The following is a 72,089-nucleotide window of genomic DNA, read 5'->3' on the forward strand; positions in this document are numbered from 1 at the left end:
AGAAAATGAAGGTTGCAGGGCAAACTGTGACTCTAAAATCTGGATCTACAGGCAAATGCAGGAAAATGTGACTGAGTTCAGTTTACTTGAAGCAGAAGCTACTGGAGCTATAAAACTGTAGAAACAATTAAATAAAAATTTTAATGAATTGTTGGAGGCTATGTCTAGACGAGCTTAAGGGTAAGAAACCTCTTGGAACTGCTGTCTTACAGTGAACGGAGTGGGGGAAAGTGGCTTCAATTTCATGGATTTTGGCCACAGAAATCCCATCAACTTTTAAAATTCAATAGCTCAGAAAAATGACCTCCTGGTTTTGTCAAGAAAAATGGAAAAATATCTAGGACATTTTCCATCGCAGAGATCTACAGTCATGTGAAAAGACTAACAGAAACGTATTCTACTTAGGCAGAGGGCAATTACCAAAATCCAGTAGCCTTTTGTTTTCCTGTTTTGGTTTTTGAGCCATGGAATTGCTCTGTCACGCAGGCTGGAGTACAGTGATGTGATCATATAACTCACTGTGGCCTTGACCTCCTGATCTCAAGTGACCCTCCTGCCTCAGCCTCCTGAGTAGCTGGGACTACAGGTACATGACATCATGCCTAGTGGTGGTTTTATTTGTTTTGTTTTTGGTTTTTTGGTTTTACTCTCTTTTTTTCCTGAGAGACAGGGTCAGCTAGGAAGGCTAGTCTCAAAACTCCTCAGCTTCCCAAAGTGACAGAGATTACAGGCCTGAGCCACCATGCTCAGTCTTCCTTTAGCTGTTGTGTTTTATCTAAGGATGGAGAAAAAAAGAAAAGGAAGAAGCAGCACTTGTATACTCTAAGAAGGAGCTAAGGATGGAGAAAAAAAGAAAAGGAAGCAGCAGCTACTGGGGAAACACAAATATAAAAGGGCATAGAAAAACAGAATACTAGAGGAAGCTCCTGATATCTAGAGCTACAATAAACATTAAACATAGCTCAATCCTTACCCAGTTTAACATAAAACCTTACACATGGCCCAGGTTTGGGCCTCAGCACTTTTAGAGGCTGAGGCAGGCAGATTGCTTGAGGCCAGGAGTTTGAGACCAGCACGGCCAACATGGTGAAATCCTATCTCTACTAAAAATACAAACTTTAGTCAGGCGTGGTGGCATGTGCCTGTAGTCCCAGCTACTTGGGAGGCTAAGGCAGAATTGCTTGATCTCAACACCTTGATCTTGGATCAGAGTGTTGCAATGAGCTGAGATTTTGCCATTGCACTCTGCCTGGGCAACAGAGCAAGACTCTGCCTCAAAAGAAAGAAAAAAATTATTGTCTTTCAGTGCATTGACTGTGGATCTCCCAGGATACCTCTCCATTTTAAGATCCTTAATCTAATCACACATGCAAAATTCTTTTAACACTGTAAGGTTAAACTCTCCCAGCTACTTGGGAGACTGAGGGAGGAAAATTGCTTGAACCTGGGAGGTGGTGGTGGCAGTCAGCTGAGGTTGCATGACTGTACTCCAGCCTGGGCAACAGATCAAGACTCTGTTTCAAAAACAAAACCAAACAAAACCTTCCACTTAAAGGTCTAATTAATTCAAAACTTATTATCACATATATCATGTTTGGCTTTCAACCAAAAATTATAAAGCATTACAAGCAGCAAGAAAAAGCAGTCTGAGGAGAGCAAGTAAGCATTAAAACTAGACTTAGATAAAACTCAAGATTTTTGGAACTATAAGACCTGGAATTTAAAATAAGAATAATGAACATGTTACAAGCAGAACCTTCCCTTCATTAGGGGGGCTGGCCCAAGCACAACTATTACATGTTTTTTTCCATGATCCCTCTACCTGGGGGACCTGGGGACCATACCATTCATGCAAAATTAGGTAATTAAAGGGGAAGCACCAGTGTGTGACTACGGTGTTGTACAGATAACCATACACTAGTATGTGACTAGACTGTTGTACAGATAGCCATAACTATTCCTACTGACTAACTTCTCCAAATCCATGAGTGAAGGTCATACAGGTGTCATCCATGGGTGGCACCTGTAATGGTCACCAGGACCCAGAGGATGGGAGGAAAGGGGTGAAAGGGGATGCCCTTTTGGCCTTTTTCTCTCCACCCTGGGTCATTCCAAAAAGAAGGAGGAAACTAATGAATGCCTTCTCTTTTTCTTTTCTAAATGTGTAACAAATCCTCTTCAGCCTGCACTCCTCTCACATGCATCCTGAGACACTGGGGCTTCTTTGACCCTCAGACCCTGAAGAAAAAGTAACACATATTCTTTTGTATAAGGGCATGGCCTTCTTATCAGGGCCAGGGTGGAATAGCCTAGCCTCTTTAGGGAAGTGTTAACTTTAATACTATCCAACAATTAGACCTGCTGTAAATTATGCCTGAAAGTCCCACTCCTTTGCTAGGCAGGGATATTTTTGCTTGTACGGGAGCCACCATCCTAATGACTCCAGAACAAACTCTTTACCTTCCCTTAGTAGAAACCACTATTAACCCAGATGTATGGGCAACTCAGGGAAAGGCTGGCCAGGCTACAACAGTTATACCAGTCCAAATTCACCTTAAGGATCCTACTTCTTTTCCTAGCCAGAAGTAATGTACCCTAAAGCCAGAAGCTAGAAAATTGCTGGAAGCCATCACTGATCATCTAAAAGTGCAAGGCCTCCTTATGCCCTGCAACAGCCCTTGTAACACCCCAGTGTGAGGGGTATAGAAACCCAATAGGGAATGGAGGCTTGTTCAGGACCTCTGTCCCATTAACCAATTCATCCAGTGGTTCCTAATCCTTACATATTGCTAACTCAAATTCCTGAGGGAACAAAATTTTTCACAGTTCTAAACTTGAAAGATGCCTTTTTCTGGCCGGGCGCGGTGGCTCAAGCCTGTAATCCCAGCACTTTGGGAGGCCGAGACGGGCGGATCACGAGGTCAGGAGATCGAGACCATCCTGGCTAACACAGTGAAACCCCGTCTCTACTAAAAAAAATACAAAAAACTAGCCGGGCGAGGTGGCGGGCGCCTGTGGTCCCAGCTACTCGGGAGGCTGAGGCAGGAGAATGGCGGGAACCCGGGAGGCGGAGCTTGCAGTGAGCCGAGATCGCGCCACTGCACTCCAGCCTGGGCGACAGAGCGAGACTCCGCCTCAAAAAAAAAAAAAAAAAAAAAGAAAGATGCCTTTTTCTGTATACCATTGTACCCTGAATCCCATACTTGTTTGCCTTCGAGGACTATCCCCCAACAGACCACCCAGTTAACCTTGATGGTACTGCCTCAGAGATTCTGAGGCAGCCCTCGCTTGTTTGATTGTGCATTGTCATGAGACATCTCTGAGTTCTCTCCTCCTTAAGTTAAAATTTGCTGAGTTCTCTCATCCTTAAGTTAAAATTAAAACAAAATATGCTGATGACATTCTCCTTTGTGCTTCATCTGAGGGGTGCTTCTCAGGAAGGCACTTAACCTCTTCTTAATTTTCTAGCTGACAGAGGGTATAACGTTTCAAAATTGAAGGCCCAGTTTTGTCAAAGCTCAGTGAAGTACCTAGGCTTTCTCCAGTCAGAGGGAATAAGAATGCTGGGTGAAGAGAGGATTAAGCCCATTCCTTCTTTCCCCCTTCCCAAAACTCTCCAACAGCTAAGGAAATTTTTAGGTAATACAGGACTTTTCAGATTGTGGATTCCTGGGTATGGTGAAACAGATCACCATATAAAAAACTCAAGCAGTTAAACTCATTCTTTGACCTGGGAACCTGAAGCCCAAAAAGACTTTAACCAGCTAAAGCAAGCTTTACTTAAAGCACCTGTCCTATGTTTTCCCACAGGAAATGCATTCAAACTTTATGTCTCAGAAAGAAAAACAGTAGCCTTGGAAGTTTTAACTCAGGCCCGAGGTCCAGCCCAGCAGCCAGTTGGTTACCAAGGAAACAGCTTGACCTGGTGGCTAAAGGATGGGCAGCCTGCCTCTGAGCAGTTGCTGCAGTGGCTTTGTGCCAGAGGCCACCAAATTAACCATGGGGAATAACTTGACTGTTTACACTCCACATAATATAGCAGGACTGCTATCTTTTAAAGGGAGTCTCTGGCTAATAGACAAATTGCCTCCTCAAATATCAAGCTTTGCTGCTAGAAGGATCTGCCATCCAGTTAAACACCTGACCTTGCGTAAACCCTGCCACTTTCCTCCCAGAGGAAACTGAAGAACCTGAACAAGGTTGTACACAGATAGTAGTGCATGCCTATGCAGTCAGGGAGAACCTTGGAGAAAGTCCCCTAGAAAACTCAGACTGGACTCTCTTTACAGACTGAAGTTCCTTTGCAGAACCTGGCAGTATATGCAGTAGTCACCTAGGATGACATTGTTGAGAGCATGCCCCTCTCACCGAGCACAAGTTCTCAACTAGCTGAGCTAGTCACTCTCACAGAATACTTGAATTAAGCCCTTGAGGAAAGGCAGTTAACATTTATACTGATTCTAAGTATGCTTTCCTGGGTCTTCATGCCCATGGTGCTATCTAGAAGAAAAAACACTTCCTCATGGCTAATGGATCTCCCATTCAATACCACAAGGAAATAGGCAGACTGTTATCTTCAGTTTTCTTTCCATGGAGAGTGACAGTAACCCACGAAGAGGACACCAGAAGGGGATTGATGACATGGCCGCCCGACATAGACTAGCAGATCAAGCAGCCAAATCAGCAGCAAAAAGACCCAAGAGGTCTGACACACTTGACACCCCTCTAATCTGGGAGAGCTCTATAAGAAAAATAAGACCTCAGTATTCTCCTGCAAAGGTAGAATGGGCCACCTCTCAAGGATACACTCTTTAGCCCTTGGGACGGTTACAATTAGAGGATAGCAAACTAGATTTGCCAGCCTTCTGTCAGCCTAAAGTTGTTAAACTCAACCACCAAACATTTCACCTAGGTAGGGACAAAGCTTATCAGGGTGCCCCAAGATAGTTTTTTTGGGGAAAGTCTACTAAAGACCGAACAGGTTGCTAATGCTTGTGAAACTTGCCTTAAAAATAATATCCTCGGCCGGGCGCGGTGGCTCACGCCTGTAATCCCAGCACTTTGGGAGGCCGAGACGGGTGGATCACGAGGTCAGGAGATCGAGACCATCCTGGCTAACACGGTGAAACCCCGTCTCTACTAAAAACACAAAAAACCAGCCGGGCGCGGTGGCGGGCGCCTGTAGTCCCAGCTACTCGGGAGGCTGAGACAGGAGAATGGCGTGAACCCGGGGGGCGGAGCTTGCAGTGAGCTGAGATCCGGCCACTGCACTCCAGCCTGGGCGACAGAGCGAGACTCCGTCTCAAAAAAAAAAATAAATAAATAAACTCAGGCAGCTCCTCCCTCAAACCCTGAATTCAATGGATAGGGAGTTATTGCGGGAAAACCGGCAGATAGACTTCACTCGTATACCAAAGTAAAAGGCATTAAATATCTTTTAGTATGGGCAGATACCTTTACTAACAGGGTGGAGGCATTTCCATACCAAACAGAAAAGTCATCTGAGGTGATGAGCATGCTAATTAATGAGATAACTCGATTTGGACTCCCCAAGTAACTCTAAAGTGACAGTGGCCCCTCATTCAAGGAGGTTGTTACTCAGAGATTCTGAGTAACAAAACCACTGGGCATACAATATCATCTACATTGCGCCTGGAGACCATAGACTTCAGGAAAAGCAGAAAAAACAAATAATGTCCTTAAGAGGAACCTCAGAAAGCTGCCTCAAGAAACTCACCTCCCTTGGGTTACTCTCCTTCCCATGACCTTACTGTGGTGAGGAACATACCTTCTAATTGGGTTTAAGCTCTTTTTAAATAACATGTGGTTGGCCTTTCCTTACCAATAATTTTCTATTAAACCAGTAAACTTCTAAATTGGGTACACATATAACCTCTGTGGCCCACTTCCAGCAAGAATTAAAACAACTATCAGAAGCCCAACCCCAATAAATAGGACTATCTTTATTCAACTCAGAAGACTTGGTAGTGGTGAAGGCTCTCCCCTCTTTTTCCTCCCCTCTCTACTCCAGGGACCTTACATCATCTTCCTCTCTACCCCCTTGGTGGTGAAGGTTGTGGGACTCAACTCCTGGATTTATCACGTTCAAGTCAAGGCCTGGAATGCAAAAGGAGCAACCCGTGATGGTCCAGAAGAACATTCTCGATATCAGGGTAAAGGACCTGGGAACTTCAACCTGAGAATTACAAAAGATAAGTAAATGATTGAGGACTACCTGTCCTCAATCTCACCTTTACCACCTTTAACAGATTCTTTCAGCTATTTCCATTTTTCATTTTGAGAGCCGCTATCAGGCATTGCAGCTTCTTTTTGATGCATATTTGCAGAGAAACTTTAATTATCTGTGGGACCAAATTTGTGACTTCATAGATGCCCACAGGGAAATCCAATATTTTGAGAAGTAGAAATTCGGATGGAAATCATCTACTACTTCTTAATTGCAGGAATTATCTTGTTTACTTTGCTTTTTGTGCTGGGGTTATACACTGTGGTACTTCCTGAGTGGAATATCAAACAGAAACTCTCACTGCTATAATATTTTTTTTAGTTATTCTTCTTATTGCAGGGATAGTAGTAACAGGTAAGAGGCAAATGTGAAGACTTTATTGCTATCAGGCTGTTAGAAGCAGCAATGCTTCTCATCCCTTGGCCCCTACAATGTCAGCCATTGCCCATGTATACAACAAAACTAATTGTCTGGCTTGTCCTAAACAATTTGCTCATTTTAATAACACCAAAACTAGGGAGCTTCATGATGATCCTGAACTCACCATCCTGGGGTCCCCTTTGATAGCTTTTCCCCTAAACATCAGGAACTTGTCAGATATAACTGGAACCTGATATGGGAGCACCCCATACCAGTTAAAACTCCACCTGGGGGCCGGGCGCGGTGGCTCAAGCCTGTAATCCCAGCACTTTGGGAGGCCGAGACGGGCGGATCACAAGGTCAGGAGATCGACACCATCCTGGCTAACACGGTGAAACCCCGTCTCTACTAAAAAAAAAAATACAAAAAACTAGCCGGGCGTGGTGGTGGGTGCCTGTAGTCCCAGCTACTCAGGAGGCTGAAGCAGGACAATGGCGTAAACCCGGGAGGCGGAGCTTGCAGTGAGCTGAGATCAGGCCACTGCACTCCAGCCTGGGCGACAGACTAAGTCTCTTTCTCAAAAAACAAAAAACAAAAAACTCCACCTGGGAAGACATATCTAAGACTCACATCTTTGTGAATCTTAGACCAGACACACTTGATAGAATAGTAATAAACACCTCCCTCTGCTTTAAAGCAGAGGAAAATGACTGTACCTGGGGTATCTCAAATATTGCAACATTACATTTACAATCTCTGAAAATGAGGCCTGGAGGGTAAAAAAGGAGAAAGCAAACCTAACACACAAGGTAAACTTCTGGAAAACCTTTAAAATCCTATCCATACCTCCTAACTGAAATTCCAAATTTGAGTGGAAGCCCCTGAATAACTCCTCTTACCACTATTATGTCACAATAACAAATAACACATGGTCCTTCTCAAACATGCCACCTCAGGGAATCCTGGACCTCTATATGATATTTGATACTAATAATGACCTATACATTTGTGGGTGGAAAGGAAATGTCTGGACTGAGAGCCACTGCAGGAAGAATCAGCTGAGACACTGGCCAGGACATATTACGTCCATAATCTTCCAAAACTCCATTTGTCAGAAGATTCTTCCCACCTAGTGTGTATACTCCTAAATAGCACCATACATGACTATACTTTTTATGATTATCCTTCTAGCAAAGATGTTCCCATTAAAGGTATGGGAAACCTCTTTATGAGACCTGGGCAAAGACAAGCTGCATCTATTACACATTATAACCTAGGACCCTCACTTCAAGGAACACAGCTTTATTTTCTTCTTGGTTCCTGGTTACACCTAATCCTTCCTAGTTACAGGATGGGAATATGCACTATAGCGGCAGTGGTCCCTGGCCTATTATTTTTAAACTCCTCTAACATGGCAACATCACTGGTGGAATTTCTAATCTAGGCTCCATTCTAGAAAGTGACCTATCTTGGACACAGCAAACAAAGACGTCTATCATTTCTATGCCATTGTACAGAGATCTAACTGAGAGAGGACTGGGGAGGACACACACAATACAATCCTAAATTGAGAAGACCAGGGATGAGACATGCTAGAGCTAAAGGCCATTTTCGATTGACAACATTCCTCTCCTTGAGAAATCAGTGCTTCATAGCTCTATTATGATGCAGTGAGGGTGGAAGGCAACAGTAGGAGCCAGAGACGCACAACAGCAATCCATAAACTCTCTCGCCTCAGTGGTAATGGAAAATAGAAGAGTCTAGATGTCCTTACAGCTGAAGTAGGGGGCACTATTCACTCTTAAATAAAACATGTTGCTTTTGGATCAACACTTCTAGTCAAGTGGAAGAAAATTTATAGGTACTTAAGAATCAAATCAGAATCATTGCCATATTAAGAGAGAAGGAGTGTGCTCTAGTCTGAGTTGGCTATGATCCCTCCTTGGAGGATCTCAATCTTCTTTTTGAACATGATTATCTCCTTTACTGGGACTTTTTTTTTTTTTTTAATGTCTTGCATTAATGTTTGGAGCGTGTGTAGTCAATGCTATAACCCAAATTGTTTCTTCTTCCCTGAGGCTATTAAACTCCAAATGGTGGTGCAAATGGAACCCCACATGGACATGCATCGTTCCAAGGACCCTTGGACCAGCCCCAGGAAAATTCTAGCTTTTATTCCCCACACAATGCCCCTCTCCAGCAGGAAGTAGCTACAAAGACCATTGCCCAACTTCCCTAACAGCAGTGAGGGTCTCCACTTCTGAGGGGGAAAATGAAGGAGAAAAAAGGAAGAATCAATTGGGTAAACACTAACACTAGTCATTGGAGAATCTTCCTGCCTGAAAAATCACAGGTACATGCAAAAATAGAGCAGCCTGGGGTAAACTCAGGCTACACCTGCACAGAGATAAGCAGACAAGGCAGGCAAGGTTCAGCATGGAAACCTTTTTGTTCTTTGAGTGATTAGTGGGTTCTCAGGAAGAAGTTTCCTTTTCTTTTCAGGCATATACATGGAGAGGTCTATGGGAACTTGCACTGGGAGGAGAAGGACTTCCCTAAAACAAACCCACAATCATATAAACAAGAAAAGCTGTTCTTTGTGCTTACCTAAAGACATCTCACAACTGAATAAACAGGGAGTTGTGCAGATGGCTTTATAGATAAGAAAAGTTATTCAAACAGCTACAGAGGTGACAGGAGTTTCTTATAAAAGCTTTTGCACTCAACAGTAAAACTGCAACCCACTTGGAATCACCTCTGCACTGTGGAGAGCTTTCTACTTTTGCTTACTAAACTTTCACTCCAACCTCACCCTTTGCATCCATGCTCCTTAATTTTCTAAGTTGTGAAACAACAACCTAGGGTAACATGCTAAACAATGATACCAGTAACTGGTTTCAGTTAAATAAATAATGATAAAGGGGATAATTTTCTAAGAATTACTCAAGAACACTTAATATTACAGCTGTAATCCCAGCACTCTGGGAGACCAAGGTTGGCGAATCACTTGAGCCCAGAGGTTCAAGACTACCCTGGCCAATATGGTGAAACCCCATCTCTACTAAAAATACAGAAACTAGTTAGGCATGGTGGCAGGTGTGTGTAATCCAAGCTATTCAGGAGGCTGAGGTAGGAGAATCACTTGAACCTGGGAGGCAGAGGTTACAGTGAGCCAAGATTGCTCCACTGCACTTCAGCCTGGGCAACAGAGTGAGACTCTGTCTCAAAATAATAATAATAATAATAATAATAACAACAACAACAATAATAATAATAATAATTCCACACAATAGTGAAGAACAAAATTGGATAACTCACACTTTCTGGCTTCAAAGTATGCAAAAAGCTATAGGAATCATATTGTTTTGCTTAGCATACTAAAGAATAGCCACACAGATGAATGGAATAGAGGAGAGACAGCTCAGACCTACACAAGTATAGTCAATTCATCTTTGACGTAGAAGCAAAGATAAAAAGAAAAAGATTCTGTTTTTAACAAATGATAGTGAAACAATCATCCATTAGAAAAAAAAAACAAGACAGACTTTACATCTTTTACAGAATTAACTCAAAATGAATCATAGACCTAATTATAAACCCAATAACTACAAAACTTACTAAAAAAGACATAGGAGACTGGGAGCAGTAGCTCAGGCTTGTAATCACAGCATTTTGGGGAGGCTGAGGTGGGAGGATTGCTTGAGCACTGGAGTTCAAGACCAGCCTGGGCAACATGGTGAAACCCTATCTCTACAAAAAATACAAAAATTAGCCAGGTGTGTTGGTGCATGCTTGTAGCCCCAACCACCTGGAGGCTGAGGTGGGAGGATCATCTGAGCCCAGGAGATCAGGGCTGCAATGAACCATAGCTGTGCCTCTGCACTCAAGCCTGGGCAACAGAGTGAGGCCCTGTCTCAAAAAGAAAAAAAAAAAAAAACTGACAAAGGAGAAAATCTAGGAGATCTTAGGTCTGCAATTAACTTTTATACAACAGCAATACTGAGATATATTCAAATACAATTATATTTATTTGAAGTATACATACAATTCACCTATTTAAAGTTTTAAATTTAATAACTTTCAGTGTACTATATATAAATATTATAATATAGTATAAACAATATATATTATTAACATAGTATATCAAAATTTATTATATTACTAATTTAAACTGTAGTACACATATAAAACATAAATCTGCCATTGTAATACCTTTTTTTTTTTTTGAGACAGAGTCTTGCTCTGTCGCGCAGGCTGAAGTGCAGTGAGACCGTATCGACTCATGCAGCCTCCATCTCCTGGGTTCAAGCAATTCTCCTGCCTCAGCCTCCCGAGTAGCTGGGATTACAGGTGCCCATCACACGCCCGGCAATTTTTTTTTTTTTTTTTTTTGAGACGGAGTCTTGTTCTGTCTCGCAGAGTGGAGTGCAGTGGCGCGATCTCCGCTCACTGCAAGCTCCGCCTCCTGGGTTCACGCCGTTTTTCTGCCTCAGCCTCCAGAGTACCTGGGACTACATGCGCCCGCCTGTAATTTTTTTTTTTCTTTTTTAGTAGAGAGGGGGTTTCAACAGGAAGGTCTCGATCTCCTGATCTCATAATTCGCCCTCCTCGGTCTCCCAAAGTGCTGGGATTACAGGCGTGAGCCACCGCGCCCAGCTCACGCCCGACTAATTTTTTAGTGGAGATAGGGTTTCACAGTGGTCAGGCTGGTCTCGAATTCCTGACCTCAGGTGATCTGCCTGCCTCAGCCTCCCAAAGTGCAGGGATTACAGGAGTGAGCCACCGCACCCGGCCATTGTAATAACTTTTTTTTGTTTTGTTTTGTTTTTGAGACGGAGTCTCACTCTGTCGCCCAGGCTGGAGTGCAGTGGCCGGATCTCGGCTCACTGCAAGCTCCGCCTCCCGGGTTCACGCCATTCTCCGGCCTCAGCCTCCCGAGTAGCTGGGACTACAGGCGCCCGCCGCCACGCCCGGCTAAGTTTTTGTATTTTTAGTAGAGACGGGGTTTCACCGTATTAGCCAGGATGGTGTCGATCTCCTGACCTCGTGATCCGCCCGTCTCGGCCTCCCAAAGTGCTGGGATGACAGGCTTGAGTCACCGCGCCCGGCCTGTAATAACTTTTAAGTGTGCAATTCAGTGGCATTAATTACAGACATAATGTTGTATAACTGTCACCACTACCAATTTTCAAAACTTTTTCTATCACCCTAATCAGAAACTCTGTAACTAGTAAACAATAACTCTCTAATACCTTCTCCTCTCAGATCCTGGCAAATCTCTAATCTACTTTCTGTCTTTATTAATTTGCATATTCTAGATATTCTATGTAAGTGAGAATCAAATACTATTGCTCCTTTTGTCATGTGGCTCAGGCTGATCTCAAACTCACCAAGCACCTAAGCTTTCCACAGTGCTGAGATTACTGTTATGAGCCACTTTGCCCCACCAAAAATTACTTTTACTATGCCTTTTGTTATTACCTTTTTTCAGCATGATTTTGTTTACCTGACCACATTATTCATTTTCATCATTTCAGTTTATCCCAGTAATATCTATAACAATGATTACCATTATTTCAGCTTCTTACATATCTCAATATTACATGGATAGGAAGAGACTTGGAACCACAGAGTAGTGAAAAAAGACAAATACAACATAGTAAAATATAGAGTGGGAATGATTGCTTAATAAAAGTCATTTGAGGTGCTATGAAAGTTTGTTCACTTACCCACCTAAGTATGTAACTTTACTTTTTTTTAGCCTGTATGCATTCTAAGACAAAAGTTTATCTTTTTTCTTCCTAATTTGATACTCGTGTAATAATACACTAATTAACAGGCCAAACTAGTTGTTTGGATTTGAGTATTTCTAGAATAACTGAAAATAGGAAACTGATATATATATATATATGTATGTATGTATAATATATATAACTTTTTTTAGGTACTCCTATTGCAGGATGTGAATTTCAGAAGTACTCGAAAGTAACCTAGAGTCAGGTTAGTCATTATGTCCTACTTATTGCTAATTTTCATATACAAATGAGAGGTGTCAGAATTCACAGCTTCTGAATATCAGAAGCTCATGTTTACCCTGGTTTATACAAAAAGGAAATAAGTGAGGCCAAAAACGTACTTTAACAGTTCTCCATAATACGAATCTCATAAATGAGTTGGAATAGACCCTGAGGTCTTCAAGCCTAGTTTCTCAAGATCATATTTTGTAAACTGATGCTAGCAGTTTTGAATATCAGAATGATTAGCAAGGGCTGCTGACATTTTAGCAGGCAGGGCTCAGGGTGTTAGATGTCCTGTAATTCAGGGACAGTCACAGTAGAAAATACTTTTGTTAACATTTAAACCTACAAAATTGCTTTACACATAAACCCAAAAAAAAGTATTCTTAGGCCGGTTGCAGTGGCTTGTGTCTGTAATCCTAGCACTTTGGGAGGCCAAAGCAGGCAGATCCCTCGAGCCCAGGAGTTTGAGCCCAACTTGGGCAACATGACAAAACCCCTTCTCAATTATTTAAAAAAGAATTAGCCTGGCATGGTGGGCCTGCCATGGTGGGTGGTGTGCAACTGCGGTCACAGCTACTGGGAGGCTGAGGTGAATCACCTGAGTGTGGGAGGTGGTTGCTGCAGTGAGCCAAGATCCCACCACTGCACTCCAGCCTGGAAGAGGAAGTGAGATCCTGTCACAAAAACAAAAACAAACCAACCAACCAAAAGAATTTATGAATAGTTTAAATATACAGGGGTTGTTGTTTTTTCCCCCAAAAAGGCAAATACTGTATAAATTTATATTGTTACCCATTTTAGAAATATTACCGTTTGCAACCCTGTTCATAATACAGTGAGTTGTGAATACATTCTGTTTGTATTTGCAGTCAAATTAGGCAACCACTTGTCTTGTGTATTTGTCAGTGTAGCAGTGGCAGTCATTTACATGCTAAAACACATATATTATTATAAATATTCTTTTAATTCTATAACAGGCTTGTTAGGGGCCAGCGGGGTGTCATTGTGCATCACTTACTTCTTTGGGAGGCAAGGAGAGAGAAAAGGAAGGTCAAAAATGGACAAGGCCAATAAATTTATTTTATATCACGTATGAATTTACTTGAGAATGGTAAAGGTGTCGACACAAAACATGTTATGAACAAGGAAATCTAGTTGACAACTTTAACTTGCCAAAGCAGTAAAGCAACTTCACTCTGGGAACACTGAACAGAATATGTATGTTCCAATCCCTTTGAATGTTTTAAATTCGGAAAAGCAGAAATATTTGTGATAACGTTTTGACAATGCAGGTATTTGAATTTCAGCACTAGGAAACCCTTTGAAGGATGGTGTAAAACCTGTATATTTAATCTGGTTTCACTGAGAGTTCAGACGGAAGAAGTGTTTGTAAAACTACGCATATGGCTATATATTAGTTAAGGCCAGGGATCTCGTTCTACGCTTTTTTTTCCCCTATCTGTCTGCTGAATCTGGATTAGAGAGAGGACTGAGAATTTAGCCAAGAAAAGTAACTCCTAGGGCAAAAGACTATTTCCCACCCACTGCAGCCGCCTGTAAGTTGTTACGAAGGTAGGACAACTTCGGTATAGTAGTTCCTTCAGGAGGCCGATCCCCCTCAAACCCAATTCTTTTGGGCAACCAAAAGAGTCTTTCACAATCCCATGGCTAGGCTGGCTTTGGGGACTCAGTATAGCATTGGTTAACCTATATGGAGTTGCAGAGCGCCCGGAAAAACATGGGACCTATGCCAGTGCGCGTTAAGGGCCTAGGTCCCCCGGTAGGTGTGTTATCACCAGCGTCATTCAGTATATAATTGTTTCATTATTTCGTCAAAACAAGGGACCTATGCCAGTGTTCGTTAAGGGCCTAGGTCCCCCGGTAGGTGTGTTATCATCAGCGTCATTCAGTATATAATTGTTTCATTGTTTCCTCATCCTGTGATGCTAAAGCCGTATGCTCATAAAGCGCAGGCACACTGCTAGAAAAACTAGAGGGGTCTTGGGTTCCTAGCTGAACCCCAGCAGCCTAACCCAGTGAAGCCTGTCGAGCTTGTGGCTGGTCACACGTGCTGCGGAATCCACTGTACTTTCCGCAGGTGCAGTCAGGTCTATCCTGCAGAGGGACCGACTGCGGACCTGTTCTTTCACCTCCCTAACCTGAGGATTGTATTGAAACCATTGTGGATCGCTCACGTAAAATGGTCACTGCGCCTGACACTTGGGATCCCGTAACCCTGATCTGTCTTGGCTTCAGAGAGTTTTTTGACTAGTTCCAACTTCGCTGAAGTTTGTCAAAGGTAGGCGACGGCTAGCTAGAACGGAAAAATTTTACAAAACCTCCAATTCTCGAAAGTAAAAGGGAAGAGAGAGTGCTTAAGGAAGAAGGGAAGTTGAGGGTGGGTAACGAGGAGGGAGAGTGAGTTAGCGGTAGATTATCACTGTGTTTAAGATTTCCCCAAGGGGAAAAGGGCGAAAGACGCTTTCTTGTCAGATCCCTAGAATTCGAAGACACAGAGAGAGGGCGGGGATAGCAAAGATCTCGCGAATTTTGAGAGGTGTTGGGACTACTTAATCCCGCGATCTTATGACTAAACCAACGCGATTTAGGCAGAAGTAATGGTAGCGATAAAGGGATTGGGTGGTGGTGGTGGAGGGGTGGAGCCAACGAGGTCGCACGTGGTGCGTGCTGACGTATCGTGTGGGAGGGGCCATATTACCGCGTAGGCCAACCAGTGTACTTAACAGCTGAAGTTCTCTTGTGAGAGCTCAGCTACTCGATCTCGCACTTACAGTGGACTATACGATTTTTCGCTTCTCTTCAGGGATGAGTCATGTGGGGATGAAAAATGACCCTGAACTGGACCAGCAGGTGAGTCAAAGTAAGCCTCCCGAGGCTTTCTAAGGGGATCTTTTACTTGGCTTAACGGTTTGTGGCGCACTGCTAATTGATATTTCAGTTTCGCCTCTTGTGGGTTCGTGTGTTGTGTGACTGGGACTGTAGAGAAATGGGGAGAGAAACTGCATGAGACCATGATTAGACCAGGTCCGGAAGAGACCGGACGATGGCAGTAACGTTAATGGTTGTGGTTACGCTGGTATTCCGGTGTAGTACTGGGCCGCACGCAATGGCGGCTTTTGTGTTTGCCTGAGCGGTAGCGTGGAGACGCGCATGTGCGACCACGGACCTGTTACAGAGGGCGGGAGAGGGAGGCGGTTCGCAAAAGGGGACCATTTTTATGTCTAGAGGTTAGGCCCTCACCAGGCTCCCCTGACGTATTCGCAAAAGTGTCGTTGTTAAGAACAAAGTGTATTTCAGGCCACCCAGTGTGTGTAGAGAGGAACGAGAGTATGGTCTTTGCTCGGGCAAATGGCGAGAGTCTTTGTATACGATTGTATGACTGGGCAGCGCTGTGGTGCTTCAGCGGAGGGACCAGGCCTGTGGAATTCTTGAAAAGGAGTGCATGTAAAGCACAATGAAACAAGTATCTTATATCTTGTTTCTGGCGGGGTCCCGTAGCCACGGAAGAACCGTTGCCTGGGTGCTGAGCGTGCCGAAACCGGGCTTCCGGTGTGGAAAGTTTTGTGACGCAGAAGTACCGGAAAGGGATGGTGGGAAGGGGAGGGAAGGATGGCTGCCGCGTGCTTTTCTCCACCCGTGTAGAAATAATGGAAATTGGACGCCAGCGGAAAGACACTTGGAGGGTTAGGGATCCAGCATTGCACTACACTCCTTTCTTAATTCAGTTAATTCAGTCACTGGATAGCTGCCTAGCCGAGAGCTGTGTGGTTTTTGTATAGTATTGTACCTTTACGTTAGCCGATATATGCAGAAGTCGTCCGGTAGAAAATTAACCCCGAATATTGATTAGCGGGAGAGGTTATTTGTGGTTTACTTGTTACCGCTGATGGAATGTGGATACAAGTCTAACTCTGTCTCCATTAAGGACTGATCCTTTACTTTGGAAGTCTGGGCCATGAGGCAGAGAATATGTGGTCTGCGTGTTAGATCAGGTTCGTTTTCTGTGTGAGGAACCTACCGCGCTTTTGCATTTGGCACTCCAGTCGTTTGCAAGATTATCCCTGCATTTCTGCCCCCCAAATCTAGGGGAGAGAATGAATAAAAGAGAGATAGATAGATATATATATATGTATGTATATTAGCCAAAAAATACTGCCCGAACTTTTTAGTTGTGATTAAAGCTTAGTGATGCTAAATGATTTTAAATTTTGCTGTCAGGTGTCGTTTGAGGGATTTAGCGGTCTGCGTTTGAAAGTTGTTTTTCCACTGACGACATACTAACGCCTTCTATTTACTGACAATATGTTAAATAGACCACAGAAGTAGAAAATTAAGAGCCTGGGCAATACGAATTTATGTTTCTATGTAATTGGCATCCGTTTAACTCTTGATAAACCGTGCTCTCTAGTTCACTAGAATTAAGTAGTAACCAAATTCAGACGGCAAAATTTTTAAGACACTGTCTTAATTGATGTTTGATGTAATGTGATAGTATCTTGAGCTTTTAATATATATGTAAACATGTTACGGCATAGAAAGTTTGTGCAAAGAGGTGACATAGTTGCTCTTGGCATTGGTCTTAACGTGTTTTTTGAAAAAAATCTATTTTGACGTACGTGTTTTTTTTTTTCCCCACTGCTTCAGAGTAGTTCTAGGTAAGGTATTATGCTGAAGCCGTTCAAGTGAAATAATCTTTTTTCTACAGTTTTAAGATCAATCAGTATAAGGAGGCAGGAATTGGGATTGCATGTCATTTTAGGAACGTTAAATACGAGATGTGTCGCTTTTTAACTTTGTAACCAAAGACCTCCGAGTTTGATGTTTAAAATGGGAGAAATAAGTGCTACTATCTTCATCATAGAGTATCAAACATTAAATGACAGTTGTGTAAAGCCGCATAGTACTCAAAACATAGAGAAGTTGGTTTTTATTTTAACTTTCGATGTTTAGGAATTTATCTGCATTAAAAATAGTTTTATAGTCTTTAGGGCAAAGAGAAATTAAGGAATCTTCAAATGCTTCTAGTGTCCTTTTATTTTTAGGGTTCGAATATCAAGAAAACCACTGTCATTGGGAACATTTCACTATTATGACTGTAGCTAAATTGGGTGTTTAAGTTACTGAGAAATTGGTGGTAAATTTTTTTAGGAAAGCTTTTACTATGGAAAATTGTTAAAGAAAACGTGTTTTGAGTTAATGAATTTGAACTCATTACTGTGAAACTGCTAGTATTCAGGTGATGCCATTTGCGTTTGTCATGGTTGGTAGACTTAGGCATCTTTAAAACCTAATGCCAGACCGACATGGCAGCTAAGTGTGTGGTACAGGATAAGATTGGAATCTAGGTTTCATTTGTCTTTTGTGATGTTATCTGTTCTTGTGTGTCAGCGTGTGAGCTATTGATATCTCTTCTAGCTTGCTAATCTGGACCTGAACTCCTCTGAAAAACAGAGTGGAGGAGCAAGTACAGCGAGCAGTAAGTAAAAGTTTTTTTAAAAATGGAATATTTATCTGAGCTTAATGTTAATATCTTATTGGACTTGTTAATTTTGAATTTACTTTTTTTTGTCTTCAATTTGTGTAAAAATATGACATACTTTGGTATGTCTGGGTAATAGAATACACTTTTGTTACTTTTGAGTTAAAGCAATTTAAGAAAAATCTTGGTGGGATGAGGTGGCTCAGGCCTGTAATTGCAGCATTTTGGGAGGCCAAGGCTGGTGGATCGGTTGAGCCCAGTAGTTCGAGACCAGTTTGGGCAGCATGGCAAAACCTATCTCCACTGAAAATACAAAAAATTAGCCTGGCGTGGTGGTACCTTCGTGTAGTCCCAGCCACTCATATGGGAGAGTTTGCTTGACTCTGGGAGACTGGAGGCTTCAGTGAGCTGCAATCAGGTCACTGCACTCCAGCATGGCTGACAGAGACTTTGACTCAAAAAAAAAACAAAAAACAAAAAACCCAGAAACCAAGGACCTTAATGTAATACACATTATTTTTAGAAAAGCAGTGCCATTCATTTCTGGCCCAGCATGGGGTATAAGCCCATCCTTGTGAATTGACCTGCATTGTGTTAAACCTAATAAAGTAAACCTGTGTGTTTATGTGCTACATCTACTGCTGTTGCTCATGAAGAACCTAATATTCAATGATAAAACCAAGCTTTTCTGATTTTAAGGTGATGGGTTAGCTATATTTCTTTGAAAGGAAATTAGTTACAAATACTTTTTGAAACACTTGGTCTCATTTCTTTTTGGAAGTTTGTGTGTGGTTAGTATTTGGATAGGAGGGTAAGGTTGGTGATTATTTGGTAGTATTCCTGGTTTGAGTCCATGTTTCTTCCTGTTGTTCAACAAGGAAAGCAGTTGGTATGCTCTGAAAAAACAAAACAAAACACTTTTAAGTTTTATTAATTTATTTCAGACTTTGTCATTATATGAACATTATAGAGATTTAACTGGTAGAGACAGTTTTGGATATTTAGTTAAATCTAAAAGTAGGAGATTTAGTTCAAATTTGGATTTTTTGGATTTTTGAGTAGGAAAATCAGGTGGTCAGTTAAGTAGACTTCCATCTACTTGATAAGTTATTTTACTTCTTAATCATAGACTGGGCTGTTGATTTCACTTAAAACCCTTAATTTGTTTTCCAGATCATTTTCACTTTCCAACTTTTCATGTGTTTTTATGGTATCACTTTACCAGTACAGATTTTCTTTTTTCTTTTTGTTTTTGAGACATAATCTCGCTCTGTGCCCAGGCTGGAGTGCAGTGGTGTGATCTCCGCTGTCTGCAAGCTATGCCTTCCCAGTTCACGCCATTCTCCTGCCTCAGCCTCCTCAGTAGCTGGGAATACAGGCGCCCGCCACCATGCCTGGCTAAGTTTTTGTAATTTTTTTTAGTAGGGATGGGGTTTCATCGGGTTATCCAGGATGGTCCCGATTTCCTGACTTCTTGATCTGGCCACTTTGGCCCCCTGAAGTGCTGGGATTACAGGTGTGAGCCACTGTGCCCAGCCCAGTACAGATTTTTAAAAAGCCTTTTACAGGGTAATTTAGTATAGTCCATAGTCTTTTTTTTCCTAGTAGGCTGTTACATTGGAGTAATGATCATGTTTAATGATCAGTGTTGATTCATGTAACAGTTATTGGAAATAGACCCTTTTAAAACATGATTCTTAAATAACAACCATTAGCTACTGAAATATATGTGGTTTGCAGTGTATTTTAGAGTAAGCTTTTTTTCGCCTTATCTTGCAAAGTAGTTTATTGTAGGTTTTAAAAGTTTGTTTTCCAGGACCTATTTTTTAATAGACATTTTCTAAAAAAGCAGTATCTTGGTGATGTCATGGGCTTCTAATTTTACATTTTCTCTTTTAGAAGGGCGCTATATACCTCCTCACTTAAGGAACAGAGAAGCATCTAAAGGTACGTCTTTAAGGCAACTTTGTAGACCTAACCTTTAGCAGGTAATCAAAGCCTAGGGAAAAAAGTAACTTTAGTAAGTCTATAAACGTTTTTTGTTCCCTCCTGTGCCTCTTTTGGACTGTCTTTAAGAAGTAACATTTTCTGTTTTTGGAAAAGTTCATGTAATGTTGAATGATGGATAGTTGTTGCTTCTTTTGGCAAATTGAACCCAAAAAATCTGGGTTTTATATAGGTTAACTATAGTGCTTTATCTGTTTGTGAACATTTATGTTTTGAAATTTGAAACCAGTGTATTTGTGGGAATGCCTTATGTAATATAAACTGTATAGTGATAAGGTCCTGCTTGATGCCATCTTGAAAAGTTGGCACAGTGAAAATGGGAAAATGGTTTTTTTTTTTTCAAACTAGTTAACAGTTAGTTGTTAAGATTACCACTTTTGGCCACATCCAGTGAGTAAGCTGGTGAGATTGTCTGGTTTCAGCCTAAATAACTTCATTTGAAAGGTGTTGTGTGAAATGCATTAAAACACCTAGGATTGTTTACTATTAAATTTGTAATTTAGAAAAGTTTAATTGGGGTGATGTTTTGAATGCTGCGTATACATCAAAAAAATTCTAGGAGAAGAAAAGGTCAGGAAAAGTATTTAAAACCAAAAGGAAAGAAGATAATAAAGGGGTGTGGAGTGGGTTTGTACTTCTGTGTTTAGTCTGTATCCTCTGTATAAGTCTGTTTATCAGAAGACCACTTAGCTGTTGATTGTATTCTTTTTTCAGAGTAACTGCAGAATTTTCTTTTATCACAGGTATTCTTAGTATTGTACCTGGCTGGAATTGCATCCAAGGTTTATTAAGTGCCTTAAGGAGAGTTAGCAATATTTTAGTATTTGGGGGGATGGAAGAGACCTTAAACGTCTAAATTCCTAAATCTGGGACGTACAGTCGATTTAGTACAATAGATATAGATTTAGGAAGTACAATTCATTTGTCTAATACTGGAGATTTAAAAGCAGGGGAAAATAACTTTATTAACTTGCAACTTTAAGCATTTATTGAAATGTATGAGTTTAGGTAAGCCCTCAGCTTAAGCAAGTGTGTGGTTGTGGAGCAAGTTTACTTTTGTAATTTTTCTTTTTATCAGTTTGTAGACCTGGAAAAGTAGGCAACAAAGAGGGTTTTTTGTTTTTGTTTTTGTTTTTTAAATTAAGTATACTTTATTCTCACCGAGCATATTAAGACTACACAATTACTTTTGGACGCTTAGAATTTGAGGCTATCTTAGAGGTCTGGTGGAGCAAAGTAGACAGCATGCAAATTCCTTGTTTTGTATTGACTGTTTCCATTTAGTTGATCTGTTTCTTTTTGATGTTACTACACAAAGCTAGATTTTAAAGAAATGCATTCAGATGCTCAACTAACTAGTCCTGTTTATACTGATGTTGATAGGTAGCAAGTTGCCTTCTCCAGGTTCTTCATTGATGAGTCCTTGTTTACCATGATGCTTGCTACATACAGTTGCTACATACTACTACATATGAGTAGTTTTTGGTCATAAAGTGCATAGAGTTGGAGTTTTTTTTGAGATGGAGTCTTGTTATGTCATCCAGGCTGGAGTACAGTGGTGCGATCTCAGCTCACTGCAAGCTCCACCTCCCCGGGTTCATGCCATTCTCCTGCCTCAGCCTCCTGAGAAGCTGGGATTACAGGTGCCCGCCACCACGTCCGCCTAATTTTTTTGTATTTTTAGTAGAGACAGGGTTTCACCGTGTTAGCCATGATGGCCTCGATCTTCTGACCTCGTGATCCGCTTGCCTTATCCTCTGAAAGTGCTGGGATTACAGGTGTGAGCCATGTCTGTCTGAATACATCTGACATATTTCTTCTGATTATGTAGATCTCTTCTCTTAGTTCAAGCTTTTCTTTAGGTAACCCACAGTCTCTGAGGTAATCTTTTGTTTAGCTGGGCCTTCCCAAAATGTGTATTATATATAGCATATGTTAAGTGTTTAGGTTTAACACCTTTTGTATTATTCAGAGTAAAAATTCTGCTTATGGAACCTGTTGACCTTTGGTCCCATAAGATAAAGGAAGACTACATGTGAAGGACTTCATGTTTGGAAAGATGCAAATTATGTAAAAGTCTTGTCACCTTCTAATTTTTGCTTTTTTATTGAAGGCTTCCATGATAAAGACAGTTCAGGTTGGAGTTGCAGCAAAGATAAGGATGCATATAGCAGTTTTGGGTCTCGAGATTCTAGAGGAAAGTCTGGTTATTTCAGTGAACGTGGAAGTGGATCAAGGGGAAGGTAAATCTCAGCTTGTATGTGTGTACAGTAGCAATTTAAGAATCTTAATTTGGTAAGTTCTCATTCTTCATACTTTGAATGGTCAAGCATGTCTTTGACAGACTGCTAACGGATTTAAAGCAGAATGTTGGTTTACTCATTGTTTTGTTAGCAGTAAGAGGTCTTTGCTAAAATTAATTTATTAAATTAGATGAATATGGTATTTGACACAGTGAAATCTGTTTCAACTTAAATGATACAGGTAGTGACAGCTTTAAACACTTCATTTTTGATGTATAAGTCTATCTTAAAAACCTAATAGCTATATTTAATCCTGTCTTCTGTTTTTCACAAATAGGAATAAAACTCTAAAAATATTCTCTTCTCACATGTCTACTTCTATATAAAGGAAAAACTCAAGTGTTATTCCTGCTTTCCTACCAGTAAATATATTTAGATGATACTATTTTAAATGAAGATGTAAAGTATGTACTAGTTATAAGTATCTAAAAACCTAATTCTTAGCATGTGAGATTAAAGCTGTGAATTTTATAAAAATTTTTATAATTTTCTTAAAAACGAAGACATAAATTACACATCAATACTGGTTAGTTAGGGGCCTTACTTCACATGAGAAACAAATATTGAATTGCTGGTATCTTTGAAGGATGGTTTTGCTCAGTTACTGAGCAAATGTACTGATACCCGAGTACATTTCTAGAGAGATGATAATCTAACATTGGCTAAATCGTGTACTTTCGATTGCTTGTGCCATTTAGATTTGATGATCGTGGACGGAGTGACTATGATGGTATTGGCAGTCGTGACAGAACTGGCTTTGGCAGATTTGAACGGAGTGGACACAGTCGGTGGTGTGACAAGTCAGATGAAGATGATTGGTCAAAACCACTTCCACCAAGTGAACGCTTGGAGCAGTAAGTTTTTGAAATGTATGTTAATTGTTATGAAATTTATTGCTTAATATAACATATGTAATAATTGTTTGATTTCAGAGAACTGTTTTCTGGAGGAAACACAGGGATTAACTTTGAGAAATACGATGATATACCAGTAGAGGCAACTGGCAGTAACTGTCCTCCACATATTGAAAATGTAAGTGTTTTGTTTGACTTTTAAAGTTATTAATGCAGACCCATTGGATTATGAAAAAAATTAGTGTCATTATTAAGAATAATCCTGGAATTAAAAGCATCCAATTTTTTTTTTTTTTTGAGACAGTCTTGCTGTGTCTCTCAGGCTGGAGTGCAGTGGCATGATCTCAGCTTGCTGCATCCTCCACTTTCTGGGTTCAAGCCATTCTCCCACCTCAACCTGTTAAGTAGCTGGGACTACAGGCGCACACTAACACACCCAGCCCATTTTTGTACTTCTAGTAGAGACGGTTTCACCATGTTGGCCAGGCTGGCCTCAAATTCCTGATCTCAAGTGATCTTCATGCCTTTAGCCTCTCAAAAGTCCTGGGACTACAGGCATCCGCCACCGTGCCCGGCCTCCAAAAACTTCTTTCAGTGTAGAACAAACCCAGGCATTTTCTTTAAAAATGCCATGAATCTTTTACTGAAATCATAGCGTCTGTAAAACAAATCAGACAGTTGGTTACTTCCATTAATATGTTAGTATAAAACAGAAATTGCAACAGATACAGCTGCTTGAGACGGAGTTCAAGCTCTGTCGCCAGGCTGGGAGTGCAGTGGTCGGATCTCAGCTCACTGCAAGCTCCTCCGGGTTTACGCCGCCATTCTCTGCTCTCAGCCTCCCGAAAGTAGCTGGGACTACAGGCTGCACCTCACCCGCTAGTTTTATGATGGTAGAGACGGGTTTCACCGCGGTTCGCCAGGATGGTCTCGATCTCTCCTGGATTCCTAGGGATCCGCCCAGTTCTCGCCTCCCAAAAGTGCTGGGATTACAGGCTTGAGCCCGGCCCAGATACAGCGTTTTATGCCTGCTATGTTTACTTCTGTGTTTACTTGTATTTGATTAACCTGGTTGAATTTCTTTGCAGTTTAGCGATATTGACATGGGAGAAATTATCATGGGGAACATTGAACTTACTCGCTACACTCGTCCTACTCCAGTGCAAAAACATGCCATTCCTATTATTAAGGGAAAAAGAGACTTAATGGCTTGTGCCCAAACAGGTAAGCTTACTTGATACAAAGTAAAAGTTAAGAATACCTGATTGGACTTACTTTAAAAGTAGTATGTTCTGAAGGGATGTCTGAATCCTGTGTTTAGCATTTGAGATAGGTAAAGATTAGCTAAGGATGTGTCTTTTTGTCTCTACCTTTGGATCCTTGGGATGAAACTAGTGTTTTCATTTGGATATCTTGAGGAAGCTTATGGCGAATTCGTATTTAAGAAATAGAATTGCATAATTTGCAGTTAACTCCACAGGAGTTAGCAAACTGCATCCTTCAGGTCAAACCTAGCACTTACTTATTTTTCAATAGCTGTATTCAAATATAGCCATACCCATTTGTTACGTTGGTAGCTGTAGAGATTAGCCAGAGATGTGGCACAGAGACTGGCCTGCAAGAGCCGTTATAACTCTTTACAGAAAGTTTACTGGCCCCTGCTTTACATTGCAATAGTATATAGTGATTACAAAGAAATGTTGAACTGACACTTTACAATCTTAGGTTTGCCATATAAATTTACTGTAACTTCCTAGAAAATTGGAAATAAAGTAAGAAAAATTTTCTTACATTCCAAGGGCATTTAGAACACTTTGTTGTCTATTAATATTCAGAAATGATAAGTCATTGTTTTGTTTTCAGGATCTGGGAAAACTGCAGCATTTCTTTTACCTATACTGAGTCAGATATATACAGATGGTCCTGGAGAAGCTTTGAAGGCTGTAAAGGTAAAGGTCTTGTTATAAAATAAGACATTTTTGTTTTATAAAGCTTTGTAAAGCCCTGTTGACTTCTCTAACCAATGCCAGGTATACCTTATTTTCATTTTTTTTACCCCGTTCACCCATTGAAAATAAGTTTATAGATGTAATCTGTAAATTATAAAGAGAAAGTGAATTTTTACAAATAAAGTTTTGGGTTTTAAAATTTAAAATTGTATTTATTTTTTAGGAAAATGGAAGATATGGGCGCCGCAAACAATACCCAATATCCTTGGTTTTAGCCCCAACAAGAGAATTGGCTGTACAGATCTATGAGGAAGCTAGAAAAGTAAAATACTCATTTTACTGATTACTGCTTTTCTCATTTATCAAATGATGTTTTTATAGCCACTGACACGTTCTTTGCTTATAGTTTTCCTACCGATCTAGAGTTCGTCCTTGTGTAGTTTATGGTGGTGCTGATATTGGTCAGCAGATTCGGGACTTAGAACGTGGATGCCACTTGTTAGTAGCCACTCCAGGACGTCTAGTGGATATGATGGAAAGAGGAAAGATTGGATTAGACTTCTGCAAGTATGTCAGTTTTCATATTTCATTTTATACAAAATGTATATTATATATACATAATACATAATATGAAATATTTCATTTTATACAAAAATATTTCATTGTATTTAAAGTTGATTACTCTTGTATTTTACTAGTACTGCTTTAATAATTTAATTTTCTATATAGTTTTGAAAATTGCAGTTAATGTTTTTGTTAAAGAGTAAGTGAAATTTTAATTGAGGCTGAGCTTCATTTTAACAATCAGCCTGGGTAATTTGGTTGTCACCTTGAGCTTTTTATCTCATGATTTTGTGTGTGTGTGTGTGTGTGTGTATGTATATATGCATTTGTTGAGTGTGTCAAATTGTGACACTGTGATATTTACTATTTGAGTGACTACATGAGTGTAATTAATTATACAACTATATATAGTAATTAGTTTCTCAGATCTAATGATCCAGTATCAACTGAGGGATTTTCTAATAGGTACTTAGTGTTGGATGAAGCTGATAGGATGCTGGATATGGGATTTGAACCTCAGATACGTCGTATAGTTGAACAAGATACTATGCCACCAAAGGGCGTTCGTCACACCATGATGTTTAGTGCTACTTTTCCTAAGGAAATACAGGTACTATTTGATGTTTGAACTTTTATTCAGAACATTTGTGTTTATTCATTATATTCAGATAATTTATGTATTAAAATAGGTAATTGAGTATTTTTCTCACATTTCAGATGCTTGCTCGTGACTTTTTGGATGAATATATCTTTTTGGCTGTAGGCAGAGTAGGCTCTACCTCTGAGAACATCACACAGAAAGTAGTTTGGGTGGAAGACTTAGATAAACGGTCGTTTTTACTGGACCTATTAGGTGCAACAGGTAAAATTATGAATAAGAATAGTCAGTTACATGTGAAGAGAATCTCTTTACGTATTTTCTGGCTTTTCCTCCTGTCTTTCTCCTCTTTCTAAACATGGCTAAAACAATGCTTACATTAACTGGCTCTGTTTGCATGCTTCCAAGATTTATTCTAGCACGAGGACTAGAATTAAGCCAGTTAATAATTTAGATTAAGTAGTGATGCTAATTCTCTATGAGTAAACAAAGCCTTACAATTTTTCAGGGAGGGATTCGCTGACTTTAGTGTTTGTGGAGACCAAAAAGGGAGCAGATTCCCTGGAGGATTTCTTATACCATGAAGGATACGCTTGTACCAGTATTCATGGAGACCGGTCACAGAGAGATCGTGAGGAGGCCCTTCACCAGTTTCGCTCAGGGAAAAGCCCAATTCTAGTGGCTACAGCTGTATGTATATTTTCTAATTAATCATGTGTGTATAGTGCTTGTTTTTTTTTTTTTTTTTTAAATAAAAGTTATTTTTCAGGTGGCAGCACGAGGACTAGACATTTCAAATGTGAGACATGTTATCAATTTTGATTTGCCAAGTGATATTGAAGAATATGTTCATCGTATTGGCCGTACAGGACGTGTAGGAAACCTGGGTAAGGAGTTTGTTAAAGACAGTTTCTTTTTTTTTTTTTTTTGGGACGGAGTCTCGTTCTGTCACTCAGACTGGAGTGCAGTGGTGATCTCGGCTCACTGCAACCTCCACCTCCCAGGTTCATGCCTTTCTCCTGCCTCAGCCTCCAGAGTAGCTGGGACTACAGGCACCCGCCACCACGCCCAGCTAATTTTTTGTATCTTTAGTAGAGATGGGGTTTCACCGTGTTAGCCAGGATAGTCTCGATCTCCTGACCTCGTAATCTGCCTGCCTTGGCCTCCCAAAGTGCTGGGATTACAGGCGTGAGCCACCGCGCCCAGCCGACAGTTTCAGTTTTTTAATCATGATGCATATAGCCGAGATTTGACACAGAATCTTAAAAATAGAACCTTTATTTCTGAGGAAAAATTTTATATTAATCAGCCAAGTAAAAGTTTTTCTTCCTCTCTCTTTGATGTGGTTATATTATAAATTACAATATCATATTTTAGTTTCTTACTATATTTTATGTAGGTATATAAGAATACCCCACTATTTTATGGAAACTTCATGAGCTTTTTTTGAACGCTTTAGGCCTTGCCACCTCATTCTTTAATGAAAAAAATATGAATATTACAAAGGATTTGTTGGATCTTCTTGTAGAAGCTAAACAAGAAGTACCTTCTTGGTTGGAAAATATGGCTTATGAACACCACTATAAGGGTGGCAATCGTGGACGATCTAAAAGGTACACGCTGTTTTGAGCCTTCACTCTTTTTATTACTTACTAGGCGCAAGAAGCTTTCAGAGTTAAAAGTATTAAACAGTTACTTTTAACAATAATACATAAACATTTTGGGCAAGGGATGATTATTAGAAAGGGTGACAAGGAATTAAGTGTCAGTTCCTCACTGCTGAGTCCTTTAGAAACACTGTTAGAACACGTTGGGACGTTAATGGGATGGTTCCCATTGGAACATAATGAAATTGAACTGAAAAATCAAATTGGGAATTGCAAAGTTTAAGCAGGAATTTTCAATTTAATTGAACTTTATACTTACACTGCCATGCCATATTTTTGCTTACAATAATAGATTCAGTGGAGGATTTGGTGCCAGAGACTATCGACAGAGTAGTGGTTCCAGCAGTTCTGGCTTTAGTAGTAGTCGTGGAAGCAGCAGCCGCAGTGGTGGAGGTGGTTACGGCAACAGCAGAGGATTTGGTGGAGGTAATTAATGTTAATTTTTCTTTTAGGAAGGGCTTTTTGTTTTTCTCCTTTTTTTTTCTTTTTTTTTTGAGATGGAGTGCCACGCTGTCACTCAAGCTGGAGTGCAGTGACCTGATCTCAGCTCACTGAAAGTGACTGTCCTGCCTCAGCTTCCTAAGTAGCTGGGATTACAGTTACATGGCAACATGCCCAGCTAATTTTTTTCTATTTTTAGTAGAGATGGGGTTTCACCATGTTGGCCAGGCTGGTCTCTACCTCCTGACCTCATGATCCGCCCACCTTGGCCTCCCAATGTGCTGGGATTACAGGCTTGAGCCACTGTGCCTGGCCTGGGCTCTTTGTTTTTCTTACGAGTTCTCTTTTTCAAAGAGTAATTTATTGGGGAAATTTGGTTTCTGAGGGACACAAAAATCCAACACTAGATTTCTTTTACTGGTTTTATGTTGAAGTACTTGAGAAAAAAAGGTATTAATGGATGACTTAATTTCTTTCTAAACATTTTTCTTGATAGGTGGCTATGGAGGCTTCTACACTAGTGATGGATATGGAGGAAATTATAACTCCCAGGGGGTTGACTGGTGGGGCAACTGAATCTGCTTTGCAGCAAAGTCACCCTTACAAACAAGCTAATATGGAAACCACATGTAACTTAGCCAGACTATATCGTGTAGCTTCAAGAACTTGCAGTACATTACCAGCTATGATTCTCCTGATAATTCAAGGGAGCTCAAAGTCACAAGAAGAAAAATGAAAGGAATAAACAGCAGCCCTATTAAGAAATTGGTTTGAAGATGTGATTGCTATAGTTTGGATTTAACTCTTCCCCTCCTGCTTTATTCCCACCCCAAACTGCATTTATAATTTTGTGACTGAGGATCGTTCGTTTGTTAACGTACTGTGACTTTAACTTTAGACAACTTATTACTTTGATGTCCTGTTGGCTCAGTAATGCTCACGATACCAATTGTTTTGACAAAAATAAATTTACTAAACTTGGCCTAAAATCAAACCTTGGCACACAGGTATGATACAACTTTAACAGGAATCATCAATTCATCCATAAATATAAAAAGGAAAAAAAACTTCAGGCAGTAGCCTGCGTTAGGACTGTTGGATTTTTGCAGACTTGGGGGTTGGGAGAACATCTTAAAGCATTAAAGCATAGTTTTTTATATGGCCAACCTGTACTAAAGTTCTGACTTGCTCACTCTATCCTGGATAGGCACTTAGAAACTTACACTCTTTAAGCCATTCCAGTCATGACGAGGTGGAATGTATCGATATACCCATTAATATTTTTGAAAGAGCTTTTTTAGGTTAATTCAAGTAAATACAGCAATTTCTCATTTAATGTTTAGGGAGTTTATTCTAAGCTAGGCAACTGTGGGCATACTATCACAGGAAAGATTTAAAGCTTTGATACAATGGGGGAGATTTCATAGTTTTTTTAATGCCTGCTATAAAAATTTGAAATGTTAGAATGGCTGACCATGGCAGTGACCAGGCCTCACTATAGGCCTGGTTGGATTCTGGTCTTTTATGCATGCTAGTGTTGATGTTTTTTGGTCAAGAAGGGTTTAAACAGGAAGGATTATGCAGCAGGCTTTAATTTAATGTAGAGTCATATTGCGCTGTTAAAGCTGCATTGAAATGTTAAAATGGCTTACACTTGTAGACTTTGTAAAGCTAAGACTAACAAATTCTTGAAATCACACAGGTTGCAAATATGTACTAAACTGCACAAGGTGTGTGCGCTCTATGTGCAGTTTTAGTGTATTTTAGTTGCATAGGTTTCCATGGTATTTATAGTCTCTTGTGCTAAATTTGGCCAAAGATGATTGTCCACCACTAAAAATGCCTCTCCCACTTGGAATTCTGTACTGATTTTGTGGCCAGAATGCAATGATCTTTAAAAACAAATCTTTTCAGTGGCATAAGAAGTTGGCAAAAATTTCTTAAAGTGCAATAGATTTTCAAGTGTATTGTGCCTTGTTCTAAAACTTACAAGTAGGTGCACTTGACAGTATTGAGGTCATTTGTTAAGGTGCTATTTCAATTAGTATAGGTTTAGACTCTTGTACATTTCTCCCGTAACTTTTTACAAAGTACTTATTTTATTGCACATTCAGAGAATTTTATATATATATGTCTTGTGTGCGTGTCCTCGACCTTCCAATCTTATTTTGTTTCTTGGAGATTGTTGAATGCAGCCAGTGAAGCAGTAGATTCTAAAATTTTATTGGGGACCATGGAATGGTAGTTGAGAAGAAAACTATTTGCACACAACAGATTTTAGATACTTTTTGCTGCTAGTTGTGTAATATTTATTGAAAATTTTGACAAATATTTATTTTTGTAAGCCTAAAAATGATTCTTTGAAAGTTTAAAGAAACTTGACCAAAAGACAGTACAAAAACACACTGGCACTTGAATGTTGAATGTCACCGTATGTGAAATAATATATTTCGGGGTAGTGTGAGCTTTTAATGTTAAGTCCTATTAAACTTGAGTCAAATTAAGCAGACCCGGCATTGGCAATGTAGCTGTAATTTTCTGACAAAATTTAAGACAAAATTGTCAACTTGAAACTAAAACATGCCAAGGTTTTGATATACTTGTCTTAAGATATTAATGAAACACTTCTGAATGCTGATAGGAAGTGTCCACATCCACAACAGTTTTCTGAGTTTTGTTATGTGTTTTGTTTTGTTTTGTTTGCTCTTCGGTGATTGTCTGGCATATTTACAGTCCTCAAACATGTGGTTATTTTTTCAGTGACTTACATTCAGTTTTATCAGCCAGCAGTATTTTCAGTAAAGAATGGAATTGCTGAATGTAACCGTTGAACCTCGAGTCACTGTAAAATTTTAGTAATTGCTTATTGTATTAGTTTTAGATGCTGGCACTGCATGTGCTCTGTTTATTCTGATTTTACTAAAATAAAAAGTTCAAAAATCTTTTTTGCTGTCACTTGTAGCTTAATGTTGAGTTGAAGATGAATTTGTGCTCTTAACCTGAAGATTGGAAATCTGATTTCTTGACTACCAAAGCTGTTTGCAAAATACATCCTGAGGCTGGAAGTACTTTGCCTTACATGTTTGAATAAATGATGAAGGTGGTAGAAGGTTGGAGTACAGAGGCAGGATTTTATTCTGACTGATGGAAAACTAAAAGGTCTGTACACGCAGCATGTATTGCATTTTGGTCGAAGCAACTTCATATGAGTGTGATGGTGGTTTTAAGCATTTTTGATGTGAAAGATGGCTGAACTAAGAATGAATTGGGTAAAAAGTCAGTTGCCCAACAAATTACTATTTGATTGTAAGTAGTTGTCTACTGAAGGTTAAGAGTTAACGGAGTAGGTTAATGATAGCTAAGAATCACATACGCACCTTTTGTCCAACTTCTTTTTTCTGGTGACAGTCCCATTAACACATTGCAGCAGTTAGTGCCAGTTAACAAACATAGGCAAACTGATCAAATGTTGCACGTTTGAAATAGGTCTTTTTAGGGAAGTCAAGAACCTCAGTGTCCCTTTGTGTCCCCTTTTGGCAACCAGCCTCAAACTGCAAAGGGTAAGCACTGTTTTTTTTTTTTGGGGGGGATGGAGTCTCGCTCTGTCGCCCAGGCTGGAGTGCAGTGGCCAGATCTCAGCTCACTGCAAGCTCCGCCTCCCGGGTTCACGCCATTCTCCTGCCTCAGCCTCCCAAGTAGCTGGGACTACAGGCGCCCGCCACCTCGCCCAGCTAGTTTTTTGTAGTTTTTAGTAGAGATGGGGTTTCACCGTATTAACCAGGATGGTCTCGATCTCCTGACCTCGTGATCCGCCCGTCTCAGCCTCCCAAAGTGCTGGGATTACAGGCTTGAGCCACCGCGCCTGGCCTAGCACTGTTCTTTTAACAGCACACATAAGATTTAGTCTGATAAACTTGGTATAAATGAAATCTACAGCTTATTTTGTTGTTACTTCTTGCACTTAAGTGTTGTTTGTGAGATGAAATTACATTGTTACTTAGGACGAATTGTAACATTCTGATTGCTGTGTGGAATCCTGTTGTGTAAATAGCACCTGATTTCTGGTTTGTAGCAGCAGCAACAAACTTTTTTTTTTAAGATGGAGTCTTATTCTGTGCCCCAGGCTGGAGTGCATCGGCATGATCTCAGCTCACTGCAAGCTCCACCTCCCAGGTTCACACCTGTCTCCTGCCTCTGCCTCCCGAGTAGCTGGGACGACAGGCGCCCGCCACAGCGACCGGCTAACGGCTAACTCTTTGTATTTTTGGTAGAGATAGTGTTTCACCGTCCAGGGTGGTCTTGATCTTCCGACCTCGAGATCGCCTGCCTTGGCCTCCCAAAGTGCAGGGATTACAAGCGTGAGCCACCATGCCCAGCGGCAACAAACTTCTCATGATTTTGGTAAATGCCAGTGCTCCTGTCTGTCCTACATGTTTTCAGTAGATACTACTGGTTTTCAGAAGTTGTTAATGCCATTTTGCACTTTGTCTCAGTTCATTTCTGGTTGCTCTACATTCTCACCATTACTTGGTTTCTTGCACACCTTATATATTTAAGTAGGTATGTTATTATCTTAACTTTTAATTTGTATTTATCATCGTGATGACTAACGATTAACACTTGAGCTGTGTTGAGGTTCATGCAGTTAAAAAGAATTTGTCCTTATCAATTACAGGCATACTTGGTAAATGATCTGATTTTTGGGAACTGCAGTCTCTGGATAAAAGATACAATGTAGGTAAAATTGGATTTGCAATTACCAAGTTGTTCAGGTTGGTTGATGGTAGCACAGTTTAGTTAACAATTTACATTGATGTTTGAAGATTAGTAAATAATATTTGTAGAACGCATACTATGGAAATTCTGCAGTGAATCAACCAAATAGTGACCAAATTATGGTAACTTTTTCTACCAATGGAAATGGTTTCCCATTTCCTTCCCTCCTGCTCAGGCCATTTTTAGGTGTGATTTTGCACTAAATCGTTGTATATGTCTTTTCTGGAACCTAGGGCTGAGAAATTGAGTGTGCATGTGTTTGCACCCAAATATGTGTATTTGTCCTTTGAAAACCACAGTAGTCTAATGCCCATTTTTAGAAGTATGAGTTCTTTAGATTCAGAGAATAATTGATCAGTTAGGAACTGAGGTCCATGGCAGGAAGTATAGCTGGAATGATCTCATTTCTATTGGACAAATGAAATGGGTACATCTCTACAGCAGTCGGGAGAGAAGTTAAGTCTGTCCTGAAAGAAAATGTGAACTTGAAATAGTATTGATGTGTGCTATGTAGCAGTTCTCTATATGAAAAATGAGCTCTTTTAGAACTTCAAAGACAATCATTGAATATGTTTACAAAGATAAGCGTATTCACAATGATGCTTTTATTTAATAGTTGCAACCGGGGATGAATAGATTTCTATAATGAGATACTATATATTTGAAATAGGAAAAGTTCCTGTATCCCCCTCACAGGGTGTGTGACTGGGGAGTGGCTCAGTTCTTAAGTGTCCTGCAGCTCCAAATCTTAGGGGGAGCATGCAGACAGCAGATCTTGGGGAGTGTGGGCTGTGACCCATTGTTTACAGCTCTTGAAGCCCAGTGGGCGTGTGTTACAGTGTGTTCTCTAGGTTTTGCCATCTGCAGGCAGCTTGTGCTAATCAGCTGAGACCATTTACCTTATTGCAAGGACAGAGGACTTTCTGTGTCCTGGATTCTTGCCCTAGTGTACCGGAAAAATCCAATCACATGTGAGCTTGGAGAATGAATGCAAGGTTTTATTGAGTGGTGGAGGTAGCTCTCAGTTAAGTGGATAGGGAGCCAGAAAGGGGATGGAGTGGAAACGTGGTCTCTCCTGGAGTCAGGCTGCTCGGTGCCTGGGCTCTCCTTTGACCCCTATCTACCGAATTTACCTCAGTGTCCATGTCATTCCACTGTCAGTGGCTTGTTGCCATCTGTGTGTTCTGCCAGTGTATTCCTCTTGATGTCCAGCTGTTTGTGTGTGTGCCCAGTATGGTCTTGGGGGGTTTTATAGGCACAGGATAGGGGTGCCCGCAGTGGGAGGCCAGGATGGTCTTGGAAAAATGCAACATTTGGGTGTGAAAACAGGAGTGCCTGTCCTCACCTAGGGCTGTGGGCATGAGGGTGGAGCCCTCACCAGGGACCCTGCCCCTTTCTACCCAGCACTTCTCTGCCCTCTTCTGGTATCATTTCACCCGTCTGAAGAGGTACATCTAACTGCCATTAAAATATGGAGACAACCAGTCTTAGCTGCTTCCTGCTGATGGGGCATTATTTTTGGGAAAAGAGCAGTCATTTCTTCCCAGACTTGGGTCTAAGGCTTCACATTGTCTGAGGCTCTGGTTGCCTGCCTATTTGGACTTTGATGGCCTCTGTGTGTGAGAGAGAAAAATAATTTTGTAAGGTTAAGTATGCATGGGTTACATGTGTATTATACAAGGAAAAATTTAATGCCAAAGATTTCAGAGAAGGGCTGGATACAGTGGCTCAAGCCTGTAATCCCAGAACTTTGGGAGGCTGAGATGGGTGGATCACGAGGTCAGGAGATAGAGACCATCTGGCTAACATGGTGAAACCCCGTCTCTACTAAAAATTACAAAAAACTAGCCGGGAGAGGTGGCAGGTGCCTGTAGTCCCAGCTACTTGGGAGGCTGAGGCAGAAGAATGGCGTAAAACTGGGAGGCGGAGCTTGAAGTGAGCTGAGATCCAGCTACTGCACTCCAGCCTGGCCGACAGAGTGAGACTCCGTCTAAAAAAAAAAAAAAAAAGAAGGAAATGAAATATACTAACAACATTGTATCCTAAGCTGTTTTAACCCTGGTGAAAGAAATTAAATCTTGAATAGGGTCAGTTAAACTTTGTAAGAGAGGTAGCTTTGCAGCCATATCTTTAGCAATTAACAAGTGTACCCTGCCTGGAAATTCTGGTGTTTGTAGGCTTGTCTGGTGGTCATTAAAGCTTCTGCCTCTTTCTTGTGCCTCCGTTTCTCTATTGTAAAAGACTGAGGTGGTCACTTTCAGGAGGACCTCTAATGTACTACCTGGCTCCAGGGACTGTTTCTCCAACTTCCTCGTAATATCAGGGGCTGCCTAAGTTACAGATTTATCCTTTAGGATTAGCTGTCCCTTGATTGAATCAGGAGATAGGTGTGCTTTACCAAGGCCTCTCTCAGCCTTTCGAAGAAGGCAGTGGGATTTTCATCAAATCCCTGGTCAGTCATGGACAACTTAGCATAACTGAGAGGCTTGGTCTTCATCCTGTGTAAGACTTCCATTATGCACACTGGAAAGTGTCTCCTTTTCCAGTCTCCCATCTCATCACTGGGATCCTATTTAGGGTCATTCACTGATACTGCTTTTCTTACAGTTGAATATTTGCTCCCTTCCCTGACACTATATGTAATGCAAAGCTCATCCCCAAATCTCTCTGCTGCTTGCAGAGCGGCCTGCTTCTCAGTGTCCATCAGGATCTGATTCCAAAGTAACATAACGTCTGTCTAGGAGAGTTCAAATATTTGGGTGAAATTCTGAAATTTGCTTTTAAGTTTTATAGGGAGAAGGGGACCTGCACCTTAATGGGGCCAAATTCACTGGACATCTGTTGGAGGGGCAAGAGTGGGACTGGGGCTTGTTCAGTGGAAGGATTTCTAGCAGGGGGCAAGTGAGAGGCTGAAGCTGGGTAGGGAGGTTGGTGTGTACCCAGAGGAGCAGAACTGGAGGGAGGTGGCTTCTCTGCAGAGGGTGCTTCTGGGACTCAGATCTTTAATTACCTGGGCGTGTCCCTTCTAGCCTTCCCTGAGATGGCGATCAATCCTACACTGTTGGCAAAGTTTGGATTGCCTTGCAAGGTATAGAAAACCTGCATGTGTGGGGCCCCAGACCATATGTCCTCACGTCTACAAAAAATTTCCAACTGTTGGATGGTAGAGGTGAGTAGTTTCTTCTTGGAGCCAACCCAGTCCTTTATAATTTGTCCAAACCTTTGTGCAAAGGGATATGAGGCATTTTTCCTCCAGATTCTGAGGGTTAGAGCAGTCTCAATGGTTCAGGACACACTGCAGAGGAATAGAAGCTGGGTTGGTGAAGAGAACTGGTTGCCCATTCTGAAAGACAGGAAATAGAGGCATTTATTTCCTTTCGTTGGTTTTGCTGAAGCAAAAACTCGTGATGGAGAAAGAAAGCTAGCGACTTCGCTTTCCTTCCACCTCTTAACCCTGAGTCTCAGAGACCTTGGCAAGTGCTGGCCATAGGTACCAATGTGGTGTGTACCCATGAATCAGGGAAAACCTCAAGAATAGGAATTAATCACCCTCACCTCTGCCTCCCTTTCTCCCTGCTGTTGGCAAACTTTGAGTTCCCTGGGCCTGTTTATGCCATGGAGTATGGCCTCCTTCCATAGGTTGAGGGTTTAGTCTACAGGAATTGGTCCTGCCTATTTACATTGTGCCTGTTGCCTGGCTTTGGATCCCTCCAACCTGGTCTTTCTAAGGTCTCAGCCTGAACCTCAGAATCAGGATTGGGGCTGAAAAGGTGTTTCAGAGACTGTTTCTGTTTAGATAGTGTCTCAAATGAATGCTGCTGAATTTGCAGTTATTAGCCAGCAAGGGATGTTCCTTTGTTAACTTCCCTATCAGAAATAGTGTTGGGAAGAGGGAGTCCTCTTACTTAGAAAAGGAAAAAAATGGAAAAACAGTTTAAAGGTCAAAAGGGGGATGTCCTGGGGAAAGAACTCCTTGCTCCGTGCAAGGCGTTCCCTTTAATCCTTGTGTCCTTTCCCATATTCATGCTGTGTTGACTTCCTTGGCCAGGGGAAGAAAAGAAAGGTTCTGTTGGCATGACAGGCCAGAAGTGCCCACTTTGTGAGGTCCCGGCTACCACTGTGGTTTTCTCTCACCTTCCTCAGCTGGTGGCTGTTAAGCATGCTGTGAACAAGTCTAGGTGCCTGAGCTGGGAGGAGAAAGGGGAGGTTCCCTGAGTTGCCTGTGTCTGCACCTGTCAGTGTGGAGGCAGAGATGGCACCTCTAAGAATAATTTGTCTGATTTGCACTTTTGGCAGCTAAGCACTGCCGCAGCCTGTAGCAAAACTTTTCAACATTATAAACGAAGAGATAATAGCCGTTTCAAACCATGAGAGAGAGAAGAGACAAAGTTGGGGTTTTGACCAGCCCAGTTAGGGAAGTTAAATCTTGAAACATCCTTTTATCTGCAGGAAAGAGAGGTCGCAGGGTTTTGGAAAAAAGGTAGATCTGACAGTTTCACATTTGCTCTCACCTTCTGGGATCCCAGATGAGCCCCTAGTTGAAACAGGAAAAGTTCCCTTATCCCCCTGTCAGGGTGTTAGACTCGGGGAGTGGCCTTCTTCAGTGGCAACGCAGCTCAAACCCATAGTGGGAGAATGGAGACGGGCAGATTGTGGGGAGTGTGGGGTCCAACCCCATGGCAGTGTCTAGGACTGAGTGTTTACAGCTCCTGAAGCTCCAGTGGGTATGTGTTACAGTATGCAGGCAGCTTGTGTTAATCAGCTCAATAAGACCACCTGCCTTATCGCAAGGGCAGAGGGCTTTCTATATCATGGGGTTCTTTCCCTAGCCCACAGGAAAAATCAGTTCACACGTGTGCTTGGAGAATGAGTGCAAGGTTTTATTGAGTGGTGGAAGTAGCTCTCAGGGGATGGATGGGGAGCCAGAAGGGGGATGGAGTGGGAAGGTTGTCTTCCACTAGAGTCGGGCCACTCATTGGTCTGGTTCTCCTTGTACTGCCTTTGGCTGAATTTCCCTCAGTGTCTGCATTGTTCCACTGTTGATGGCCTGTTGATGTTTGTGTGTTGTTCTGCCAGTGTGGTGTTCTTGACATCCAGCCACTTGTGTGTATCCCCACTATGGTTTCAGAGTTTTTGTTGGCACAGTGTGAGGGGTGTGGTGGGCCAGGGTGGTCTTGGAAAATGCAACATTTGAGCATGAAAACAGTGCTGGTTCTCACCTGGATTCATGGGCACAGGCCTGAAGGTGGAGCCCTCACCAGGGACCCCAACTTTCTCTACCCAGCACTTCCCTGCCTCCCCTCCTGCATCATATTCATGAGGATTGATAATGTGGTTAGTCTCAGACTAATGAGCTGAGGAAGTCAGATACAAAATGGTACATACTGTATGATTCCATGTATAGAAAGTTTAAATGGTAAAACTATCATTATAGATGCCTTGAAGGGATGTTTACAAAGAGGGTTTTTATGGTGTCGATAAGTGATGTTCTTTTTGTAGGTATACTTAAGAGATAGATGTTCGCCTTGTAATTCATTGAGCCGTACATTTACTATACATGCATTTTTCTGTTTACCAGATGTATTTTGTAGATGACTTTTCCCCAAAAGTATTATTTTATAAAACCTTTCATAAACAGCTCCATGAATTTTGGCAAATACACTGTTGTTATAAACTCACAGATCAATATATGGAATATTTCTAGCATTCCTAAGAACTTTGTATTTCATCTTAAACTTAGGAAATCAGTACTATTAGTGGCTCCATGTCACCATTGAGGAACATTGGCACAGGAAGTTAAGAACCTGTCTGTTGGTACTACCAGCTCTTTGGATAATTTTTGCCTGCCCATTGTGTCAGAGATGGCAAAGAGGACAGTGATATTAGCTGCCTTTCTTTGTGAGATGAAATTGTGAACCAGTATGTTGTCCTGGAAAATAATATTCTCTTTCCACATGACTAGGCCAAAAGCAATCTGGGTGGTGGAGCATCAGACACTCTTCTGAATCATTTCCCAATCATTGTCATCCTTGATGATGCTATGGGGTTTCAAGAATTGCCAGTGCCAGGTGCAGGGGTGCTAATAGCAGGCTAGAAACTGCTCCTCGAGGATGTAATCATCATCTATCAAGCTGGATTGTCAGTTTTTGTTTTTTACTGGCAAACCAAAGAAGTGAGGCTGAAGCCCTAGGAATTTCGTTGTACATACGTTTAAGCTCTGATGCTTTTATTGGACCTAGATAAGGTAGGTGTTGACTGAAGCAAATACATGCTACATCATGGGGTTTCATGTGGATTCTCTAATTCAAATAAAATTCTCAGTGGCCTCATGTAGTGCCACCTTTGTCTTAGAATGACCCAATGCTCTCATCTCATAACATTTTGTTCACTATTACAAGAGATTTCTAGCTTCCCTTAGGAATTAAGAGCCCTCACCTAGACTGCAGCTCTCTAGTCATACTTTGACTAGCTGAAAGTGACATGAGAGGTCCAGGGAAGTTATGTGTCTGTTTCTGAAAAGCATAGGATTAGAAATTAAAATAGGTTTATTAATGATATCTGGCAGAGAAAGTGATGAGAGATGCTTATCAAAATGTAGCCGAGCTTTGAGGCAGCCTATGAGAAATTGATTTATTGTTTTGGCCACATCTCAGGGCAAAAAAAAATTCCAGGATGTGTAAGAAAGAAAGAAAGCCTGCAGTAGTTGAGAATTATGAAATTACTCATATTGGCCCTATCTCAACTGTCTTGTGGGATTTGGCAACAAGTACAAGCAAAAAGAAAAGTTTTCTTTACCCTGACACACTTCATGAGGAAGATGGGGCACCAAGGAAGGGAATACATGGCCAGACCTTAAAAGTTTTATAGGTTGATGACACAGTGATATGAAGGGAGTAAAATATTTTACCCAGCCCATGCTCAAGATGGAGTCACTCTGGTTTGAATGCCTTTGACAGCAGGAGGATAGTTAAAATCATGACACAGTTTCTAAATGAATATGAAATGATTGTTCTCTTGTATCAAGGATAAAGCAAGAGGGAACAGAAGCCACTCTACAAGTAACCCAAACTGTGCTATTTCAGATTATTTTGTTGTCCTGCCAACTGTTATTCATTCCCTGGTCTTCTGTTAGTTAAAGGATCACCAACAAATTCTAAAATATAAAAGATTATTGGCTGGTAAAACTAGATGTATCTATAATAAAATGAAGAACTCAATTATGTTTAATTATTGAACACATGAGTAAGTATATATATTTTAAAACTACTCAAACTGTCCTCCTAGCTTAATTTTAAGTTTGCATTTTTTGATAGATGAATTATTTGGAGTAATTCAGTTGAGAGCTAATGCCTAATCTGATTTGTGTTAAAATACGAAAAATCTGAGCTGAATTCAGTAGCTTATGCCTGCCTGTCCTAGTTACTTGGGAGGCTGAAGAGGGAGGATTGCTTAAGCCCAAGGGTTTGAAGCTGCAGTGAAAAAAATGAACTAAAAATCTGCATTTCTTTGCTTAATTAAAATATTACTTTCAGATAATAAGTTCCAAAATTATAAAATCTGGAAGGGTACAGTAGCTCATTCCTGTAATCCTAGCACTTTGGGAGGCTGAGGCGGGTGGATCACCTGAAATCAGGACTTTGAGTCCAGCCTGGCCAACATGGTGAAACCCCGACTGTACTAAAAATACAAAAGTTAGCTGGTCATGGTGGTATAGCCTGAAATCCCAGCTACTTGGGAGGCTGAGGCAGGAGAATCGCTTGAACCGAGGAGGAGGTTGCAGTGGGCTGAGATTGTGCAACTGCCCTCCAGCCTGAGTTTGTCTAAAAAAAAAAAAAGCAAAATCTTACAAAAATGAAATTGAGACAAAATTACAAATATATTTCACTATATAATTATTAGTAGTAAAAGTAAGTTATAAAAAGGTTTCCCCCAGTTTAAGAGATTATGGGTTTATAGCTTAGTTATAGGACATTTTATATCCACTGAGTATGCCATAGATAGAATATACTTTGATAAAAGACTATACATTTTGTTTCTAGAATAAGGATAGAAAGTATTTTTTTAAAAAGACTACAGATTTTCTTCTTTGGTACAGGCACAGTGATCTGACATGCGTTACTCAAGACTCAACTTCATATCTTTAAAAGATTTTCAGAGTATTGTAAAGAGACTATATTATCACATCTGGAAGTTACATGAAAGAATGTAAAAAAAAAAGGAAAAAGTTTTTAAGATGTAACTTTATCACTATTTGAAATAAATTAAGAAAAACGTTTTAATCAATAAAATCAGACTAAAAAGTGCAGTGTTCTCAGTTCAAGACTTTATTATTAATAAAATAATTTTTATTATTAATAATATGGATTATAGAAAGCAGCTATTTTGTGCAGTTATTGGAGCCTTGACAATAAAAAGCTATGATTTCCAGTTATCTCTAATCATTCCAAATAATTGAATAATTTGTACACTGAAATATATATTTAATTAAAGTTTAGGAGAATTAATTTTAAAATATATGGTCTCCTTAAATTACTTTTTTTCCTTCTTTTTTTTGAGTATGACAATAATTGTAAATTTAGGTAACACTATAACTAATGAGTCTCTAGTTAGACCTGCTGAAACAGGACTGATAATGACAAGGTAAGAGATGATTTCTAGTTATACTAAAATCCTTCAGATATCTAGTCTCTAGGAGATTGGGACCAATGGAGGGTCTGTGCCTATGAACTCAACAGCTTCTTCCAGATGTCTAATCATTTTCATCAGTTTTATTGTTGAAAATTATTAGATCAAAGTAGTATGCATATATTCCCTCTAAGATCTCGGACTCCCTTTGCAGGTGATGAAGAGGTTCATTCCACAGGATGAGGGATTGAAGGTGAAATGAGCATAGGGTAAAGAAGAAGCCTGTGGAAGTCAGTTGAATTTGTTATCTTTTTGTATTTGTTTTTGTATCATTGCCAGAATTAGCCAAAGTCAAACTTCAGTGTATTATGTGTAAGTATGAGACAAAACCTATTTCACGACAAAGGAGACATTGTTCCCTATGATGGCAAATTTGTACAACAAACACTGGCCATAGAAACTATTCAATGTGCATTACTAGTCATCTCCAGGATATGGGAAGTATACTATGGAGGATGTGGACAAAGTAGAAAAAGAATGTACATTCTTCAACAAACACATTTCCAAAGCCCAGGCCTATCTGTGTCTGTTCCAGAACTAATCAGGATAAGTCCATGAGAGGTGCCGTGTTACCAGTAGCTTTTATAATCTAAGCTACTCGTTGGTATTTCTATAGTCAGGCTAACAAGAAGACCCAGAACCTACTTTAATTTCATTCTCCTAACAGAGGTCTTTCATGACTCTTTGCTTGATACCTTATATTCAAAAAATTCTTTGGAACCAAATTCTGGAGCCCAGTTTTACTTGTACCAATACATATCTGAGTTTTGCATTACAAATTAATTTTTTCTCATTTCCTATTTAAAGATTCAACATGTTTTATAAATTCAGTTATATACAATGAACCTCAAGCAGGGGATGCATTTTGGAAGTTTAAAAAGCTATTTTGCTGGTTCTGAAGTATAGAAATAGAGATGTATAGGTACAATGATTAAATACTTACTTGGTCAACATTTGCTCCTTGACTAGAATGTGAACTTGCCTTATTACTGTAGTCCATCCACTGATATAGTACCTTGTGTATAGAAAATGCTTGAAAAACATTTGAATTGTAATTTGTCTTACTGATACTGGTCATTATAAGATTTGATGAATACTAAATCTACAGTGAAGAAATAGAACAATGGGGAAACAAAAAATGGTGTCCCTGGTCGACAGAGACAGATTCTTGGGGAAAAATTAAAAGGTTTGATGCCTTCAGATACTTTGCAGCAGTACTTCTTAACACTGTCTTAGGATTCTTACACTTCTTTGTGGCCTGTTATTGATAAGAGACTCTAATGAGCCTGATATAATGACACTGAGGTCACTACACCTAGAATCTAGACACAGCCCTATACAAAGGAGATCAGAAGTGTAATGATGAGGACTAAGAGACTGAGTTAATTCTACTTAGCATCTCTCCAATGGAGATGGGCAGACATCAAAACAGTTGAGAACTTAATCTGTTTATCTTGACAAGCTAAGGAGAGAAATTTCTTACCCATTTTAATATCTTCTACAGGAATTTCAAATAGGATATAGCATTATTTTAATGTCAGGTATTAACTACTAATGTTTAGGTAGTTTATTTTAAATTTACAATGTCAGCTATTAACTGCTAAAGTTTAGATAGTTTATTAATTTATAATCATCACCTCATATGGACATACATTTTGCTGTTACTTAAAAGCACAGTATTTTCACTGTGGTTTACAATAAACGCAATATTAAAAATCTCTATTTTAGGAAAAATGTTCACCCAAAGATAGGAGTGCTTTCCTCCAGTGAAAGAATAATCGATAAAACTCGTTTTCCTAAGATGTAGATCTATGGAAATTTGTCAGGCAGGCAACCTCTGGCTATGCGTGTGTGCTTAACTTTCATGTGAGCATGGTTTACTAATGAAAGTTAATAAAAACAAAATACTTTTCTTCTTTTTTTCAAACTTTATTATAAATTCAGGGATACATGTGCAGGTTTGTTACATAGGTTAATGTGTGTCCTGGGGGTTTGTTGCACAGATTATTTCATCACCCAGGTATTAAGCCTAGTATCCATTAGTTAATTTTTCTGATCCTCTCTCTCCTCCCACCCTCCACCTTCTGAAACGCCCAGTGTGTGTTGCTCCCCTCTATGTGTCCAGGAGTTCTCATCATTCAGATTCCACTTATAAGCGAGAGCATGTTGTATTTGGTTTTCTATTCCTGCATTAGTTTGCTAAGGATAATGGCCTACAGCTCCATCCATGTCCCTGCAAAAGATATGATACTGTTCTTTTTTATGGCTACGTAATAGCACTGTACAGTCTATATGTACCACATTTTCTTTATCCATTTATCATTGATGGGCATTTAGGTTGATTCCATGTTTTTGCTGTTGTGAATAGTGTTGCAATGAACCTAATGCATGTGTCTTTATGATAGAATGATTTCTATTCCTTTGGATAAATACGTACTAATAGGATTGCTGGCTTGAATGGTATTTCTGTTTCTTTTGAGACAGAGTCTCTGTTGTCAGGCTGGAGTGCAGTGATGCGATCTCTGCTCACTGCAAACTCTGCCTCCCGGGTTCCCGCCATTCTCCTGACTCAGACTCCCAAGTAGCTGGGACTACAGGCATCTGCCACCACACCTGGCTAGTTTTTTTGTATTTTTTAGTAGAGACGGGGTTTCACCGTATTAGCCAGGATGGTCTCAATCTCCTGACCTCGTAATCTGCCCGCCTTGGCCTCCCAAAGTGCTGGGATTACAAGCTTGAGCCACCGCGCCTGGCCTTTCACCCACTTTTTAATGGAGTTGTTTTTCTTCTTTGCAAATGTGTTTAAGTTCCCTGTAGATGCTAGATAATAGACCTTAGTCAGATGCGTAGTTTGTAAATTTTTTTCCCATTCTGTAGGTTGTCTGTTTACGCTGTTGATAGTCTCTTTTGCTGTGCAGAAGCTGTCTTGATTAATCCATTCCATTTGTCAGTTTTTGCTTTTGTTGCAGTTGCTTTTGGCATCTTTGTCATGAAATCTTTGCCTGTGCCTGTGTCCTCAATGGTATTGCCTTGGTTGTTTTTCAAACTTTTTATAGTTTTTAGTTTCACACTTAAGTTGTTAATCTACCCTGAGTTGATATTTGTGTGTGGTGAAAGGAAGGGATCTAGTTTCAGTCTTGGACGTATGGCTGGCCAGTTATTCCAGCACATTTATTACATAAGGAGTTCTTTTCCCGTTGCTTGTTTTTGTCAGGTTTTTAAAGATCAGATAGTTGTAAGTGTGCAAGCTTATCTCTAGGTTCTTTATTCTGTTCCATTGGTCGAAAATTCTTTTATTCTAATAACAAAAGCAAATACAAATGAAACAAAACCAATCTACTAAATATAAATATATTAAATCTACTAAAATATATAAGGATATATTTAATCAAATTAGTTTTTTTCTCATTTTCTATAACTGATAATCAGTGCTGCATAACTGATATTCAGTGGCAATTTCAACACCATTTTGGCAGCTTGGAAAATTAATAAAAGGAAAAGTAAGTGCAATCGAAGAAAATAATATAATTAAAGACAAATACTTGGTAATAAAAAGACAAAATAAAAACCACAGTATGGACTGTTAAACATGTTACTGAATACAGTGTTAGAATTTTACCAAGGAACACAACTTTTACAAATAAAATGGCAAAATAGGGAACAAAAATATGAATTATACTGGTGAATTTAAACATTTAATCTTCTGTGAAAGTGCAAAAAATTAACATTTGCAAACCTCGATTTTCCTGAATTGTTAAAGGATTGTAAAAGGACAAGACTATGTATTCCTTGGCTAAGTTTATACCAATTTTACATGTTTACCAAACAGAACCAAGAGTACTCTGCTAGTCTATGCTATCTCCAAAGGTAGCATTTCTTATAACAACTATGTTTAGCAGTCTTCTCCTTCTATTAAACGTATACTTGCCAGCACAAGAATACCCTTCTTTTATTTACTAGCAATAGAAGGCCTTCTAAGCAGACCTGTTACAAGACAGCACAGCCAAATATTGCTGGTGTCATGTCTGTGGCAGCTGCTATTTGAGTTCTTTTCCCTCTAATAGCCCAATTCATTTTTAAGTTTGGTAATCAGCAGGGGTCTTAATATGAATATCACCTGCTTACTTCAGGAGCTGCCTAGAGGAACCTAGGTAGCCATGTCAAGGTAATGAATCTGTTTTAGCTTTCTTCAGGTAAAGCAGCTCTTGATACAGAGTTCTTTCCTCTCCCATCTCTTTCCACATTCCTCCGTCACCCACTTCCATCTCCACTTCAAAGTTGGGCCTGGGTTACTGCTTTCTTGGTGTATGTCTACCAGGACAAGAAATGGGCAGAAGGCATTGTGGGACTCAAAATTCTCAGGAGACTTTGTGGCCTGGAAGAATGTCTTACTGTTCTCCACATTTTAGAGGTATACTAATGAATAAAATCATGAGTGACTATTCTATAAAGCATCCTTTATACCATAATAGGCTCTTGTTTTAAATGTACACTAACATATGGTTTAGACTCTGCATAAGACTAATGTGTTAATTTGTCTAAGGATTCTGAACCATATTACCCATGTTGCTTAGTTTCTTATGTGAAAAAGAGCATCTCAGATTCTGGAAATGTTAATTCTCAGGATCAATAACAAAGCGCACAGTATTTGTCTTAATGAAAACAAACTTGTTTGTGTGCACAGCAAGCATGAATCCTATGAACAGGATGTACTTACCTGGAGAAAAAGTACTATTATTCTTATTTAAGCTTATGGTAATAGTAGTTATAACATCAAAAACAAAAAAATAAGCAAACTCTTCAGTTCCCGGGACTTTTAATGCTTAAAGATCTTACAACCTCCAGTACAACTTTGTAACCGTTTAAATATTAACAAAACAAAAGTGCCCTGGTTTCATTTTGTAATTTACTGATTTATCCATTAATTCTTCCTTCCTTCCTTCCTCCCTCCCTCCCTCCCTCACCCCTCCCTCCCTCCCTCCTCCCTCCCTCCCTCCTCCTCCTCCCTTCTCCTTCTCCTTTTCCTCCGTCCCTCCCTCCCTCCCTCTCTCCTCTCTTTCTTTTGTGTGTGTGTTTCTGTGTGAGTCACCATTTTGCTCTGTCACCAGGCTGGAGTGCAATGACTCAATCTTTGGCTTACTGCAAATTCCGCCTCCTGGGTTCAAGCAATTCTCCTGCCTCAGCCTCCCGAGTAGCTAGGATCACAGGCACCTGCCACCTGTAAAAATACAAAAATGCCTGGCTAATTTTTGTATTTTTAGTAGAGATGGGGTTTCACCATATTGGCTAGGCTGGTGTCTTGGTCAGGCCAGTCTCAAACTCCTGACCTTGTGATCCACTCTCCTTGGCCTCGCAAAATGCTGGGATTACCGGCATGAGCCACTACCCCGGCCCCTATTATTTTTTCTAAAAGATATATAATAGCAACCCAGAGAACAAAATATACAAAATAAACATTTTATATCTCTTCTGTCAATCTTTTTTTTCCCCCTGCCAGAAAGTTAATGCTGATTTGAATTGTTAACGATATATATAAACTTATTCATTTTAACTTGGATGTTAGCTTATAGAAAATGAATTCTTAGGTAGACATGGGTTAGTAGACTGGTCTCAGTACTGATTTAGATCCACTTCACCATAATTCAAATTGTACTTGTTACTTACATAAATGTGAGGACTGCATTCACACTTACATAATGCATTTAAAGTTTCCCTAATGAAAGGCCCTTATGAGGCTCACTGAGAAGGAATCCTCACAGTATGGGAGACATTGTCTGAGACTGGAATCAGAAGTCTTTTTTTTTAATCTCAGCACTGCTATTAAGACGTGGTGGCTATGGTCAAGCACAGAACTTTAGCAGAATAACAGCATGAAAACAACTTCTACTCTCTCTTATGTGGACATGAAATTCTTGTATGTTACTAATTCCTTTTGAAGAACCAAAAATCTAATATATATGATTACATGATTCACATCACACTACCAGGTAATTGTTTTATATATGCCAGGATTTATATATTACTGTCATTTTTCAGGAATGTGGCTTTTTCATATTTTGTTATATTCTCTTTTGCTATATTATGTTTTCTAAATAGTTTTCCCTATTATGTTTTCTACATAGTTTTTGAATCTGTCAACTTTAATCCCATTATTTTTATGGTGGTACAAACCACAGAGGTGCTAACAATGAAGGATACATAGTTGCAGTGATAAACATTAAATGTGTTGTGACTGCACTGTCACTAGAGGGGAAAAGAGAATTTACAGGTAAATTCACATGTAATAAGAAAAAAATGGCATGATTGCTCTCCAAAATCTAGAGCACAGGAAAACATTCTTCCATGCCAGAAAGTCTCCTGAGAATTATGAGCACCACAATGTCTCCAGCCCATTTCTTGTCCTGGTAAACATGTACCAAGAAAGCAGCAACCTGTGGCATGGCTGTTCTTATGGACAATCAGGAACATGCTGTTACTGTCTTCTTTATTGATTATATTTAGCATTCAAGCTATGTGATTTCGTTTGGGTAACTTCAGAGGTAAAAGTAAGGGTGAAAACAGTTAATTTTGTGATTATTTTTCTGTTTTAAATGCCTAGAAATTGGCTTAGGGGTGCGAAGAGGAAAGAAAACATTTTGTATATTAATTGATCCCATATTCACTGGATTTATGAACACAAGAAGAAAGGAAAAGTCCCAAAATATTATTGACAAAATAACATTTTTTTAAAAGTATCCATTGTTCCCTGCTTAGTATCTATGTATGTATCTATGTGCATATCTATGTGTGTATCTACGTATGTGTCTATGTATCTATCTATCTGGCTATGTAGCTACCTATCTAATCTATGGATGGCTAGGAAAACAAATTTCACATAGTAGCTTTTAAATACAGCCCTCTATTTAAAGTTTAAATAGAGATGATCTTTTGGCATGCCCAGGTAAAACTCCTGATGAAATGGACACTTCTTGAGAAGAGCTAGTCTCCATTTGTGTAGTTATTCTACTAATTTCATTTATAGTGATAAATTTTGGTACACATTAGTCTTAGAAACAGCAGAGTAGAAAGTCACACGGACAGGTACAGGTCTTCTCTTGTAGCCTTCTTTAATGTTTCCATTTCCAATTAATAGCTCATTTACGTCCTTCCCACTGTGCTTTTTCTTTTAATAATCAGTTTGTGCTTACAAATGAAAAAGCAGTTTGTCAGCATTCTTAATATAAGTCTCTCAGCTTATTCTATTTCGGTGTTAACATTTATATTTTTAAAAACATGGGTTTGATCAATGAAATTTACAGGAGGGCATTGTTTTGGACCAAATTTCTTCACTAGGCCCAAAAGACCAGACAAAACCAGAATTCAGTCACTGATGCTAGTTAACACGACTAGGTGCCACACAATCAACTCTTTGGACCAATTTTCAAAAAAACAAGAGTGACAGTACTAATAGAAGGGGCCCAGCTTACCTGAACTAGCAAAATAAGGAAGTCCCATCTGTTTTAACAATATAAGAAAATAACTTCGAAATTATCAATTCACTTTTTGTTCCCTTTCTGCTTTCTTAAGCCCCCTTCAGCCTAGAAAACCAATTTCCTGTGCTCAGCTTATTTTCTTGTACATGGTCAGTACAGATGCAACTATTCATATACTCCCATCCCTGAATAGAGGTGATCCTTGAACAATGCAAGGATTAAGGGCACCAAACCCTATCTGCTCCAAAATCTGCATTTTTTTTTTTTTTTAAGGCAGAGTCTTGCTTTGTTACCCAGGCTGCAGGGCACTAGTTCAAGTGATCTTGGTTGCGGCCTTGACTTCTCAGGCTCAAGTGATCGTCCTACTTCAGCCTGCCAAGTAGCTGGGATTAACATACCCAGCTAATTTTTGTTTTCAGTGGAGATGGGGTTTCTCCATGTTGGCCAGGCTTGTCTCCAACTTTTGAGTTTAGGTAATCTACCCACCCCAGCCTCCCAAAGTGGTGAGATTCCAAATGTGAGCCACCACACCAGCCCAAACCTGCATTGTGGTTCCCAAAATGTATCTACTAATAACCAAATTCAATGAATTTTTAAAAATAAATTGCACTTTGGGAGGCCAAGGTGAGTGGATTACTGGAGGTCAGGAGATCAAGACGAGCTTGGTCAACATGGTGAAATCCCGTCTCTACTAAAAACACAAATTAGCTGGGCATGGTGGGATATGACTGTAATCCCAGCTACTTGGGAGGCTGAGGCAGGAAAATTGCTTTAACCTGGGAGGCAGAGGTTGCAGTGAGCCGAGATTGCGCCATCGCACCACAGCCTGGGCAAAAAGAGCAAAACTCCATCTCAAAAAAAAAAAAAAAAAAATCAATCAATCAATCAAATGGCCAGGTGCGGCGGCTCATCCCTGTAATCCCAGCACCTTGGGAGGCCAAGGCGGGCATATCATTTGAAGTCAGCAGTTCAAGACCAGCCTGGCCAACATGGTGAAACCTAATTTCTACTAAAAAAAACAAAATAGCTGGGTGTGCTGGCCTGCCCCTACTGGGGAGGCTAAGGCAGGAGAATCTGTTGAACCTGGGAAGCAGAGGTTGCAGTGAGCCAAGATCACAGCACTGCACTCCAGCCTGGGGGACAAGAGCGAGACTCTGCCTCAAAAAAATAATAAACATAAATAAAAATTTAAAAAAATCAATCAACCAATGAAACAAGATAATTGCAGGAGTCTTATAAAGCCCAGCACCTCTGAGGGGAGCAGAAATTGCTGAAAGTCTTCCTGACATGCTTCAGAAAAGCATTTGAAGGCATTTCAAGTGGAATCTTATCTTCACATTTTCTCATATCACAGTCTTTAAAAAAATCAGACTTTAATGTTGAGATAACTGGAGATCCACATGCAGAGGTGAGAAACAATGAAGATCCCAGGTATTCTTTATTCAGTTTTCCCTGGTAGTAATATATTACAAAATTATAGAACATGTCAAAAGTAGGATAGTCACATTGATATAATTAAGATACAGAAAAATTTTATGACCACAAAGATCCCTTGAATTGCACTTTTAGGACAACATTCACTTTCCTCCCATCCCCATTTTTATCCCAGATCTCTGACAGCTGCTAATCTGTTCTTTATTTCTGTAATGTATCAATTCAAAAATATACAAGTGAAATTGTATAGTGTGCAACCTTTGAGATGGGCCTTTTTTTTTTTTCCTGACCAAATATAATTCTCTGGAAACCAGTAGTTCATCCTCTTCCATCACTGAGTTGTATTCCATGGATTATCACTGTTTGTTTAATGATTCACCTGTTGGAAAAAAAAAAAATCTCAGTTGCTTCCTCAAACGTTTTTGCTCATGAATGAGCAAAAAACTCAAGAGCAGAGATACAGTCTATTGTATTTTCCTTTGTTTCTTCTTTCCTGATGTTTCAGAGTTCTTTGTTTTATTTTTAGAACATTTCTACTAGCCATTCTTGTAGCATATATCTTCTGGCAATAAAGTATTTTAATTTTCCTTTTATATGAAAAATGTCTTGATTTCCCCTTTATTTCTGTAAAAATTTTTTAATAGATGCTGGAAGTTTCAAAGCCTGTAATCCCAGCACTTTGGGAGGCCGAGACGCGATCACGCAGGTCAGGAGACGAGACCATCCTGGCTAGACGGGAAACCCTGCCTCACAGAAATACAACTAGGGGCCGGGCTGCGGGCGGCGCTTGTCCCAGCATCAGCGAGGCTGAGGCAGTGAGGCATGCGGAACCCGGGAGGCTGGGAGCCAGGCGAGCTGAGACCGCCACTGCACTCCAGCCTGCTGACAGAGCGAGACTCACCTCAGAAAAAAAAAAAAATTTTTTTTTTTTTTTTTGAGATGGAATCATGCCCATCACCTGAGTACAGTAGCATGATTTTGGCTCACTGCAACACCCTCCTCTCGGCTCAAGTGATCCTCCTGCTCAGCCTCCCAAGTAGCTGGGATTACAGGCCACCACACCCAGCTAATTATTGTGTTTTTAGTAGAGATGGGTTTTGGCTATGTTACCTCACAGGCTGGTCACAAACTCCTGACCTCAAGTGATCTGCTCCACCTGGCCTCCCAGATTGCTGGGATTACAGGCATGAGCCATTATGCTCAATGCTGAAAAAAAAATTTTTTTTTTTTGAGACGGAGTCTCCCTGCCCAGGCTGGTGGGCAGTGGCGCCATCTCGGTCACTGCTTCTGCTTCCCGGGTTCCTCCATTCTCCCGGGGCCTCAGCCTCCGGTCAGCTGGACTACAGGCCCGGCCACCATGCCCGGCTAGTTTTGGTCTACTTTAGTAGAGATGGGATTTCACCATGTTAGCCAGGATGGTCTCTGATCTCCTGACCTTGTGATCCGCCCCTTGGCCTCCCAAGTGTTGATTTTTAGCGAGCCACCGCGACCGTCAAAAATATTTTTTAGTAAATACAGAATTCTGAGTAGACAGTTATTTTGTTGTATTGAGTCACTTTCTTTGGCCTCCATAGCTTGTCATAAGAAATCTACTTTCAAATGGTTTTCTGTGTAGCTAAGGTGTCATTTCTTTCATTTATTTATTTTAAGACAGAGTTTTGCTCTTGTTGCCCATGCTGGAGTGCAATGGCGTGATCTCCACTCACTGCAACCTCTGCCTCCTGGGTTCAAGTGATTCTTCTGCCTCAGTCTCCTGAGTAGCTTGGATTATAGGCACTTGCCACCACGCTGGGCTAATTTTTGTATTTTTTTTTATTAGAGACGGGGTTTCACCATCTTGGCCAGGCTAGTCTCGAACCCCTGACCTTTGTGATCCACCCACCTTGGCGTCCCAAAGTACTGGGATTATAGGCATGAGCTATTGCACCTGCCTCTCTCACTTATTTTAAGAAACTTTTTATTTGAGTTTAACTTTCAGAAGTTTGGCAGTTATGTATCTTGGTGTGGATTTTATTATTATATTTATTCCTTATGCAATCAGAAGAGTGTGTATATATATATGTCCACACACATACATACACATACATACAAATACACAAAAACATACACATATATACACACACACACGTGCATATTCATCATCTTTAGGTTTGTTCAGCTTCTTGAATCTGTAGGTTCACATCTGTTTTGCAAAATTTATGAACCTTTCAGCCATTACTTCTTTAAGTACGTTAAGAAATAATTCTTGCTCTCTTTCAGCTGTCTTTATAGGATTCCATGACACCAGTGTTAGGTCTTTTGTTTTGTTTTCAGGGGACTACAGGTCCTTACATGTTTGTTCATTTTTTTTTCAATATTCAAATTTTTCTTAATATATAACATGCATACAGGCATATATACACAAAACATTTGCGGAAAACTTGATGAGTTAAAACAAAGTAAATACACTTGTATAAGCCAGAAATAGAATCAGACTTGCTCATGCCCCTGACAGTCACTTTCTCATTCTCCCCAAAGGTAAACAAGATATTAAGAGTTAGGTGTAGATCAACTTTGTCATTTTGTATAAGTGTTTAATTACAGAACATTAAAAACATATACAAAATACAAAAAGTAAAATAATAGATCTATCATCTATAACAGCTAGCAGTCATGTGCCATTTTTGTTTCATCTATACTTCAACCCATTCCCCACCCCCATTTCATTTGTTTTCTACTTTTTTAAAGATAAAATGCATATAAATTGAAATTTATGATATTAACTATACCTTTTTTACAAATCAACACACTTATATACACTTTCCCCTTTTGAGAATAGAATTACTACATGTAACAATCATTAATGTACATATGTTACCTCAAAGTAACATTTAAAAGCCAGATTTTAATAAAATGGTTCTGAGTTTTGACTGGAATTTGTATATCTAACAAAATACAGATCCATAGAGCACATGGTAACTATAATGTCTCTCTTATCTAAAGTAAATACAATTTGATGAACAAAATTAAGGAAAATTGACCTACGGTGAAAGGACAAATCAGAACATCTGTGCAATATGTTATCTGTGGGAGCATTTGGTTACTATTGTAACAAACTAACCAAACAGTTTTATTATTATTTTAATAATCAAAACTGGCAAACTTCCTACTAAGCCCCCTAAAGTATGAGAGGTCTAACCAGCAGGTATAGACTTTTCAGGAGGGAAAAATGAGGCAGCCACTCTGCAGTTTTGAGGGGTTCTTCTGGAATATGTCTGCAAGATGAATGTTGAGGAACAGTGTTGGCTTTGGTGTACTCAGATAATGTCTGTTATGGGTAGGCAGGAAGTCAATGCTCGGAATCTGGGCTGGTGTCTTTGAGGGCAGTAAGTTGCCTCTTTGTAGGCAGGTCCATTTTCACTAGGGAAGAGGCTGAAGAGTCTTAATGGCATCCAGACTCCCTCTTTGACTTTCTTTGGGAGATAGAGTCTGAAAGGGGGAAAGTCAGTATTTTTGGTAAATTCTAGACAGTCTGGTTGGAAACCTCGTTAAGACCTCTTGCCTTGTACTCAAATGCCCAATTTGCAGTCTGAACCACATAGAGCTGGGTTTTCATTTATATCAGCACATCCTTATGTCAGTGTTAAGGAAGCAGCCAGGACAAGTGTCTTGGTTGTAGGCTACAGAACATCATAAAAGCAAACTGCCAGCTTGCTGTCTTTCATTTTGGCAATGGGCCCTGGCCAAAGTGCTTGAATTCAGCATGAGACCAATCCAGAGACCCACCTTCATGCATCAGCTGTCTATAATGTAAGAGGAGCCCGGTTCATGTCTTGATGAGAGATTCTGTAAGGTGGAAGAATCACATCTCATGTTTCTTGACAGCTGGCTGACTTGGAAGAACAGATACAGGACACATCTATCTTTGAATGTGTGGACAAGCTTCAGCCTTCTTTTAGTTTTGCTGGTGCTTCAATTGAAGTCTCCTGGGGAACTTCTGCAGTAGATGCTTCCTCTGTACTTGTTGCCTTTTCTTGGAAATCAGTTAAATTTGTTTGTTCCAAATCTTGCAGTAGAATTTGTTTGTTCTAAGTCTTGCAGTAGTTTCCAAATCTTGCAGTAGAATTGATGCACCAGAAAGATGTACCATATCTAGTCTGCTTTTTTGCACCCTCCCTGAATAGAATTGAGGCTGTACTTATTCTTGTACAGTTAATCCAAAAAAGGTTTCAACATTCATTGGGGAGTTTCCCACATGGGCTTTCAAGAAATCCAAGAACTACCAGGACCAGGGCCTTCAGGGCCCTGTAGGGGCTGCACTGGCAAATGCAAAGGGATGCAGCAAAGGGGAAGGGGCAAGAAGAAGGTGGGTGCTGATGGAAGAGGAAAGAGTGGCCAGGGTAGAGGGAAGTAAATGGGTGTGTCAAATGCCCAGAGGGCAAGCATAACTATGGGAAGTCTGAACAAGCCATGGGAAGATACTTGCCCCTTATTCTGTGAGAAATCAAACTGCTAGCACTGACATGTCAGGAAGTCAGCATGTTGGGGGATGCAGTATCACAATTACTTGGTGAGACAAGCTGCCTTGGCTATGTCTCACTGAGTCATTCCCATCAGGTAGGAGAGGTTAAAGAACAGCTTAGCTTCCCTCTGTATGGCAGAACTGCTCTGAAGGTGAGGAGGAGCACGGCAAAGGTGAGATGTTTGCAGCTGATGCTGAGAGCTGAAATTTCTTAACTGCTCTTAGCCAGTGCTTGTAGGGCTGTAGTCGTTTTTATTTCTGTTTATTTATCTCTGTTTAGCCTAGGCAGTGTCCATTACTTCTGTCTTACTCTCCTTGATTCTTTCCCTTTCATTCTGCTATTGAGCTCATACACAGATTTTTTTAAATTTTAGTTTTTGTATTTTTCAGTTCTAAAGATTCCCTTCAGTTTGCCTTCATATTTTCCACTTATTTCCTAAGACATTGTTAGAACTTTCTATTTTTAATTTGTTTTGGGTAGGCCTGGTGACCTCCCAGCACTTTGGAAGGCCGAGGCATGCAAATCACCTAAGGATAGGAGTTCAAGACCATCCTGGCCAACATGGTGAAACCCTGTCTTTACTGAAAATACAAAAATTACCCGGCCATGGTGGCGGTTGCCTGTAATCCCAGCAACTTGGGAGGCTGAGACAGGATAATTTCTTGAACCCGGGTGGCAGAAGTTGCAGTGAGCCAAGATGGTGCTACTGTAGTCTGGGAAACAGAGTGAGACTCTGTCTCAAAAAAGAAAAAATTTAAGTATGCTTGGAATTTTTCACATCATTTTTATCATGGCTCCTGCTATAGTTTGAATATGATTTGTTTGGCTCTGTCAGGCCTCTGTTGAAATGTGATACCCAGTGTTGCAGGTGGGGCCTTGTGGAAGGTCTTTGGATCATAGAAGTAAATCCCTCATGAATGGATCAGTATCAATCTCATGGTAGTAAGTTCTCACTCAGTCCCCGCTAGAGCTAGTTGTTAAAAAGAGCCTGGCATTTCTCCTCCCCTCTCTGTTTTACTCTGTCTCTCTCTCTCTCCAAGTGTCTGTCCACTCTTCAGGTCCCCTTTACCTTCCACCATTAGTGGAAGCAGACTAAGGCCTCACCAGAAGCAGATGCTGGCACCATGCTTCCTCTACAGCTTTCAGAACTGTGAACCAAATAAGCTTATTTTCTTTTGCAAATCAGCCAGTCTCAGCCATTTCTTTATAGCAACACAAATGGACTGACAGCTCCTTTAAAATCTTTAGAAGATAATTTTAACATGTTTGTCATCTTGATGTCAGCATCTGTTAACTGCCTGCTTTTGCTCAGTTTCAGATCTTCCTGTTTGTAAAATAAATAAATTTCAGTTGAAACTTTGACATTTTTGTATTATAACACTCTGGGTGTTATTGAAACCTATTTCAGATGGCTTTCTCTGACAGTACTTCAAAAGGGAAAGGAGGTAGCAGCACCTGGGATTACAGATGTGAGCTACCGCGCCCGGCCAGTTAAATATGATCTTTTACATATAATCTATTTAATCTTTTTAAAGCCACTAAAAATACACTTTAGACTAGTGATACTCAAAGGTAAGCTAAACATAAGCAAAAAGTCAAATTCTTTTTTTTTTTTTTTTTGGAAACAGTCTGACTCTGTCATCCAGGCTGGAGTACAGTGGCCCCATCTTGGCTCACCACAACCTCTGCCTCTTGGGTTCAAGCAATTCTCCTCCCTCAGCCTCCCAAGTGGCTGGGATTACAGGCACCCACCACCAAGCCTGGCTAAGTTTTGTATTTTCAGTAGAGACACGGTTTTGCCATGCTTCCATGCTCGTCTCGAACTCCTGTCCTCAAGTGATCCACCTGCCTCAGCCTTCCAAAGCGCTGGGATTACAGGCTTGAGCCACTGCAGTTGGCTCAAAAAGTCAAATTCTAAAAATAGTATGTATTTTAAGGAAGTATTCAACATACTATACACATTTGTTTAAAAACCATATGGTTTAACTACTTTTGCAATTCTAAGAAATCGGTAACACCAAAAATAAAAAATATTCAAAATTTACGTTTTTTCTGGAGACAGTTGGGAAAAGCTTGGATAACTGATTTTTTCACAGTTGATGAAGATAGTATTCCAGATTCTTTTCAAAGTCAGTGCTGTGACTACGTGATTTCACTTAACAGGTTGCTTCTATTCACAGAGGTCACTGCTAGTAAGATAGCATGAGAAATAATAACATACATATTTTGTAGTATATATTCTAGTAAAATACAAATATAATATAAACAAAATTATCTTCATTATGCAATGACAAACACCACCTTTTGTGTGATGTGAAAAAAAATCTGTGCTATAAACGTTAGACAGACCATCATTAAATAATTAGAATTAATAAGACTAATAATTAGTAAGGGCATTAATACTAATTTGATTTTTGCCACAAGTTTTATATACTGAAAAGATTCCAGTATTAAAGTTAGCATAAATTTATTTTAAAATAAAATTTCAGTACTATTAAACAATATTCTTTTTCCTTTTTTTTGAGACAGGTCTAGTCTGGTGCCCAGGCTAGAGTCCTCGTGGTGTAATCACGAATTGCTGCAGCCTGGACCTCCTAGGCTAAGGTAATCTTCCTGCTTTAGCATCCCAAGTAGTTGGGATTACAGGCAGTGCATTACTACACCTGGCTAATTTTTGTATTTTTTGTAGACAAGGGGTTTTGCCATGTTGTCCAGGTTGGTCTCAAACTCCATCTGTCCACCTCAGCCTTCCACAGTGCTGGGATTATAGGCCTGAACCACCATGCGGGGCCCAATATTTTTAATATTAATAACCCATCGTGGCATTAATGATTATTTATATTGTTTTTGTAGCTATTGTGAATGGCATTATTTTCTTGATTTCTTTCTTTCTCTCTTTTTTTTTTTTTGAGACGGAGTCTCACTCTGTCGCCCAGGCTGGAGTGCGGTGGCCGGATCTCGGCTCACTGCAAGCTCTGCCTCCCGGGTTCACGCCATTCTCCTGCCTCAGCCTCCCGAGGAGCTGGGACTACAGGCGCCGCCACCGCGCCCGGCTAGTTTTTTGTATTTTTAGTAGAGACGGGGTTTCACTGTGTTAGCCAGGATGGTCTCCATCTCCTGACCTCGGGATCCGCCTGCCTCGGCCTCCCAAAGTGCTGGGATTACAGGCGTAAGCCACCGCGCCCGTCTGATTTCTTTGTAAAATAGTTCCTAGCGTATAGAAATGCTACAGATTTTGGTATGTTAATTTTGTGTCCCGCAACTTTAATAAATTTATCAGTTTATCAGTTATGGGGTGTGTGTGTGTGCGTGTGTGTGTGCGCGCGCGCCGTCTTTAGAGATGTCTAAATGTATAAGATTATGTCATTTGCACACACACACACAAAATTTAACAACTTTCCTTTCCGTTTGAATGCATTTTATTTTTAACTTATTTTATTTACTCTGCCTAATTGCTCCGACTAGGACATCCACTACAACGTTGAATAGAAGCAGTGAAGGTGGATATCATTTTGTGTTGTTCAGATCTTGCTGAAAAAGCTTTCCATTTTTTCTTGTTCAGTATATTAGCTGTGTGCTTGTCATATATGGCCTTTATTGTGTTGTCGTACATTCCTTCTATAACCAATTTGTTAAAAGTTTCTTATCATAAAGGATGTTAGATTTTGTCAAACGCTGTTTCTGCATCTATTGAAATAATTATATTTTCCCTTTATTATGTTAATGTGATGAATCACATTTATTTATTTGTGTATGTTGAGCCATCCATGTATCCCTGGAATGCATCCTACTTGGTCACAATGAATGATCTTTTTAATGTGCTGTTGAATTTGGTTTGCTAATATTTTGTTGAAGATTTTGACATCAATGTTCATCAGAAATATTGGCTTGTAATTTTATATAGAAAGTAATGAAGACTCCACCAAAAGAAATTAGAACTAATCAAAGAATTCAGTAAACTTGCAGTATACAAAATCACTATACAAAAATCAATAGTGTTCTATACTCCAAAAACAAGCTATCATATTAGGAAATCAAGAAAGCTATCCCATTTATAATAGTTACAAAACAATACCTACAAATAACTTAGACAAGAAGGCGAATGATTTCTAGAATGAAAACCATAATGTCTCAATCAAGAAATTGAAGGGAGAAAAATAAATAAAAATATATTTTATGTTCATAGATTGGAAGAATTAATACAGATAGAGCATTCCTACTCAGAGAATCTGAAATTCTAAGTGGTTGAAAATCTGAAACTTTTTGAGTGGCAATATGATGTCACATATGGAAAATTTTACACCTGCCACCTTTGCTTTCTGATGGTTCAATGAACATGAAATTTGCTTCATATACAAATTATTTAAAATATTCTATAAAATTACCTTCAGGCCATGTATATATGGTATATATGAAACATAAATAAACTTCATTCCCATCCTTATGATATCTCATTATGTACATGTAAATATTCCAAAATCTTAAAAAATTTCAATTGGATTGAAATTTCAGTTGGATCCAAATTTCAATTGGAAACTTTTTCTTCGAAGCATAGAAGCATGCCAAATAAGGCATAGTTAACATCTCTTGTTAAGATGTCCATAACAGCCAAAACAAACTACAGATTTAATATAGTCTCTATCAAAATGCCAGTGACATTCTTCACAAAAAGGGAAAAATACTTCTAAACTTTATATGAAACCACAAAAATCCCTAAATAGCTAAAGCAATCTGAGTAAAAAGAACAATGCTGGATGCATTCCAATACCTGACTGCAAAATATACTACAAAGCAATAGTAACCAAAACAATGTGGCATAAAAATAGACACAGACCAATGGAGCAAAATAGAGAATACATAAATAAATCTATACACTTAATATTAACTGATTTTTTAAATCACAGCACCAATATCCATACTGGGAAAGGGGACAATAAATGGTGCTGAGAAATCTGCATATTCACCTGCAAAAAAGAGAAACAAGACCACTATTTATCACCATATACAAAAACTTAACTAAAAACTTACTAAGGACTTACACATAATTTTCAAAACTATAAAACTCAGAGAAAATTTATTGGTATGGAAAAGACTTTCTAAGACTTCAAAAACACAGATAACAAAAGCAAAAATAGACAAAGGGGATTACATTAAACTAAAAAACTGCACAACAAAGGAAATAACCAACAGAGTAAAGAGAAATTTAAAATAAAAAATGAGGAATTGGCTGGGTGCGGTGGCGCACACCTGTAATCCCAGCACTTTGGGAGTCCATGGGGAGCGGATCACAAGGTCAGGAGATCGAGACCATCCTGGCTAACACAGTGAAACCCCATCTCCACTAAAAATACAAAAAATTAGCTGAGTGTGGAGGCGGGTGCCTGTAGTCCCAGCTACTCCAGAGGCTGAGGTAGGAGAATGGCATGAACCCAGGAGGCAGAGCATGCAGTGAAGTTCATGCCACTGTATTCCAGCCTGGAAGACAGAGCAAGACTCTGTCTCAAAAAAAAAAAAAAAAAAAGAGGAACTGTATTTACAAATTATGCCTCTGAAAATGAGTTAATTTAAATATATAAGACACTTAGGGCTGGGCACGGTGGTTCATGGCTGTAATCCCAGCAGTTTGGGAGGCCAAGGGGAGCAGATCATGAGGTCAGGAGTTCAAGGCCAGCCTGACCAACATGGTGAAACCCATGTCTACTAAAAAAATACAAAAATTAGCCAGGCATGGTGGCGCAAGCCTGAAATCCCAGCTACTCACGAGGCTGAGGCAGTAGAATTGCTTAGACCTGGGAGGCGGAGGTTGCAGTGAGCCAAGATCATGCCACTGCACTCCAGCCTGTGGGACAGAATAAGACTCCGTCTCAGGAAAAAAAAAAAAAAGTCACTTAGTAGTCCAAAAACAAATAATTCAATTAAAAATGGGCAAAACACTTGAAGAGATACTTTTTTAAGAGAAAACATAGACCGAACAGGTAAATTAAGAAAAACTCAACATTAATGACCATGGGATATTTATATATAAATGATAAAATAGATATACAACAAATTTATAAATATATTTAGGTACTGCAATGTTGAGTGCATATATTTATACTTGGATATATCCTCTTGATATATTAATGCCTTTATCATGAAACAGTAACTTTTTGTCATATTTTATAATTTTTCACTTAATGTATGCTTTATGTAAGTATAACTATTCTTGTGCTTTTTTCAGTTTCCATTTGTACAAAATATCTTTTTCCTTGCATTTACATTTAGTCTATATGTGTCCTTCAAGGAAAAGTATTCTCTTGTGGTGTTTATATTAATAGTTAAGTTTGGTGATCCGCCCACCTCAGCCTCCCAAAGTGCTGGGATTATAGGCTTGAGCCACCACGCCCGGCCCACATAGGTGGGTTTTCTACGTTTGCCGCATCCCCTCCCAATTTTATGTTTTCCATGTCATAATTTATATCTTTATATGTAGTGTATCCTTTAACACATTATTGTAGCTAGTATGGTTTTGAATAGTTTTTTTTAACAACCTTCATAAAATATATAAGTGGTTAAGTACTACTTACATATTCTAATACACAGGAGATCGAGACCATCCTGGCTAACACAGTGAAACCCCATCTCTTCTACAAATACAAAAAATTAGCTGGGCATATTAGAGTGTTCTGAATTTGACTGTGTATTTGCTTTTACCAGTGAATTTTATACTTTTATTTATTTTTTTGATACTAATTAGTATATTTTTGTTTTTCAAGACAGAGTCTCACCCTGTCACCTCAGCTGGAGTAATACCTTGTATGTTATTTGCCTCTTTTCTCTTGTTGCTCTCAATCCCATCTTTGTTTTTGATTTTTGACAATTAACTATAACATGTCTTCATGTGGTATTGCTTGGATTGAATCTGATGGAAGACATTTAATCTTCATCTGCCTGGATCTTTATATTCTTTCCAGGTTTAGAAAGTTTTATGCTATTATTTATTTATTTAACCAAGTTTTTTATAACTTTTTATTTTCTCCTTCATGAACTTCTATAACTCAAACATTTCCTCTTTTGATGCTGTTCCATCAATCCCATATGATTTTTTTAATGTTTGTATTATATTTTCTCTTCTGCTTGTATGTTTTCAAGTAACCCATATGTTCATGGAGTCTTTCTTCTGTATGATTAGTTCTGCTGTTCATATTCTCCACATCTTTTAAATTTTCATTCGTTGTATTTTCCAGCTCCATAAATTCTCTTTGATTGTTAAAAGTAATTTTAATCTCCCTGCATTATTTCTAGTTTTGGTTATTCTTTACCCAACCTCACTGAATTATTTCTCTATATTTTGTTATGTTGTGCTCTCTTAAAATGATTAATCTATGAAGGCCAGCCTGTCACCAAGGTTTACTGGGAGTGTACTGGACTGTGGAACTGTTGGAGTGTAAAGCTATTAGGGCAGGGTAGAAAGGTAGAGCCAAAAGGATAGGTAGTATTTTGTAAACCAGAACCTATATCTGCAGGTGTAGGCATGATTCCTGAGACCAGGAGTGCTGACCTGGTGAGACAGAAGATTGAAGTTTTGTGTCTTACCCTATCTCTGGGCTGATCTGGAATCTGGGACAGGATGGTGACAGCATGGAGGGAAGCAGAGAAAGAAAACATTATAAATGTTGGTATAAAGTAGTGAAAATGCTTCTATAGAGAATGTAGGAGTGGATGGCTATATTCATATTTTCTGCTCCAAATCTTCTGATGTGATATGCATTAATTAATCAGCCGTTCTCTGGTTCTTCTAGTTCTTTCCAGATGGAGTCTCACTCTGTTGTCCAGACTGGAGTGCAGTGGTGCAATCTCAGCTCACTGTAGCCTCTGCTTCCAGGGTTCAATCCATCCTCCTGCCTTTGCCTCCCAAGTACGGTGTGCACCATCATGCCTGGGTAATTTTTGTATTTTTAGTAGAGATGGGGTTTTACCATGTTGGCCAGGCTGGTCTTGAACTTCTGACCTCAAGTGATCCACCACCTTGCCTTCCCAAAGTGCTGGGATTATGGGTGTGAGGCACCATGCCCAGCCTGGTTCTTCTATTTATTATCTGTAAAATAAGTAGCCATGTGATAGTCTCTTTAAAAGACCCCACTCTGTAACTAAGGAATTTACTAGACCCTGAGGATTTGGAATTCCTGGTTGACTTATTTGAATCTTAATGGGCCAGAAAAGCAAGAATATATTAATAAGGATTTTGTGTCAAACAATACTATTAAGTTGAAAAGCAGATGGCAGGAGTTTTAGACCAGCCTGGGCAACATGGCAAGACCCTGTCTATACAAAAAAATACGAAAAAATTAACAACACATAGTGGCACACTGTACTCCCAGTTACCCTTGAGGCGAGGTGGGAGGATCACCTGAGCCCAGGAGGCTGAGGTTTCAGTGAGCCAAGATTTTGCCTTCGTAGTCCAGCTTGGGCAATAGAATAAGACCCTGAAGGGAAAAAAAAGTAAAGAAAAACTGATGGGGAGCCTCTATTTTTATAGAAAACAAAAACAAGCACATCATTTCTGAAGGTCTTCAGGAAAAACTGAAACCTGCAGTTCAACTTGCTGTTTTCCAGTTTACTTAGCTACCAATTGTTGATAATCTGGAAAAATCACTAACTTAATTAATTTCTTTTTTTTTTTTTCAAGACAGAATTTCACTCCTGTTGCCCAGGCTGGAGTGCAACAGTGCGATCTCAGCTCACTACAACCTCTGCCTCCTGAGTTCAAGTGATTCTCCTGTCTCAGCCTCCCAAGTAGGATTACAGGCACCCGCCACCACACCCAGCTAATTTTGTAGTTTTACTAGAGATGGGGTTTCTCCATGTTGATTAGGTTGTTCTCGAATTCCTGACCTTGAGTGATCTGCCTGCCTTGGCTTCCCAAAGTGCTGGGATTACAGGTGTGAGCCACCACACCTGGCCCCAAATCACCAACTTTAAGTTAAATACTAGCTTCTTTTTTACAGGGGATGTTGTCATCTTTGTCTAGATCTTATTTAAGTTATTCTCTTATATAAATCTATAAAATTGAAGGTTATAAGAAAGGATGCCATGATGATGTATACACGACATTAATCTAGTAACAATATGTCAACATTTGTAATACAAATAGGATATAGATGATATCAGCAAAAATGCACCGAAGGTAGAAGATAATACAACACAGAATCTTCTGAGACAAGAAACGTTTTATCTTTGATGCCCAAAAGTGAAAAAAACTGTCATTTTGGACAGGTATCATGGCTGACCCTTGTAATCTCAACACTTTGGGACACTGAGGAGGGCGGATCACCTGAGGTCAGGAGTTTGAGACAGCCTGTCCAACATGGAGAAACTTCACGTCTACTAAAAATACAAAAATCAGCTGCGCGGGGTGACACATGGCTGTAATCCCAGCTACTTGGGAGTCTGAGGCAGGAGAATTGCCTGAACCTGGCAGGCTGAGGTTGCATCACTGCACTGCAGCCTGGGCGACCAAGCAAGACTTTTTCTCAAAAACAAATAAACAAACAAAACAAACAAACAACAACAACAACAAGAAGCTTTTACTGGATATATACCCAAAGGAATATAAATCATTCCACTATAAAGACACGTACACATCTATGTTTATTGCAACACTATTCACAATAGCAAAGACGTGGAACCAACAAAAATGTGCATCAGTGGTATACTAAATAAAGAAAATGTGGTCCATATACACCATGGAATACTACGCAGCCATAAAAAGAATGAGATCATGCCATTTGCAGGGATGTGGATGAAGCTGCAAGCCATCATCCTTAGCAAACTAACACAGGAACAGAAAACCAAACACTGCATATTCTCACTCATAAGTGGGAGTTGAACAATGAGAACACATGGATATAGGGAGGGGAACAACACATACTGGAGCTATTTTGGGGTGATGGGGTTGAGAGGAGGAACCTAGATGATGGGGCAATAGGTGCAGCTAACCTATTGCTCAGCTAACCTATGGCACACGTATACCTATGTAACAAACCTGCACTTTCTGCACATGTATCCCAGAACTTAAAGTAAAATTAAAGAAAAAAACCTATCATTTGAGTTTGGTAATATATTTATTTGGATAAATATAAATGTAATTTCTACCTTTACCTATAATAGGCATAAGTAATTTGTTACAAATCAACTATAGCTTGTAATTATAAAAAGATGCTTTTCATTTTAAATTTGCACATATTTAAAAGACACCATAAGTAATCATAAATATGTAATTGCCTTGGAATAAGAAACACAAGTATTTGTAAGAGGTTTTGAAAATAAAATAGTATGTTTGAAAATAGTGGGACTATACACTCACATTTTTTGATAAAAGTGCCTACATTACAACTTGTCAGTGTGTCTACATATAATGTATAATCTTTTTTTTTTTTTTTTTTTTTTTGAGATGGAGTCTCACTCTGTCACCCAGGCTGGAGTGGAGTGGCTCAATCTTGGCTCACTGCAAGCTCTGCTTCCCGGGTTCACGCCATTCTCCTGCCTCAGCCTCCCGAGTAACTGGGACTACAGGCACCCACCACAACACCCAGCTTTTTTTTTTTTTGTATTTTTAGTAGAGACGGGGTTTCACAGTGTTAGCCAGGATGGTCTCGATCTCCTGCCCTCGTGATCTGCCTGCCTTGGCCTCCCAAGGTGCTGGGATTACAGGCGTGAGCCACTGCGCCCGGCCTAACATATAATCTTAAATGCAAAAAAAAAATTCAGATATTATTTTAGGTTTTATTTTTATTTGGAAATATTTCTTATTTTTTTCTCTTCCATTTTTAGTTGGCACATATAATTCTGCATACTTAACAGATACAGAGTAAGATTTTTATATGTGTATACTGTACCACTTACAATGATCAAACCAGAGTAATTAGCATACCTATTATTTCAAATATTTATTTCTTTGCTTTGTAAACTGTCAAAATCCTTTCTGGTAGCTTTTTTTTGTTTGTTTGAGACAGAGTTTTGCTCTTGTTGCCCATGCTGGAGTGCAATGGCAGGATCTCCGCTCACTGCAACCTCGGCCTCTTGGGCTCAAGCGATTCTCCTGCTTCAGCCTCCAGAGTAGCTGGGATTACAGGCACCCACCACCGTGTCTGGATAATTTTTGTATTTTTAGTAGAGATGGGATTTCACCATGTTAGTCAGGCTGGTCTTGAACAACTGATTTCAGGTGATCCGCCTGCCTTGGCCTCCCAAAGTGCTGGGATTACAGGCGTGAGCCACAGTGCCTGGTCCCTTTCTTGTAGCTTTATGAAGATATACAATGAATTATGGCTAGCTGTGTTTGCCCTACAGTGTTACTAGAACTCATTCCTCCTATCTAGCAGTAATTTTGTATTGATTAACCAACCTCTCTGTTCATGCTCCCCTCCTTGCTATACTTCCTTAATACTCAAAATTGTACTCTGCACTTCCATGAATTTGTATCTTTTTAGCTCTCACAAATGAGTGAGAATGTGTAGTATTCATCTTTCTGTGCTTCCTATGCTTGAGTTATTTTGCTTAACATTATGTCTCCAGGCTCACACATATTGGTACAAATGACAAAAGTCATTATTTATGTCTGAATAGCATTCCATTGTGTATATATACTTTTTAAAAAGCAGCAGGGTTTTTCCTCATCACCCACTCTAGAAAAGCAGTGGCTTTTCAATCGTAGCTCACCACAGCCTCAAACTCCTGGGCTCAAGGCATCCTGCCTCAGCCTTCCTGACAAAAGCCAAGAACCCTCATGGGCTAAGCCATACTTTCGGACTCATCTGTCGTGTTTCAGTGTAGTGCTCAACATGGGGTGAGGAGGGAAGACAGCGACATAAGAGAAGCCAGCAACGTGAGAGATGGTGAGGTGATGGTGTGAGAAGTGGGTTGAGAAGTGGCTGTCAGTGAGGTGATAGTGAGACGGCAGTCAGTGAGACAACAGTTGGCCAGCAGGAAGGCAGTTGGTGATCGATGTGACAGCAAACAGCTGGACAGTAATTAAGATAGTGAGAAATGGCTGGTAGATTACCAGTCCCCATGCTGGCCCCTCCCACCATGGCAGCTGAGTTTACCTAAGCTAAGGGATCCTGGAGAGATCTTCACCAGGGTCCCATGTGGAAGATCACTTGGTGTCATTTCTGCTCTGGTGGATGGCTGAGTGTCCTTTCTGCTCCCATCTGCATAGTAGCAGAACTAGGGAATAAAATAAAAGCCTTTGGCTAGGTGATCAGTTAGAAGTCCCAACTCACTTAAATGCCCCAAAGCATGTCCTTGTCACCTCCTCCCCCAGTCCTTTCCCTTCTGACTCCATTTTTATTGTTCTATCAGTCATTTATTTTCAGATCTAAAGTGTATGTTTTATTTGCAGTCTTATGTTTCCTTTTAAATTTCTGTTAATTGTGTTTGGGCAATTGTTTAAGGTAGGGCACTTGGTTGTGTGAGGTTCTCCATTGTGTTAATCCTGGGATGTGAGCATCACAGTGTTCTGTGACCCCAGCTTGTTCTTGGTTTCATTGTTGTCTGGCCCCTCTCCCCCAGGTGCCTAAAGGTTTTTGTCATTTGATGCAGCATCCCTCATTGGCTGAAACTTGGGCACTCTGAGTTTTCAGCATTGATATTTTTGGTCCCCCAGTTCCTCCATCCCAGATGTTCTGTGGTACTTGGTATTGACATTCCTTCTAGGATTGTGGGTTATAGCCCTTCCTCCTAGGGGAATATTGGTCTCACTTTGTTCTGCCCTAGCATTAGAAGTTTGCAAGATGCTTTCTATGTACTATCCTACAACTGCCTGTTCAAACCCATCTTGGTCCAAGGAACTGGGAGGTTCCAGGCCCCTAGTCTGATGGACAGCCACCTATAGCAGTAGTCAAGTGGCCACGCAACTTTTTTTTTATATTTCTACTACTGGGTAGGTTCTCTGACAAGTCAGGGCCTTTGATGTTGATGTTACCCCTTGGGCAATGATGTTTACTCTTTTGTTTCCTCTCTTGCATCCCTCCTCTCTGTCCATTGCTCACTCTCTGTGGAATTTAGGCTTAACATGCAAATGCCCATTTGAAGCATATAATTCACTTTTGTAATACCTTATTATCTACAGAAAGTGAAAAGTAAGTAGTCATTTGCTAAACTTAGGCTAACTGAGTTAGCCTTATGGTGACTCTAGCCATAGGGACAATGGCAAGCATCCCAAAATAATTACCAGTGGGGTGTTTTTTAGACAATTGAAGTAAGTTTAAATTATTAGACTAATTGAAAAAGAAAACCTCATTGGGTTCAATACAAATTTGCAAACCAATAGATTTGGGCTAGGCATAGTTATTTATATTATAATGATATTATATAATTAGATTTGCTTTATAAAAAGGAAGAAAAAGAATTTCCTTATGTGTAGACTTTTATGGCCCTCTACCAGGATCCTAACCTAAGGGCTAGCTGTAGAATGTGTCTGGCTCATGATACTCCCAGATATCCAGAAGCTGCATCAGATATGCTAGATGACCTCCTCCTAGCGGCTTCTCCTAGAAGGCCTGTAATCCCCCTTCATAGCTTCCTTAGTCCCCTAGTGCTGAGGGAGCCCCACTGGTTATTTAGTGCAGGATTCCACTCCAAGGTCATCAGGCACCCCTCCATCTTATCCAACAAACCCTGGCTCACATCCCTCACTGCAAAGAAAGTGAGCCCAAACAGTACTACTAGGATTGAGGCCCCATGTTAGCCCCCCAAATCAAATTTGCGTCTACTGTCAGAGGTAGCTGATGGAGATGGAGGAAAAATTGAAGTACATGTGCCTTTCTCCATGTCTGATTTGACCATATGCAAGGAAGAAATTGCTCAGTTTTCAAAGGATCCATTTAACTTGGTATGACATGCAAATATTATCTGCTTATTTCCTTCCTTCCTTCCCTCCTTCCTTCCTTCCTTCTTCCTTCCTTCCTTCTTTCCTTCCTTCCTTCTTTCCTTCCTTCCTCTTTTTTTTTTTTCTGAGATGGAGTCTTGCTCTGTCACCCAGGTTGGAGTGCACTGGAGCAATTTCAGCTCACTGCAACCTCCACCTGCCATGTTCAAGCGATTCTCCCTGCCTCAACCTCCTGAGAAGCGGGGATTATAGGCGACTAGCACCATGCCCACCACCACAGGCGCCCACTACCACACAGCTAATTTTTTGTACTTTTAGTAGAGATGGGGTTTCATCGTGTTGGCCAGGCTGTTCTTGAACTCCTGACCTCACATGATCCACCCACCTTGGTCTCCCAAAGTGCTGGGATTACAGGTGTGAGCCACAGTGCCTGGCCTACTATCCACTTACTGTAATGTAGATTAATAACAAAGAATTCCAGGTACTGTTATAAACATACAGATAGAATGGCTGTGTGTAACCCAGGTCATGCCATTTATCTTGTGGGAAGAGATACAGTCTCAGATCTAGACCTCAATGGGATTACTAGAAAGGGTCTCAAGGAATCAAATGTAGAAATTACATACTAACTTGTTTAATAGTAAGAAAAACTGTGGGATTAAGCCAGTCGATTATGATAAAGTAAGAGAAATATATGAGGAAAAAGATGAAAATCCCACTCTAATTCAGGGCTGTTGGTTTCAGGCACTGAGAAAAAATACTAATATATACCCTGACCCTTTGGAAGTGTGAGCTCCTTTGGGTGTGTATTTTATTAATCAGTTTGCCCCTGACATTTGACTAAAGCAACAAAAGGTAGCAGTGGGACAACAACTGCTCTGAGCCAACTCTTAGACATTGCCCTTGGGGTTTACAATAATAGGGACAGAGCAGAGGAAGAGGCAAAAACCAGAAGAACTGGCCAAAAAGCACAATTGTTAGTGGTTACTTTAGGACCACTGCGCCTCAGAATTACCCTTCTCAAAGAAATATGGTAACACTGGCATCTAGGATGCTCAGATGACAGTCCCTCACTTACCAGCCTCTAGATCAAAATCAGCACTTGTCTTCTGTATGCAAGAAGGTCATTGGAAGAACTGCACCAGGATTAAAAGACAGACTGAGACACAGACTCATAATGGCCCAAAAAGTAGAGGAGTGATAGGCCTAAAATTCTCTATATCTCCCACTGGACACCTTACTATCTCCGCAGACGAGCCTCAGGTAACCCTTGATATAGGAGACAAAAATATTGAGTATTTATTGGAAATGGGAGCTGCCTACTCAGTTTTAACCCATTTCCAAGGGCTACTGTTTTCTCACTCTTGTACAGTAACAGGAATTGATGGCCAGCCACGAATGAGGAGATGTACCCATCTGCTTGGTTCCACTGTGAAGGACCATACATTTTCCAAGAGGTTTTTTAATACTTTTACCTAAGTGCTCTATCTTATTAGGGAGAAACTTATTTTCCAAATTACAGATCACAGTTCACTTTAAAGTGCCCCATGAGAAGACAACGGGCCAGAAAGAACACTTCTCTTAGCTCCAAGTATTACATTAACACAGATATGAAGAAGAGCTACCTTCCATTACATATTGCTTCTTTAGTAGACCCTTCTGTTTGTGACATGGAAGTTTCTGGTAGAGCTGTTAATATACCCCCAGTCCAGATTTTCCTAAAAACCAATGTTAATTACCCCTGGGCAAAAACAGTGTTTTTTGAATGCTGAGGCTCAGAGGGACATCCAGCCCTTAATAATGAGGGTCCAAAGGTACAAATTATGACAGTCCTGTCAGTCTCCACATGACTCCCCATTATATCTGTTTGGAAATCAAATGAGGAACATAGATTTGTTTTGACTCTAAGGGGATTTGATGGGACAGTAGTCCCAGTCCACCTGTTAGTTCCTAATGCTTGACAGAGATTCCTGAAGACGTTCATTCATTCACAGTGTTAAGACTTAAAGCATGCTTTCTTTTGTATATCTTTACACCATGCTGCCAGTATATTTTTGCTTTTGAATGAACTGATCCAGACACTCATGCTACATCTCAACTTACCTGCACAGTTCCTCTCCAGTGTTTTTGGCACAGTCTTCATCTCTTTGGCAATACATTGCCAAGGAGTTAAGGGAACTACAGTTAACTAATGGATTTATTTTGCAACATGTAGATGGATTTCTACATCTACTAGGGAAGACTCCAATAGAAACACAATTCAGCTCCTTAATTTTCAGGCAAAGCAAGGCTATCGTGTATGCCCTACAAGGCCCAGGTCTCTGTGCAAAATGTTAAATATTTGGGGTATGTGTTCACACCTGGGACAAGAACTTTGAACCAAAAGTGAAAAGTGACAATCTTGGCCCTCCAACTACCTCAGAATAAGAAACAGTCAAGAGACTTTTTGGGAATGGCCCGATGCTGCCAGATCTGGATTCCTTGGTTTGGTCTTACAGCAAAGCTTCTCTATGAAGCTCTAAAAGACAGTAATCATGCGCCTTTGAATTGGGATGGAACCTGCCAACAGGGCGCTCTTTACCCTAAAAGCAAAACTAAAAACAACTCCTGCTTTGAGGCTCTTTAACTTGGAAAATAGTTTTACCTTCTATGTGACTGAAAAACAAGGCATGAGGTTGGATGTCTTACCCCAAAGGCTCAGAAATAGCCCTAGGCCAGTGGCTTACTTTCCTAAACAGCTAAACCAGGTGGCATCTGGGCAGCCAGGATGCTTGTGAGCCAAAGAAAAAAAAACCAGTAAGTTCACTTTACCTTGGGACAATTACTAGATGTTATGACCC

At 40.0% G+C, this 72,089-nt stretch overlaps 1 protein-coding gene across 6 annotated transcripts; it reads left to right on the forward strand.

The window, feature by feature from the left end:
* Window positions 1-14,515: 14,515 nt before the first annotated feature.
* On the forward strand, window positions 14,516-31,453 carry DDX3Y (DEAD-box helicase 3 Y-linked). 6 transcript variants are annotated; one of them, XM_031661104.1, is made up of 17 exons: window positions 14,516-14,926; window positions 15,452-15,498; window positions 18,064-18,124; window positions 20,027-20,074; window positions 22,248-22,377; window positions 23,136-23,291; window positions 23,370-23,469; window positions 24,380-24,515; window positions 25,155-25,240; window positions 25,464-25,562; window positions 25,647-25,807; window positions 26,270-26,414; window positions 26,522-26,666; window positions 26,911-27,092; window positions 27,172-27,289; window positions 28,362-28,495; window positions 29,007-31,453. In XM_031661104.1, the coding sequence occupies exons 2-17, from the start codon at window positions 15,454-15,456 to the stop codon at window positions 29,244-29,246; spliced, it is 1,986 nt and encodes a 661-aa protein (XP_031516964.1). In that variant the 5' UTR covers window positions 14,516-14,926; window positions 15,452-15,453; the 3' UTR covers window positions 29,247-31,453. The 6 variants fall into 6 exon arrangements, with proteins under 6 accessions (XP_031516964.1, XP_031516965.1, XP_031516963.1 ...); XM_031661105.1 differs by lacking the exon at window positions 14,516-14,926 and adding an exon at window positions 27,862-28,015 and having other exon boundaries at window positions 15,309-15,498; XM_031661102.1 differs by lacking the exons at window positions 14,516-14,926; window positions 15,452-15,498 and adding exons at window positions 15,583-16,331; window positions 27,862-28,015.
* The last annotated feature ends 40,636 nt before the right edge of the window (window positions 31,454-72,089 follow it).

This window comes from Papio anubis, chromosome Y (assembly GCF_008728515.1).
Source record: "Papio anubis isolate 15944 chromosome Y, Panubis1.0, whole genome shotgun sequence".
Lineage (NCBI taxonomy): Eukaryota > Metazoa > Chordata > Mammalia > Primates > Cercopithecidae > Papio > Papio anubis.

Bases quoted from the DNA above. Each gene is read 5' to 3' on its own strand.
- DDX3Y (XM_031661101.1), top strand. From the start codon at position 16,236: ATGGTGGGAAGGGGAGGGAAGGATGGCTGCCGCGTGCTTTTCTCCACC. The intron at 20,075-22,247 runs GTACGTCTTTAA...TTTTTATTGAAG, and splicing joins GAACAGAGAAGCATCTAAAG to GCTTCCATGATAAAGACAGT. The intron at 26,415-26,521 runs GTACTATTTGAT...CTCACATTTCAG, and splicing joins CTTTTCCTAAGGAAATACAG to ATGCTTGCTCGTGACTTTTT.